At 54.7% G+C, this 57,978-nt stretch overlaps 1 long non-coding RNA gene across 1 annotated transcript; it reads left to right on the top strand.

Moving 5' to 3' along the window:
* Window positions 1-6,008: 6,008 nt before the first annotated feature.
* Window positions 6,009-34,127, top strand: LOC142907157 (uncharacterized). The gene is made up of 3 exons (XR_012930849.1): window positions 6,009-6,207; window positions 27,718-27,830; window positions 34,030-34,127. It is a non-coding gene; the product is annotated as an uncharacterized LOC142907157 (long non-coding RNA).
* The last annotated feature ends 23,851 nt before the right edge of the window (window positions 34,128-57,978 follow it).

The raw sequence follows: 57,978 nt of genomic DNA, 5'->3' as shown, positions 1-57,978 counted from the left end.
CCACCCCCCCTACACTCACCCCACTCCACTCCACCCACTCCACCCACTACACTCCACCCACTACACTCCACCCACTCCACCCACCCACTCCACCCATTTCACCACACTAAACCTCCACTCCACCAACTCCACTCTACCCACGCCACCCACTCCACCCACTCCACCCACTCCACCCACGCCACCCACTCCACCCAATACACTGCACCCACTCCACTCCACCCACTCCACCCACTCCACCCACCCACTCCACCCACTCCACCCACTCCACTCCACCCAGTCCACCCACTAAACTCCACCCACTCCACCCACTACACTCCACCAACTCCACCCACTACACTCCACCCACTCCACCCATTCCACTCACTCCACTCCACCCACTCCACCCACTCCACTCCACCAATTCCACCCACTCCACCAACTCCACTCTACTCCACCCACTACACTCCACCCACTCCACCCACTAAACTCCACCCACTCCACTCCACTCACTCCACCAACTCCACTCCACCACTCCACTCCACTCCACCCACTCCACCCACTAAACTCCACCAACTCCACCCACTACACTCCACCCACTCCACCAACTCCACTCCACCACTCCACTCCACTTCACCCACTCCACCCACTCCACTCTACCCACTCCACCCACTACACTCCACCCACGCCACCCACTAAACTCCACCCACTCCACCAACTCCACTCCACCACTCCACTCCACTCCACTTCACCCACTCCACCCACTCCACTCCACCCACTCCACTCACTCCACCCACTCCACCCACTCCACCCACTACACTCCACCCACTCCACCAACTACACCCACTCCACCCACTACACTCTACCCACTCCACTCCACCCACTACACTCCACCCAGTCCACCCACTACACTCCACCCACTCCACCCACTCCACCCACTACACTCCACCCACGGCACTCCACCCACTCCACCCACTCCACCCACTACACTCCACCCACTCCACCCACTCCACCCACTACACTCCACCCACTCCACCCACTCCACCCACTACACTCTACCCACTCCACTCCACCCACTCCACCCACTCCACTCCACCCACTACACTCCACCCACTCTACCCACTCCACCGACTACACTCCACTCACTCCACCCACTCCACCCACTCTACTCCACTCACTCCACCCACTCCACCCACTCACTTCACCCACTCCACCCACTCCACCCACCCACTCCACCCACTCCACCCACTCCACTCCACCCACTCAACCCACTCCACCCACTACACTCCACCCACTCCACCCACTCCACCCACTACACTCCACCCACTCCACCCACTCCACCCACTACACTCCACCCACTACACTCCACCCACTCCACCCACCCACTCCACCCATTTCACACACTAAACTCCACTCCACCAACTCCACTCTACCCACGCCACCCACTCCACCCACTCCACCCACTCCACCCACGCCACCCACTCCACCCAATACACTGCACCCACTCCACTCCACCCACTCCACCCACTCCACCCACCCACTCCACCCACTCCACCCACTCCACTCCACCCAGTCCACCCACTAAACTCCACCCACTCCACCCACTACACTCCACCAACTCCACCCACTACACTCCACCCACTCCACCCATTCCACTCACTCCACTCCACCCACTCCACCCACTCCACTCCACCAATTCCACCCACTCCACCAACTCCACTCTACTCCACCCACTACACTCCACCCACTCCACCCACTAAACTCCACCCACTCCACTCCACTCACTCCACCAACTCCACTCCACCACTCCACTCCACTCCACCCACTCCACCCACTAAACTCCACCAACTCCACCCACTACACTCCACCCACTCCACCAACTCCACTCCACCACTCCACTCCACTCCACTTCACCCACTCCACCCACTCCACTCCACCCACTCCACCCACTACACTCCACCCACGCCACCCACTAAACTCCACCCACTCCACCAACTCCACTCCACCACTCCACTCCACTCCACTTCACCCACTCCACCCACTCCACTCCACCCACTCCACCCACTCCACCCACTACACTCCACCCACTGCACTCCACCCACTCTACCCACTCCACCCACTACACTCCACCCACTCCACCCACTCCACCCACTACACTCCACCCACTCCACCCACTACACTCTACCCACTCCACTCCACCCACTCCACCCACTCCACTCCACCCACTACACTCCACCCACTCTACCCACTCCACCGACTACACTCCACTCACTCCACCCACTCCACCCACTCTACTCCACTCACTCCACCCACTCCACCCACTCACTTCACCCACTCCACCCACTCCACCCACCCACTCCACCCACTCCACCCACTCCACTCCACCCACTCAACCCACTCCACCCACTACACTCCACCCACTCCACCCACTCCACCCACTACACTCCACCCACTCCACCCACTCCACCCACTACACTCCACCCACTACACTCCACCCACTCCACCCACCCACTCCACCCATTTCACACACTAAACTCCACTCCACCAACTCCACTCTACCCACGCCACCCACTCCACCCACTCCACCCACTCCACTCCACCCACTCCACCCACTCCACCCACCCACTCCACCCACTCCACCCACTCCACTCCACCCAGTCCACCCACTAAACTCCACCCACTCCACCCACCCACTCCACCCACTCCACCCACTCCACTCCACCCACTCAACCCACTCCACCCACTACACTCCACCCACTCCACCCACTCCACCCACTACACTCCACCCACTCCACCCACTCCACCCACTACACTCCACCCACTACACTCCACCCACTCCACCCACCCACTCCACCCATTTCACACACTAAACTCCACTCCACCAACTCCACTCTACCCACGCCACCCACTCCACCCACTCCACCCACTCCACTCCACCCACTCCACCCACTCCACCCACCCACTCCACCCACTCCACCCACTCCACCCACTCCACTCCACCCACTCAACCCACTCCACCCACTACACTCCACCCACTCCACCCACTCCACCCACTACACTCCACCCACTCCACCCACTCCACCCACTACACTCCACCCACTACACTCCACCCACTCCACCCACCCACTCCACCCATTTCACACACTAAACTCCACTCCACCAACTCCACTCTACCCACGCCACCCACTCCACTCACTCCACCCACTCCACTCCACCCACTCCACCCACTCCACCCACCCACTCCACCCACTCCACCCACTCCACTCCACCCAGTCCACCCACTAAACTCCACCCACTCCACCCACCCACTCCACCCACTCCACCCACTCCACTCCACCCACTCAACCCACTCCACCCACTACACTCCACCCACTCCACCCACTCCACCCACTACACTCCACCCACTCCACCCACTCCACCCACTACACTCCACCCACTACACTCCACCCACTCCACCCACCCACTCCACCCATTTCACACACTAAACTCCACTCCACCAACTCCACTCTACCCACGCCACCCACTCCACCCACTCCACCCACTCCACTCCACCCACTCCACCCACTCCCACCCACCCACTCCCACCCACTCCACCCACTCCACTCCACCCAGTCCACCCACTAAACTCCACCCACTCCACCCACTACACTCCACCAACTCCACCCACTACACTCCACCCACTCCACCCATTCCACTCACTCCACTCCACCCACTCCACCCACTCCACTCCACCAATTCCACCCACTCCACCAACTCCACTCTACTCCACCCACTACACTCCACCCACTCCACCCACTAAACTCCACCCACTCCACTCCACTCACTCCACCAACTCCACTCCACCACTCCACTCCACTCCACCCACTCCACCCACTAAACTCCACCAACTCCACCCACTACACCCCACCCACTCCACCAACTCCCACTCCACCACTCCACTCCACTCCACTTCACCCACTCCACCCACTCCACTCCACCCACTCCACCCACTACACTCCACCCACGCCACCCACTAAACTCCACCCACTCCACCAACTCCACTCCACCACTCCACTCCACTCCACTTCACCCACTCCACCCACTCCACTCCACCCACTCCACTCACTCCACCCACTCCACCCACTCCACCCACTACACTCCACCCACTCCACCAACTACACCCACTCCACCCACTACACTCTACCCACTCCACTCCACCCACTACACTCCACCCAGTCCACCCACTACACTCCACCCACTCCACCCACTCCACCCACTACACTCCACCCACTGCACTCCACCCACTCTACCCACTCCACCCACTACACTCCACCCACTCCACCCACTCCACCCACTACACTCCACCCACTCCACCCACTCCACCCACTACACTCTACCCACTCCACTCCACCCACTCCACCCACTCCACTCCACCCACTACACTCCACCCACTCTACCCACTCCACCGACTACACTCCACTCACTCCACCCACTCCACCCACTCTACTCCACTCACTCCACCCACTCCACCCACTCACTTCACCCACTCCACCCACTCCACCCACCCACTCCACCCACTCCACCCACTCCACTCCACCCACTCAACCCACTCCACCCACTACACTCCACCCACTCCACCCACTCCACCCACTACACTCCACCCACTCCACTCCACCCACTCCACCCACTACACTCCACCCACTACACTCCACCCACTCCACCCACCCACTCCACCCATTTCACACACTAAACTCCACTCCACCAACTCCACTCTACCCACGCCACCCACTCCACCCACTCCACCCACTCCACCCACGCCACCCACTCCACCCACTACACTGCACCCACTCCACTCCACCCACTCCACCCACTCCACCCACCCACTCCACCCACTCCACTCCACCCAGTCCACCCACTAAACTCCACCCACTCCACCCACTACACTCCACCAACTCCACCCACTACACTCCACCCACTCCACCCATTCCACTCACTCCACTCCACCCACTCCACCCACTCCACTCCACCAATTCCACCCACTCCACCAACTCCACTCTACTCCACCCACTACACTCCACCCACTCCACCCACTAAACTCCACCCACTCCACTCCACTCACTCCACCAACTCCACTCCACCACTCCACTCCACTCCACCCACTCCACCCACTAAACTCCACCAACTCCATCCACTACACTCCACCCACTCCACCAACTCCACTCCACCACTCCACTCCACTTCACCCACTCCACCCACTCCACTCCACCCACTCCACCCACTACACTCCACCCACGCCACCCACTTATCTCCACCCACTCCACCAACTCCACTCCACCACTCCACTACACTTCACCCACTCCACCCACTCCACTCCACCCACTCCACTCACTCCACCCACTCCACCCACTCCACCCACTACACTCCACCCACTCCACCCACTACACTCCACCCACTCCACCCACTACACTCCACCCACTCCACTCACTCCACCCACTCCACTCACTCCACTCCACCCACTCCACCCACTACACTCCACCCACTCCACTCCACCCACTCCACCCACTCCACTCCACCCACTCCACCACTCCACTCCACCCACTAAATTCCTCTCCACCCACTCCACCCACTCCACTTCACCCACTCCACTCCACCAATTCCACCCACTCCACCAACTCCACTCCACCCACTCCACTCCACCCACTCCACTCCACTCACTCCACCCTTTCCACTCCACCCACTCCACCAACTCCACCCACTCCACTCCACCAATTCCACCTACTCCACCAACTCCACCCACTCCACTTCACCCACTCCACCCACTCCACTCCACCAATTCCACCCACTCCACCAACTCCACTCCACCAATTCCACCCACTCCACCAACTCCACTACACTCCACCCACTACACTTCACCCACTCCACCCACTCCACTTCACCCACTCCACCCACTCCACTCCACCAATTCCACCCACTCCACCGTCTCCACTCCACTCCACCAATTCCACCCACTCCACCAACTCCACTCCACTCCACCCACTCCACTCCACCCACTCCACCCCCCCCCCCCCCGCTCTCTCGACCCTTAGTCCACCTTCCGCCGATGGAGCTTCCTCGCCAAGGCTGTGGTCGTCCTCCTCCTCGCGGCGGGGTTAAGGGTCACATCCCGGGAGTCCACCTCGCCCCCAGAGGTCACCCACGGAGGTCAGGTGGACGTCGCCCACAGCCAGGCAACTCCACCCGAGACGCCCGGCCGTGAGTCCACCCTGTCACTGGGATGTGTCTCTCTGTGTGTGTGTCTGTGTGTGTCTCTGTGTCTCTGTGTGTGTCTGTGTGTCTCTGTGTGTGTCTCTGTGTGTGTGTGTGTCTCTGTGTGTGTGTGTCACTGTGTGTGTGTGTCTGTGTGTCTCTGTGTGTCTCTGTGTGTCTCTGTGTGTCTCTGTGTCTCTGTGTGTCACTGTGTGTCACTGTGTGTGTCTCTGTGTGTGTGTCACTGTGTGTGTGTGTCTGTGTGTCTCTCTGTGTGTGTGTCTCTGTGTGTGTGTCTGTGTGTGTCTGTGTGTCTCTGTGTCTCTGTGTGTCTCTGGGATGTGTCTCTGTGTGTGTGCGTCTCTGTGTCTCTCTCTGTGTGTGTGCGTCTGTGTGTCTCTCTGTGTGTCACTGTGTGTCTGTGTGTGTGTGTGTCTGTGTGTGTCTCTCTGTGTGTGTCTCTGTGTGTCTCTGTGTGTCTGTGTGTGTGTGTCTGTGTGTCTCTGTGTCTCTGTGTGTCTCTGTGTGTGTGTCTGTGTGTCACTGTGTGTGTCTCTGTGTGTGTGTGTGTCACTGTGTGTGTGTGTGTCTATGTGTCTCTGTGTGTCTCTGTGTCTCTGTGTGGCTCTGTGTCTCTGTGTGTCTCTGTGTCTCTGTGTGTCACTGTGTGTGTCTCTGTGTGTGTGTCACTGTGTGTGTGTCTGTGTGTCTCTCTGTGTGTGTGTGTCTCTGTGTGTCACTGTGTGTCTCTGTGTGTGTGTGTGTCTGTGTGTGTGTGGGTGTGTCTCTGTGTGTCTCTGTGTCTCTGTGTGTCTCTGTGTCTCTGTGTGTCTCTGTGTCTCTGTGTGTCTCTGTGTCTCTGTGTGTCACTGGGATGTGTGTCTCTGTGTGTGTGTGTCACTGTGTGTGTCTCTGTGTGTGTGTCTCTCTGTGTGGGGAGCGGTAGTGTAGTGGTTAGCGCTACGCTGCGCTATGAACCTGGCGACGCGGGTTCGTTTCCCGCTCACGGCCGACACCAGTGACGATTATCTGAACCGGTCCTGGGCCTCCCCTAGGTCGACTCAGCCTCAAATGAGTACCTGGTGCGGTGTGTAAACATTGCCACTAGGGAGACAAAGGCGGTCGGGCGTGGTGCTGGCCACCCACCCCCTCGTGTACCGTTCCGGCCTTCATAGGTGCTCGCTAACAGCACTTGCCCCTACAGTCTGTTAAGGCTATATGGGGGATCTTTATCTTTATCTTTATCTTTGTCTTTGTGTCTCTCTGTGTGTGTGTCTCTGTGTGTCTGTGTGTGTGTCTCTGTGTGTGTGTGTGTGTGTCTGTGTGTGTCTGTGTGTGTCTGTGTGTGTGTGTGTCTGTGTGTGTCTGTGTGTGTCTGTGTGTCTCTCTGTGTGTGTGTGTCACTATGTGTCACTATGTGTCACTATGTGTCACTATGTGTCACTGTGTGTCTCTGTGTGTCTCTGTGTGTCTGTGTCTCTGTGTGTGTCACTGTGTGTCTCTGTGTGTCTCTGTGTGTCACTGTGTGTCACTGTGTGTCTGTGTGTGTCACTGTGTGTCTCTCTGTGTGTGTGTGTGTCACTATGTGTCTCTGTGTGTCTCTGTGTGTCTGTGTGTGTGTGTCTCTGTGTGTCACTGTGTGTCACTGTGTGTGTCTGTGTGTGTCTGTGTGTGTCACTGTGTGTCTCTCTGTGTGTGTGTGTGTCACTGTGTGTCTCTGTGTGTCTCTGTGTGTCTCTGTGTGTCTGTGTGTGTGTGTCTCTGTGTGTCACTGTGTGTCTGTGTGTGTCACTATGTGTCACTATGTGTCACTATGTGTCTCTGTGTGTCTGTGTCTCTGTGTGTGTCACTGTGTGTCTCTGTGTGTCACTATGTGTCTCTGTGTGTCTGTGTCTCTGTGTGTGTCACTATGTGTCACTATGTGTCTCTGTGTCTGTGTCTCTGTGTGTGTCACTGTGTGTCTCTGTGTGTCACTGTGTGTCTCTGTGTGTCACTATGTGTCTGTGTGTGTCACTGTGTGTCTCTCTGTGTGTGTGTGTCACTATGTGTCTCTGTGTGTCTCTGTGTGTCTGTGTGTGTGTGTCTCTGTGTGTCACTGTGTGTCTCTGTGTGTGTGTCTGTGTGTGTGTCTCTGTGTGTGTGTGTGTGTCACTGTGTGTGTGTCACTGTGTGTCTGTCTGTGTGTCTCTGTGTGTCTCTGTGTGTCACTGTGTGTCACTGTGTGTCTGTGTGTGTCACTGTGTGTCTGTGTGTGTCTCTGTGTGTGTGTCTGTGTGTGTCTCTGTGTGTGTGTCACTATGTGTCTGTCTGTGTGTCTCTGTGTGTCTCTGTGTGTCTGTGTGTGTCACTGTGTGTCTGTGTGTGTCTGTGTGTGTCTGTGTGTGTCTCTGTGTGTGTGTCTGTGTGTGTCTCTGTGTGTGTGTCACTATGTGTCTGTCTGTGTGTCTCTGTGTGTCTCTGTGTGTCTCTGTGTGTCACTGTGTGTCTGTGTGTGTCTGTGTGTGTCTGTGTGTGTCTCTGTGTGTGTCTCTGTGTGTGTGTCTGTGTGTGTCTCTGTGTGTGTGTCACTATGTGTCTGTCTGTGTGTCTCTGTGTGTCTCTGTGTGTCTCTGTGTGTCACTGTGTGTCCGTGTGTGTCACTGTGTGTCTGTGTGTGTCTGTGTGTGTCACTGTGTGTCTGTGTGTGTCTGTGTGTGTCACTGTGTGTCTGTGTGTGTCTGTGTGTGTGTGTGTGTGTCTCTGTGTGTGTGTCACTATGTGTCTGTCTGTGTGTCTCTGTGTGTCTCTGTGTGTCACTGTGTGTCACTGTGTGTCCGTGTGTGTCACTGTGTGTCTGTGTGTGTCTGTGTGTGTCTCTGTGTGTGTCTCTGTGTGTGTGTCTGTGTGTGTCTCTGTGTGTGTGTCACTATGTGTCTGTCTGTGTGTCTCTGTGTGTCTCTGTGTGTCTCTGTGTGTCACTGTGTGTCACTGTGTGTCCGTGTGTGTCACTGTGTGTCTGTGTGTGTCTGTGTGTGTCACTGTGTGTCTGTGTGTGTCTGTGTGTGTCACTGTGTGTCTGTGTGTGTCTGTGTGTGTCTGTGTGTGTGTGTGTCTCTGTGTGTGTGTCACTATGTGTCTGTCTGTGTGTCTCTGTGTGTCTCTGTGTGTCACTGTGTGTCACTGTGTGTCCGTGTGTCTCACTGTGTGTCTGTGTGTGTCTGTGTGTGTCTGTGTGTGTGTGTGTGTCTGTGTGTGTCTCTGTGTGTGTGTCACTATGTGTCTCTGTGTGTCTGTGTGTGTGTGTCTCTGTGTGTCACTGGGATGTGTCTCTCTCTGTGTGTGTGTGTCTGTGTGTCTCTCTCTGTGTGTCTCTGTGTGTCACTGGGATGTGTCTCTCTCTGTGTGTGTGTGTGTCTGTGTGTCTCTCTCTGTGTGTCTCTGTGTGTCTCTGGGATGTGTCTCTCTCTCTCTGTATCTCTGTGTGTGTGTGTCTCTGTGTGTGTCTCTCTCTGTGTGTGTGTCTCTGTGTGTCTCTGTCTCTCTCTCTGTGTCACTGGGATGTGTCTTTCTCTCTGTGTCTCTCTGTGTGTGTGTCTCTGTTTGTCTCTGGGATGTGTCTGGGATGTGTCTCTCTCTCTCTGTGTACCTGGGATGTCTCTGTGTGTGTCTCTGTGTGTGTGTGTCCCTGGGATGTCTCTGGGATGTGTCTCTCTCTGTGTGTGCGTCTCTCTCTGTGTCTCTCTGTGTGTCTCTGTGTGTCTCTCTCTGTGTGTGTGTCTCTGTGTGTGTCTCTCTCTCTCTGTGTCTCTCTCTCTGTGTGTCTCTGGGATGTGTCTCTGTGTGTGTGTGTGTGTCTCTGGGATGTGTCTCTCTCTCATCAGCGGGTCTGTGTGTCTCTGTGTGTCTCTGTGTGTGTGTCTCTGGGATGTCTCTGGGATGTGTCTCTCTCTGTGTGTGTCTCTCTCTGTGTGTCTCTCTCTGTGTGTCTCTGGGATGTGTCTCTCTCTGTGTGTCTCTCTCTGTGTGTCTCTCTCTGTGTCTCTCTCTGTGTGTCTTTGGGATGTCTCTGGGATGTGTCTCTCTCTGTGTGTCTCTCTCTGTGTGTCTCTGGGATGTGTCTCTCTCTGTGTGTCTCTCTCTGTGTGTCTCTCTCTGTGTCTCTCTGTGTGTCTCTGGGATGTCTCTGGGATGTGTTTCTCTCTGTGTGTCTCTCTCTGTGTCTCTCTCTGTGTCTTTCTCTGTGTGTCTCTCTCTGTGTGTCTCTGGGATGTCTCTCTGTGTGTCTCTCTCTCTGTGTCTCTGGGATGTGTCTATCTGTGTGTGTCTCTGGGATGTGTCTCTCTCTGTGTCTCTCTCTCTGTGTCTCTCTGTGTGTCTCTCTCTGTGTGTCTCTCTCTGTGTGTCTCTGGGATGTGTCTCTCTCTGTGTCTCTCTGTGTGTCTCTTTCTGTGTGTCTCTCTGTGTGTCTCTCTCTGTGTGTCTCTCTCTGTGTCTCTCTGTGTGTCTCTGGGATGTGTCTCTCTCTGCGTGTGTCTCTGTGTGTCTCTGTGTGTGTCTCTCTCTCTGTGTCTCTGAGTGTCTCTCTCTGTGTGTCTCTGGGATGTGTCTCTCTCTCTGTGTGTCTCTCTCTGTGTGTCTCTCTCTGTGTGTCTCTGTGTGACTCTGTGTGTCTCTGGGATGTGTCTCTCTCTGTGTGTCTCTGTGTGTCTCTGTGTGTCACTGGGATGTGTCTCTCTCTGTGTGTCTCTGTGTGTCTCTCTCTGTGTGTCTCTCTCTGTGTGTCTCTGGGATGTGTCTCTGTGTGTCTCTCTCTGTGTCTCTCTCTATCTGTGTCTCTGTGTGTCTCTCTCTCTGTGTGTCTGGGATGTGTCTTTCTCTCTGTATCTCTCTCTGTGTGTCTCTCTCTGTGTCTCTGTGTGTCTCTCTCACTCTGTGTGTCTGGGATGTGTGTCTCTCTCTGTGTCTCTCTCTCTCTCTGTGTCTCTCTCTCTCTCTGTGTCTCTATGTGTCTCTCTCTGTGTGTCTGGGATGTGTCTCTCTCTGTGTGTCTCTGTGTGTCTCTCTCTCTGTGTGTCTCTGGGATGTCTCTGGGATGTGTCACTCTGTGTGTGTGTCTCTCTGTGTCACTGGGATGTGTCTCTCTCTGTGTGTCTCTGTGTATCTCTCTCTGTGTGTCTCTGTGTGTGTCTATCTCTCTCTGTGTGTCTCTGGGATGTTTCTCTGGGATATGTCTCTCTCTCATCAGTGGGTCTGGGTGTCTCTGAGTCTCTGTGTGTCTCTCTCTGTGTGTCTCTCTCTCTGTCTCTCTCTGTGTGTCTCTCTCTGTGTGTCTCTCTCTGTGTGTTTCTGGGATGTGTCTCTCTCTGTGTGTCTCTCTCTGTGTGTCTCTCTCTCTGTGTGTCTCTCTCTGTGTCTCTCTATGTGTGTCTCTGGAATGTGTCTCTCTCTGTGTGTCTCTCTCTGTGTGTCTCTGTGTGTGTCTCTGGGATGTGTCTCTCTCTCTGTGTGTCTCTGGGATGTGTCTCTCTCTCTCTGTGTCTCTCTCTGTATCTCTGGGATGTCTCTGGGATGTGTCTCTCTGTGTGTCTCTCTCTGTGTGTCTCTGTGTGTCTCTGGGATGTGTCTCTCTCTGTGTGTCTCAGGGATGTCTATGTGTGTGTCTCTCTCTGTGTGTCTCTGGGATGTGTCTCTGTGTGTCTCTCTCTGTGTGTCTCTGGGATGTCTCTGGGATGTGTCTCTCTCTCTCTCTGTGTGTCTCTGTGTGTCTCTCTCTAATCAGTGGGTCTGGGTGTCTATCTCTGTGTCTCTGTGTCTCTCTCTTATCAGTGGGTCTGGGTGTCTCTCTCTGAGTCACTGTGTGTCTCTCTCTCTTATCAGTGGGTCTGGGTGTCTATCTCTGAGTCTCTGTGTGTCTCTCTCTTATCAGTGGGTCTGGGTGTCTCTCTCTGAGTCTCTGTGTGTCTCTCTCTCTTATCAGTGTGTCTGGGTGTCTCTCTCTGAGTCTCTGTGTGTCTCTCTCTTATCAGTGTGTCTGGGTGTCTCTCTCTGAGTCTCTGTGTGTCTCTCTCTCTTATCAGTGGGTCTGGGTGTCTCTCTCTGAGTCTCTGTGTGTCTCTCTCATCAGTGTGTCTGGGTGTCTCTCTCTGAGTCTCTGTGTCTCTCTCTCATCAGTGGGTCTGGGTGTCTCTATCTGTGTCTCTGTGTGTCTCTCTCTCATCAGAGGGTCTGGGTGTCTCTCTCTGAGTCTCTGTGTGTCTCTCTCTCTCATCAGTGGTCTGGGTGTCTCTCTCTGAGTCTCTGTGTGTCTCTCTCTTATCAGTGGGTCTGGGTGTCTCTCTCTGAGTCTCTGTGTCTCTCTCTAATCAGTGTGTCTGGGTGTCTCTCTTTGAGTCTCTGTGTCTCTCTCTCTCTGATCAGTGGGTCTGGGTGTCTCTCTCTGTGTCTCTGTGTCTTTCTCTAATCAGTGGGTCTGGGTGTCTCTCTCTGTGTCTCTGTGTCTCTCTCATCAGTGTGTCTGGGTGTCTCTCTCTGTGTCTCTGTGTCTTTCTCTAATCAGTGGGTCTGGGTGTCTCTCTCTGTGTCTCTGTGTGTCTCTCTAATCAGTGTGTCTGGGTGTCTCTCTCTGAGTCTCTGTGTCTCTCTCATCAGTGTGTCTGGGTGTCTCTCTCTGAGTCTCTGTTTGTCTCTCTCTCTCATCAGTGGGTGTGGGTGTCTCTCTGTGTCTCTGTTTGTCTCTCTCTCATCAGTGGGTCTGGGTGTTTCTCTCTGTGTCTCTGTGTGTCTTTCTATTATCAGTGGGTCTGGGTGTCTCTCTCTCTGAGTCTCTGTGTATCTCTCTCTAATCAATGGGTCTGAGTGTCTCTCTCTGAGTCTTTGTGTCTCTCTCTCTTATCAGTGGGTCTGGGTGTCTCTCTCTGAGTCTCTGTGTCTCTCTCTCATCAGTGGGTCTGGGTGTCTCTCTCTGAGTCTCTGTGTCTCTCTCTCTTATCAGTGGGTCTGGGTGTCTCTCTCTGTGTCTCTGTGTGTCTCTCTCTCAGCAGTGGGTCTGGGTGTCTCTCTCTCTGAGTGTCTGTGTGTCTCTCTCTCATCAGTGGGTCTGGGTGTCTCTCTCTGAGTCTCTGTGTGTCTCTCTAATCAGTGGGTCTGGGTGTCTCTCTCTGTGTCTCTGTGTGTCTCTCTCTCAGCAGTGGGTCTGGGTGTCTCTCTCTGAGTGTCTGTGTGTCTCCCTAATCAGTGGGTCTGGGTGTCTCTCTCTGAGTCTCTGTGTCTCTCTCTTTCTTATCAGTCGGTCTGGGTGTCTTTCTCTGAGTCTCTGTGTGTCTCTCTCTAATCAGTGGATCTGGGTGTCTCTCTCTGAGTCTCTGTGTCTCTCTCTCATCAGTGGGTCTGGGTGTCTCTCTCTGTGTCTCTGTGTGTCTCTCTCTCATCAGTGGGTCTGGGTGTCTCTCTCTGAGTCTCTGTGTCTCTCTCATCAGTTTGTCTGGGTGTCTCTCTCTGAGTCTCTGTGTCTCTCTCTTATCAGTGGGTCTGGGTGTCTCTCTCTGAGTCTCTGTGTGTCTCTCATCAGTGTGTCTGGGTGTCTCTCTCTGAGTCTCTGTGTCTCTCTCATCAGTGTGTCTGGGTGTCTCTCTCTGAGTCTCTGTGTCTCTCTCATCAGTGTGTCTGGGTGTCTCTCTCTGAGTCTCTGTGTCTCTCTCTTATCAGTGGGTCTGGGTGTCTCTCTCTGTGTCTCTGTGTCTCCCTCTCTCTCTCATCAGTGGGTCTGGGTGTCTCTCTCTGAGTCTCTGTGTGCCTCTCTGATCAGTGTGTCTGGGTGTCTCTCTCTGAGTCTCTGCGTCTCTCTCTAATCTGTGGGGCTTGTTGTCTCTCTCTGAGTCTCTGTTTGTCTATCTCTCTCTCATCAGTGGGTGTGGGTGTCTCTCTCTGTGTCTCTGTTTGTCTCTCTCTCATCAGTGGGTCTTGGTGTCTCTCTCTGTGTCTCTGTGTGTCTCTCTAATCAGTGGGTCTGGGTGTCTCTCTCTGAGGCTCTGTTTGTCTCTCTCTCATCAGTGTGTCTGGGTGTCTCTCTCTGAGCCTCTGTGTGTCTCTGCCTTTTCAGTGTGTCTGGGTGTCTCTCTCTGAGTCTCTGTGTGTCTCTCTCTCATCAGTGGGTCTGGGTGTCTCTCTCTGAGTCTCTCTGTGTGTCTCTCTCTCATCAGTGGGTCTGGGTGTCTCTCTCTGAGTCTATGTGTCTCTCTATTATCAGTGGGTCTGGGTGTCTCTCTCTGAGTCTCTGTGTGTCTCTCTCTCTAATCAGTGGGTCTGGGTGTCTCTCTCTGAGTCTCTCTGTGTGTCTCTCTTATCAGTGGGTCTGGGTGTCTATCTCTGTGTCTCTGTGTGTCTCTCTCTTCTCAGTGGGTCTGGGTGTCTCTCTCTGAGTCTCTGTCTCTCTCTTATCAGTGGTCAGGGTGTCTCTCTCTGAGTCTCTGTGTGTCTCTCTCTTATCAGTGGGTCTGGGTGTCTCTCTCTGAGTCTCTGTGTCTCTCTCTAATCAGTGGGTCAGGGTGTCTCTCTCTGAGTCTCTGTGTGTCTCTCTCTAATCAGTGGGTCTGGGTGTCTCTCTCTGAGTCTCTGTGTGTCTCTCTCTAATCAGTGGGTCTGGGTGTCTCTCTCTGAGTCTCTGTGTGTCTCTCTCTCATCAGTGGGTCTGGGTGTCTCTCTCTGTGTCTCTGTGGGTGTCTCTCTTATCAGTGGGTCTGGGTGTCTCTCTCTGAGTCTCTGTGTGTCTATCTCTGACCAGTGGGTCTGGGTGTCTCTTTCTGAGTCTATGTGTGTCTCTCTCTCATCAGTGGGTTTGGGTGTCTCTCTCTGAGTCTCTGTGTGTCTCTCTCTCATCAGTGGGTCTGGGTGTCTTTCTCTGAGTCTCTGTGTCTCTCATCAGTGGGTCTGGGTGTCTTTCTGTGTCTCTGTGTCTCTCTCTCTCATCAGTGGGTCTGGGTGACTCTCTCTGAGTCTCTGTGTGTCTCTGTCTTTTCAGTGTGTCTGGGTGTCTCTCTTTGAGTCTCTGTGTGTCTCTCTCTAATCAGTGGGTCTGGGTGTCTCTCTCTGAGTCTCTGTGTGTCTCTCTCTCTCATCAGTGGGTCTGGGTGTCTCTCTCTGAGTCTCTGTGTGTCTCTCTCTCATCAGTGGGTCTGGGTGACTCTCTCTGTGTCTCTGTGTGTCTCTGTCTTTTCAGTGTGTCTGGGTGTCTCTCTCTGAGTCTCTGTGTGTCTCTCTCTCATCAGTGGGTCTGGATGCCTCTCTCTGAGTCTCTGTGTCTCTCTCTCTAATCAGTGGGTCTGGGTGTCTCTCTCTGAGTCTTTGTGTCTCTCTCATCAGTGTGTCTGGGTGTCTCTCTCTGAGTCTCTGTGTGTCTCTCTCTCATCAGTGGGTCTGGGTGTCTCTCTCTGAGTCTCTGTGTGTCTCTCTCTAATCAGTGGATCTGGGTGTCTCTCTCTGAGTCTCTGTCTCTCTCTCTTATCAGTGGGTCTGCGTGTCTCTCTCTGAGTCTCTGTGTGTCTCTCTCTCATCAGTGGGTCTGGGTGTCTCTCTCTGTGTCTCTGTGTGTCTCTCTCTGACCAGTCGGTCTTGGTGTCTCTCTCTGAGTCTCTGTGTGTCTCTCTCTCATCAGTGGGTTTGGGTGTCTCTCTCTGAGTCTCTGTGTGTGTCTCTCTCATGAGTGGGTCTGGGTGTCTCTCTCTGAGTCTCTGTGTCTCTCTGTCTCTCATCATTGGGTCTGGGTGTCTCTCTCTGAGCCTCTGTGTGTTTCTGTCTTTTCAGTGTGTCTGGGTGTCTCTCTCTGAGTCTCTGTGTGTCTCTTTCTCTTATCAGTGAGTCTGGGTGTCTCTCTCTGAGTCTCTGTGTGTCTCTCTAATCAGTGGGTCTGGGTGTCTCTCTCTGAGTCTCTGTGTGTCTCTCTAATCAGTGGGTCTGGGTGTCTCTCTCTGAGTCTCTGTGTGTCTCTCTCTAATCAGTGGGTCTGAGTGTCTCTCTCTGAGTCTCTGTGTCTCTCTCTCTTTTCAGTGTGTCTGGGTGTCTCTCTCTGATTCTCTGTGTGTCTCTCTCTGATCAGTGGGTCTGGGTGTCTCTCTCTGTGTCTCTGTGTGTCTCTCTCTAATCAGTGGGTCTGGGTGTCTCTCTCTGAGTCTCTGTGTGTCTCTCTCTAATCAGTGGGTCTGGGTGTCTCTCCCTGAGTCTCTGTGTCTCTCTCTCTTATCAGTGGGTCTGGGTGTCTCTCTCTGAGTCTCTGTGTCTCTCTCTCTTATCAGTGGGTCTGGGTGTCTCTCTCTGAGTCTCTGTGTGTCTCTCTCTCTTATCAGTGGGTCTGGGTGTCTCTCTCTGAGTCTCTGTGTCTCTCTAATCAGTGTGTCTGGGTGTCTCTCTCTGAGTCTCTGTGTGTGTCTCTCTCTAATCAGTGAGTCTGGGTGTCTCTCTCTGTGTCTCTGTGTGTCTCTCTCTCTCATCAGTGGGTCTGGGTGTCTCTCTCTGAGTCTCTGTGTGTCTCTCTCTAATCAGTGGGTCTGGGTGTCTCTCTCTGAGTCTCTGTGTGTCTCTCTCTCTCATCAGTGGGTCTGGGTGTCTCTCTCTGAGTCTCTGTGTGTCTCTTTCTTATCAGTGGGTCTGGGTGTTTCTCTCTGAGTCTCTGTGTGTCTCTCTATCTTATCAGTGGGTCTTGGTGTCTCTCTCTGAGTCTCTGTGTGTCTCTCTCTCATCAGTGTGTCTGGGTGTCTCTCTCTGAGTCTCTGTGTCTCTCTCTTATCAGTGGGTCTGGGTGTCTCTCTCCGTGTCTCTGTGTCTCTCTCATCAGTGTGTCTGGGTGTCTCTCTCTGAGCCGCTGTGTGTCTCTGTCTTTTCAGTGTGTCAGGGTGTCTCTCTCTGAGTCTCTGTGTCTCTCTCTAATCAGTGGGTCTGGGTGTCTCTCTCTGAGTCTCTGTGTGTCTCTCTAATCAGTGGGTCTGGGTGTCTCTCTCTGAGTCTCTGTGTGTTTCTCTCTATTCAGAGGGTCTGGGTGTCTCTCTCTGAGTCTCTGTGTCTCTCTCTTTCTTATCAGTGGGTCTGGGTGTCTCTCTCTGAGTCTCTGTGTGTCTCTCTCTCATCAGTGGGTCTGGGTGTCTCTCTCTGAGTCTCTGTTTGTCTTTCTCTCTTATCAGTGGGTCTGGGTGTCTCTCTCTGTGTCTCTGTGTCTCTCTCTAATCAGTGGATCTGGGTGTCTCTCTCTGAGTCTCTGTGTCTCTCTAATCAGTGGGTCTGGGTGTCTCTCTCTGAGTCTCTGTGTGTGTCTCTCTCTTATCAGTGGTCTGGGTGTCTCTCTCTGTGTCTCTCTGTGTCTCTCTCTAATCAGTGGGTCTGGGTGTCTCTCTCTGAGTCTCTGTGTCTCTCTCTAATCAGTGGGTCTGGGTGTCTCTCTCTGAGTATCTGTGTCTCTCTCATCAGTGTGTCTGGGTGTCTCTCTCTGAGCCGCTGTGTGTCTCTGTATTTTCAGTGTGTCTGGGTGTCTCTCTCTGAGTCTCTCTGTCTCTCTCTTATCAGTGGGTCTGGTGTCTCTCTCTGAGTCTCTGTGTGTTTCTCTCTCTTATCAGTGGGTCTGGGTGTCTCTCTCTGAGTCTCTGTGTGTGTCTCTCTCTTATCAGTGGTCTGGGTGTCTCTCTCTGAGTCTCTGTGTGTCTCTCTCTCATCAGTGGGTCTTGGTGTCTCTCTCTGAGTCTCTGTGTCTCTCTCTCATCAGTGGGTCAGGGTGTCTCTCTCTGAGTCTCTGTGTGTCTCTCTGTCATCAGTGGGTCTGGGTGTCTCTCTCTGAGTCACTCTGTGTGTCTCTCTCTCTAATCAGTGGGTCTGGGTGTCTCTCTCTGAGTCTCCGTGTGTGTCTCTCTCATCAGTGGGTCTGGGTGTCTCTGTCTGAGTCTTTGTGTGTCTCTCTCTCTCATCAGTGGGTTTGGGTGTCTCTCTCTGAGTCTCTGTGTGTCTCTCTCTCATCAGTGGGTTTGGGTGTCTCTCTCTGAGTCTCTGTGTCTCTCTCATATCAGTGCGTCTGGGTGTCTCTCTCTGAGTCTCTGTTTGTCTCTCTCTCTCTCATCAGTGGGTCTGGGTGTCTCTCTCTGAGTCTCTGTTTGTCTCTCTCTCTCTCATCAGTGGGTCTGGGTGTCTCTCTCTGAGTCTCTGTGTGTCTCTCTCTTCTCAGTGGGTCTGGGTGTCTCTCTCTGAGTCTCTGTCTCTCTCTTATCAGTGGTCAGGGTGTCTCTCTCTGAGTCTCTGTGTGTCTCTCTCTCATCAGTGGGTCTGGGTGTCTCTCTCTGAGTCTCTGTCTCTCTCTCTCTTATCAGTGGGTCTCGGTGTCTCTCTCTGAGTCTCTGTGTGTCTCCTTCTTATCAGTGGGTCTCGGTGTCTCTCTCTGAGTCTCTGTGTGTCTCTCTAATCAGTGGGTCTGGGTGTCTCTCTCTGAGTCTCTGTGTGTCTCTCTCTCATGAGTGCGTCTGGGTGTCTCTCTCTGAGTCTCTGTGTGTCTCTCTCATCAGTGGGTCTGGGTGTCTCTCTCTGTGTCTCTGTGTGTCTCTGTCTTTTCAGTGTGTCTGGGTGTCTTTCTCTGAGTCTCTGTGTCTCTCTCTAATCAGTGTGTCTGGGTGTCTCTCTCTGAGTCTCTGTGTGTCTCTCTCTCATCAGTGGGTCTGGCTTTCTCTCTCTGTGTCTCTGTGTGTCTCTCTAATCAGTGAGTCTGGGTGTCTCTCTCTGATTCTCTGTGTGTCTCTCTGATCAGTGGGTCTGGGTGTCTCTCTCTGAGTCTCCGTGTCTCTCTCTCATCAGTGGGTCTGGGTGTCTCTCGCTGAGTCTCTGTGTGTCTCTCTCTCATCAGTGTGTCTGGGTGTCTCTGTCTGAGTCTTTGTGTGTCTCTCTAATCAGTGGGTCTGGGTGTCTCTCTCTGAGTCTCTGTGTCTCTCTCTAATCAGTGGGTCTGAGTGTCTCTCTCTGTGTCTCTGTTTGTCTCTCTCTTATCAGTGGGTCTGGGTGTCTCTCTCTGAGTCTCTGTGTGTCTCTCTCTAATCAGTGGGTCTGGGTGTCTCTGTCTGTGTCTCTGTTTGTCTCTCTCTTATCAGTGGGTCTGGGTGTCTCTCTCTGAGTCTCTGTGTGTCTCTCTCTCATCAGTGGGTCTGGGTGTCTCTCTCTGAGTCTCTCTGTGTGTCTCTCTCTCATCAGTGGGTCTGGGTGTCTCTCTCTGAGTCTCTGTGTGTCTCTCTCTCTCATCAGTGGGTCTGGGTGTCTCTGTCTGAGTCTTTGTGTCTCTCTCTTTCTTATCAGTGGGTCTGGGTGTCTCTCTCTGAGTCTCTGTGTGTCTCTCTTCTCAGTGGGTCTGGATGTCTATCTCTGAGTCTCTGTGTGTCTCTCTCTCTTATCAGTGGGTCTGGGTGTCTCTCTCTGTGTCTCTGTGTCTCTCTCTCTCATCAGTGGGTCTGGGTGTCTCTCTCTGAGTCTCTGTGTCTCTCTCTCATCAGTGGGTCTGGGTGTCTCTCTCTGAGTCTCTGTGTCTCTCTCTAATCAGTGGGTCTTGGTGTCTGTCTCTGAGTCTCTGTGTCTCTCTCTTATCAGTGGGTCGCGGTGTCTCTCTCTGAGTCTCTGTGTCTCTCTCTGATCAGTGGGTCTGGGTGTCTCTCTCTGAGTCTCTGTGTGTCTCTCTCTCATCAGTGTGTCTGGGTGTCTCTCTCTGAGTCTCTGTGTGTCTCTCTAATCAGTGTGTCTGGGTGTCTCTCTCTGAGTCTCCGTGTGTGTCTCTCTCATCAGTGGGTCTGGGTGTCTCTGTCTGAGTCTTTGTGTGTCTCTCTCTCTCATCAGTGGGTCTGGGTGTCTCTCTCTGAGTCTCTGTGTGTCTCTCTCTCATCAGTGGGTTTGGGTGTCTCTCTCTGAGTCTCTGTGTCTCTCTCATATCAGTGCGTCTGGGTGTCTCTCTCTGAGTCTCTGTTTGTCTCTCTCTCTCTCATCAGTGGGTCTGGGTGTCTCTCTCTGAGTCTCTGTTTGTCTCTCTCTCTCTCATCAGTGGGTCTGGGTGTCTCTCTCTGAGTCTCTGTGTGTCTCTCTCTTCTCAGTGGGTCTGGGTGTCTCTCTCTGAGTCTCTGTCTCTCTCTTATCAGTGGTCAGGGTGTCTCTCTCTGAGTCTCTGTGTGTCTCTCTCTCATCAGTGGGTCTGGGTGTCTCTCTCTGAGTCTCTGTCTCTCTCTCTCTTATCAGTGGGTCTCGGTGTCTCTCTCTGAGTCTCTGTGTGTCTCCTTCTTATCAGTGGGTCTCGGTGTCTCTCTCTGAGTCTCTGTGTGTCTCTCTCATCAGTGGGTCTGGGTGTCTCTCTCTGTGTCTCTGTGTGTCTCTGTCTTTTCAGTGTGTCTGGGTGTCTTTCTCTGAGTCTCTGTGTCTCTCTCTAATCAGTGTGTCTGGGTGTCTCTCTCTGAGTCTCTGTGTGTCTCTCTCTCATCAGTGGGTCTGGCTTTCTCTCTCTGTGTCTCTGTGTGTCTCTCTAATCAGTGAGTCTGGGTGTCTCTCTCTGATTCTCTGTGTGTCTCTCTGATCAGTGGGTCTGGGTGTCTCTCTCTGAGTCTCTGTGTGTCTCTCTCTCATCAGTGGGTCTGGGTGTCTCTCGCTGAGTCTCTGTGTGTCTCTCTCTCATCAGTGTGTCTGGGTGTCTCTGTCTGAGTCTTTGTGTGTCTCTCTAATCAGTGGGTCTGGGTGTCTCTCTCTGAGTCTCTGTGTCTCTCTCTAATCAGTGGGTCTGAGTGTCTCTCTCTGTGTCTCTGTTTGTCTCTCTCTTATCAGTGGGTCTGGGTGTCTCTCTCTGAGTCTCTGTGTGTCTCTCTCTAATCAGTGGGTCTGGGTGTCTCTCTCTGTGTCTCTGTTTGTCTCTCTCTTATCAGTGGGTCTGGGTGTCTCTCTCTGAGTCTCTGTGTGTCTCTCTCTTATCAGTGGGTCTGGGTGTCTCTCTCTGAGTCTCTCTGTGTGTCTCTCTCTCATCAGTGGGTCTGGGTGTCTCTCTCTGAGTCTCTGTGTGTCTCTCTCTCTCATCAGTGGGTCTGGGTGTCTCTGTCTGAGTCTTTGTGTCTCTCTCTTTCTTATCAGTGGGTCTGGGTGTCTCTCTCTGAGTCTCTGTGTGTCTCTCTTCTCAGTGGGTCTGGATGTCTATCTCTGAGTCTCTGTGTGTCTCTCTCTCTTATCAGTGGGTCTGGGTGTCTCTCTCTGTGTCTCTGTGTCTCTCTCTCTCATCAGTGGGTCTGGGTGTCTCTCTCTGTGTCTCTGTGTGTCTCTCTCTCATCAGTGGGTCTGGGTGTCTCTCTCTGAGTCTCTGTGTGTCTCTCTCTCATCAGTGGGTCTGGGTGTCTCTCTCTGAGTCTCTGTGTCTCTCTCTAATCAGTGGGTCTTGGTGTCTGTCTCTGAGTCTCTGTGTCTCTCTCTTATCAGTGGGTCTCGGTGTCTCTCTCTGAGTCTCTGTGTCTCTCTCTGATCAGTGGGTCTGGGTGTCTCTCTCTGAGTCTCTGTGTGTCTCTCTCTAATCACTGGGTCTGGGTGTCTCTCTCTGAGTCTCTGTTTGTCTCTCTCTGATCACTGGGTCTGGGTGTCTCTCTCTGTGTCTCTGTGTGTCTCTTTCTAATCAGTGGGTCTTGGTGTCTCTCTCTGAGTCTCTATGTCTCTCTCTGATCACTGGGTCTGGGTGTCTCTCTCTGTATCTCTGTTTGTCTCTCTCTTATCAGTGGGTCTGAGTGTCTCTCTCTGTGTCTCTGTTTGTCTCTCTAATCAGTGGGTCTGGGTGTCTCTCTCTGTGTATCTGTGTCTCTCTCTCTCATCAGTGGGTCTGGATGTCTCTCTCTGTGTCTCTGTGTCTCTCTCTCATCAGTGGGTCTGGGTGTCTCTCTCTGAGTCTCTGTGTGTCTCACTCTTATCAGTGGGTCTGGGTGTCTCTCTCTGAGTCTCTGTGTCTTTTTCTAATCAGTGAGTCTTGGTGTCTCTCTCTCTGTGTCTCTGTGTGTCTCTCTCTTATCAGCGGGTCTGGGTGTATCTCTCTGTCTCTGTGTGTCTCTCTATCTTATCAGCGGGTCTTGTTGTCTCTCTCTGAGCCTCTGTGTGTCTCTCTAATCAGTGGGTCTGGGTGTCTCTCTCTGAGTCTCTGTTTGTCTCTCTTATCAGTGGGTCTGGGTGTCTCTGTCTGAGTCTCTGTGTGTCTCACTCTTATCAGTGGGTCTGGGTGTCTCTCTCTGAGTCACTGTGTGTCTCTCTCTAATCAGTGGGTTTGGGTGTCTCTCTCTGAGTCTCTGTGTGTCTCTCTCTAATCAGTGGGTCTGGGTGTCTCTCTCTCTGAGTCTCTGTGTGTCTCTCTCTCTTATCAGTGGGTTTGGGTGTCTCTCTCTGAGTCTCTGTGTGTCTCTCTCTTATCAGAGTGTCTGGGTGTCTCTCTCTGAGTCTCTGTGTCTCTCTCTAATCAGTGGGTCTGGGTGTCTCTCTCTGAGTCTCTGTGTCTCTCTCTCTTATCAGTGGGTCTTGGTGTCTGTCTCTGAGTCTCTGTGTGTCTCACTCTTATCAGTGGGTCTGGGTGTCTCTCTCTGAGTCTCTGTGTGTCTCTCTCTGACCAGTGGGTCTTGGTGTCTCTATCTGAGTCTCTGTGTGTCTCTCTCTCATCAGTGAGTCTTGGTGTCTCTCTCTGTGTCTCTGTGTGTCTCTCTCTCTTATCAGTGGGTCTGGGTGTCTCTCTCTGAGTCTCTGTGTGTCTCTCTCTCATCAATGGGTCTGGGTGTCTCTCTCTGAGTCTCTGTGTGTCTCTCTCTAATCAGTGGGTCTGGGTGTCTCTCTCTGAGTCTCTGTGTCTCTCTCTCTCTCATCACTGGGTCTGGGTGTCTCTCTCTGAGTCTCTGTGTCTCTCTCTCTCTCATCAGTGGGTCTGGGTGTCTCTCTCTGAGTCTCTGTGTGTCTCTCTCTCATCAGTGGGTCTGGGTGTCTACCTCTGTGTCTCTGTGTGTCTCTCATATCAGTGCGTCTGGGTGTCTCTCTTTGAGTCTATCTGTGTCTCTCTCTCTCATCAGTGTGTCTGGGTGTCTCTCTCTGAGTCTCTGTGTCTCTCTCTTTCTTATCAGTGGGTCTGGGTGTCTCTCTCTGAGTCTCTGTGTGTCTCTCTCTTATCAGAGGGTCTGGGTGTCTCTCTCTGAGTCTATGTGAGTCTCTCTCTCTTATCAGTGGGTCTGGGTGTCTCTCTCTGAGTCTCTGTGTCTCTCTCTTTCTTATCAGTGGGTCTGGGTGTCTCTCTCTGAGTCTCTGTGTGTCTCTCTCTTATCAGAGGGTCTGGGTGTCTCTCTCTGAGTCTCTGTGTGTCTCTCTCTCTAATCAGTGGGTCTGGGTGTCTCTCTCTGAGTCTCTGTGTGTCTCACTCTTATCAGTGGGTCTGGGTGTCTCTCTCTGAGTCTCTGTGTGTCTCTCTCTCATGAGTGGGTCTGGGTGTCTCTCTCTGAGTCTCTGTTTGTCTCTCTCTCATCAGTGTGTCTGGGTGTCTCTCTCTGAGTCTCTGTGTGTGTCTCTCTCTTATCAGTGGGTCTGGGTGTCTCTCTCTGTGTCTCTGTGTCTCTCTCTCATCAGTGGGTCTGGGTGTCTCTCTCTGAGTCTCTGTGTCTCTCTCTCATCAGTGGGTCTGGGTGTCTCTCTCTGAGTCTCTGTGTCTCTCTCTCATCAGTGGGTCTGGGTGTCTCTCTCTGAGTCTCTGTGTCTCTCTCTCATCAGTGGGTCTGGGTGTCTCTCTTTGAGTCTCTGTGTGTCTCTCTCTCATCAGTGGGTCTGGGTGTCTCTCTCTGAGTCTCTGTGTCTCTCTCTCTCTGATCAGTGGGTCTGGGTGTCTCTCTCTGAGTCTCTGTGTGTCTCTCTCTCATCAGTGGGTCTGGGTGTCTCTCTCTGTTTCTCTGTGTGTCTCTCTCTCATCATTGGGTCTGGGTGTCTCTCTCTGAGTCTCTGTGTGTCTCTCTCTAATCAGTGGGTCTGGGTGTCTCTCTCTGAGTCTCTGTGTGTCTCTCTCTCTAATCAGTGGGTCTGGGTGTCTCTCTCTGAGTCTCTGTCTCTCTCTTATCAGTGGGTCTGGTGTCTCTCTCTGAGTCTCTGTGTCTCTCTCTGATCAGTGGGTCTTGGTGTCTCTCTCTGTGTCTCTGTGTCTCTCTAATCAGTGGGTCTTGGTGTCTCTCTCTGAGCCTCTGTGTGTTTCTGTCTTTTCAGTGTGTCTGGGTGTCTCTCTCTGAGTCTCTGTGTGTCTCTCTCTCTAATCAGTGGGTCTGGGTGTCTATCTCTGTGTCTCTGTGTGTCTCTCTCTAATCAGTGGGTCTTGGTGTCTCTCTCTGAGTCTCTGTGTCTCTCTCTTATAAGTGGGTCTTGGTGTCTCTCTCTGTGTCTCTGTGTCTCTCTAATCAGTGGGTCTGGGTGTCTCTCTCTGTGTCTCTGTGTGTCTCTTTCTTATCAGTGGGTCTGGGTGTCTCTCTCTGAGTCTCTGTGTCTCTCTCTTATCAGTGGGTCTGGGTGTCTCTCTCTGTGTCTCTGTGTGTCGCTCTCTCATCAGTGGGTGTGGGTGTCTCTCTCTGAGTCTCTGTGTCTCTCTCTAATCAGTGGGTCTGGTTGTCTCTCTCTGTGTCTCTGTGTGTCTCTCTCTCTAATCAGTGGGTCTGGGTGTCTCTCTCTGAGTCTCTGTGTCTCTCTATGATCAGTGGGTCTGGGTGTCTCTCTCTGAGTCTCTGTGTGTCTCTCTCTCTTATCGGTGGGTCTGGGTGTCTCTCTCTGAGTCTCTGTTTGTCTCTCTCTAATCAGTGGGTCTGGGTGTCTCTCTCTGTGTCTCTGTGTGTCTCTCTCTTATCAGTGGGTCTGGGTGTCTCTCTCTGAGTCTCTGTTTGTCTCTCTCTAATCAGTGGGTCTGGGTGTCTCTCTCTGAGTCTCTGTTTGTCTCTTTCTCATCAGTGGGTATGGGTGTCTCTCTCTGTGTCTCTGTGTGTCTCTCTCTCATCAGTAGGTCTGGGTGTCTCTCTCTGAGCCTCTGTGTGTCTCTGTCTTTTCAGTGTGTCTGGGTGTCTCTCTTTGAGTCTCTGTGTCTCTCTCTCATCAGTGGGTCTGGGTGTCTTTCTCTGAGTCTCTGTGTGTCTCACTCTGATCAGTGGGTCTGGGTGTCTCTCTCTGAGTCTCTGTGTGTCTCACTCTCATCAGTGGGTCTGGGTGTCTCTCTCTGAGTCTCTGTGTCTCTCTAATCAGTCGGTCTGGGTGTCTCTCTCTGAGTCTCTGTGTGTCTCTCTCTCATCAGTGGGTCTGGGTGTCTCTCTCTGAGTCTCTGTGGCTCTCTCTAATCAGTGGGTCTGGGTGTCTCTCTCTGAGTCTCTGTGTGTCTATCTCTGACCAGTGGGTCTGGGTGTCTCTTTCTGAGTCTATGTGTGTCTCTCTCTCATCAGTGGGTCTGGGTGTCTTTCTCTGAGTCTCTGTGTGTCTCACTCTGATCAGTGGGTCTGGGTGTCTTTCTCTGAGTCTCTGTGTGTCTCACTCTCATCAGTGGGTCTGGGTGTCTCTCTCTGAGTCTCTGTGTCTCTCTCTCTCTTTTCAGTGGGTCTGGGTGTCTCTCTCTGTGTCTCTGTTTGTCTCTCTGATCAGTGTGTCTGGGTGTCTTTCTCTGAGTCTCTGTGTGTCTCTCTCTCATCAGTGGGTCTGGGTGTCTCTCTCTGAGTCTCTGTGTGTCTCTCTAATCAGTGGGTCTGGGTGTCTCTCTGTGTGTCTCTGTGTGTCTCACTCTTATCAGTGGGTCTGGGTGTCTCTCTCTGAGTCTCTGTGTGTCTCTCTGTCATCAGTGGGTCTGGGTGTCTCTCTCTGAGTCTCTGTGTGTCTCTCTCTCATGAGTGCGTCTGGGTGTCTCTCCCTGAGTCTCTGTGTGTCTCTCTCTTATCAGTGAGTCTGGGTGTCTCTCTCTGTGTCTCTGTGTCTCTCTCATCAGTGTGTCTGGGTGTCTCTCTCTGAGCCTCTGTGTGTCTCTGTCTTTTCAGTGTGTCTGGGTGTCTCTCTCTGAGTCTCTGTGTGTCTCTCTCTCTAATCAGTGGGTCTGGGTGTCTCTGTCTGAGTCTCTGTGTCTCTCTCTTATCAGTGGGTCTGGGTGTCTCTCTCTGAGTCTCTGTGTGTCTCTCTCTAATCAGTGGGTCTGGGTGTCTCTCTCTGAGTCTCTGTGTCTCTCATCAGTGGGTCTGGGTGTCTCTCTCTGAGTCTCTGTGTGTCTCTGTCTTTTCAGTGTGTCTGGGTGTCTCTCTCTGAGTCTCTGTGTGTCTCTCTCTCATCAGTGGGTCTGGGTGTCTCTCTCTGAGTCTCTGTGTGTCTCACTCTTATCAGTGGGTCTGGGTGTCTCTCTCTGTGTCTCTGTGTCTCTCTCTAATCAGTGGGTCTGGGTGTCTTTCTCTGAGTCTCTGTGTGTCTATCTCTGACCAGTGGGTCTGGGTGTCTCTTTCTGAGTCTATGTGTGTCTCTCTCTCATCAGTGGGTTTGGGTGTCTCTCTCTGAGTCTCTGTGTGTCTCTCTCTCATCAGTGGGTCTGGGTGTCTTTCTCTGAGTCTCTGTGTCTCTCATCAGTGGGTCTGGGTGTCTTTTTGTGTCTCTGTGTCTCTCTCTCTCATCAGTGGGTCTGGGTGTCTCTCTCTGAGTCTCTGTGTGTCTCTCTCTAATCAGTGGGTCTGGGTGTCTCTCTCTCTGAGTCTCTGTGTGTCTCTCTCTCATCACTGGGTCTGGGTGTCTCTCTCTGTGTCTATGTGTCTCTCTCTCTCATCAGTGGGTCTGGGTGTCTCTCTCTGAGTCTCTGTGTCTCTCTCTCTCTGATCAGTGGGTCTGGGTGTCTCTCTCTGAGTCTCTGTGTGTCTCTCTCTAATCAGTGGGTCTGGGTGTCTCTCTCTGTGTCTCTGTGTCTCTCTCATATCAGTGCGTCTGGGTGTCTCTCTTTGAGTCTATCTGTGTCTCTCTCTCTTATCAGTGTGTCTGGGTGTCTCTCTCTGAGTCTCTGTGTGTCTCTCTCTTATCAGTGGGTCTGGGTGTCTCTCTCTGAGTCTCTGTGTGTCTCTCTCTAATCAGTGGGGCTGGGTGTCTCTCTCTGAGTCTCTGTGTGTCTCTCTCATGAGTGGGTCTGGGTGTCTCTCTCTGAGCCTCTGTGTGTCTCTGTCTTTTCAGTGTGTCTGGGTGTCTCTCTCTGAGTCTCTGTGTGTCTCTCTCTCATCAGTGGGTCTGGGTGTCTCTCTCTGTGTCTCTGTGTGTCTCTCTCTTATCAGTGGGTCTGCGTGTCTCTCTCTGTGTCTCTGTGTGTCTCTCTCTTATCAGTGGGTCTTGGTGTCTCTCTCTGAGTCTCAGGGCAATCACGATGGACGTGTCGGAGACACTGGGATAGTCTGAGACACACAGACACACACAGACACACACACAGACACACACAGACACACACACACAGACACACACACAGACACACACACACAGACACACACACACAGACACAGACAGACGCTCTGTCTGTCTCCCTCTACACAGGTGGGGAGTGTCCCAGCCAGCGTGAGGGTTCACTTCTCTCTGCGCTCAGCCGATGCGACAATCTCCTTCATCTGCATCACCCCAGGGACCTCTTGGACGCCACTCAGCTAGAGGTGAGTGGTGGTGCAGTGGTTAGCGCACTGTGTGAATGTGGGGAGTGGTGGTGCAGTGGTTAGCGCACTGTGTGAGTGTGTGAGTGGGGAGTGGTGGTGCAGTGGTTAGCGCACTGTGTGTGTGTGTGGGGAGTGGTGGTTCAGTGGTTAGCGCACTGTGTGTGTGTGTGGGGAGTGGTGGTGCAGTGGTTAGCGCACTGTGTGTGTGAGTGTGGGGAGTGGTGGTGCAGTGGTTAGCGCACTGTGTGTGTGTGTGTGGAGTGGTGGTGCAGTGGTTAGCGCACTGTGGGTGTGTGTGGGGAGTGGTGGTGCAGTGGTTAGCGCACTGTGTGTCTGTGGGGAGTGGTGGTGCAGTGGTTAGCGCACTGTGTGTGAGTGGGGAGTGGTGGTGCAGTGGTTAGCGCACTGTGTGTGAGTGGGGAGTGGTGGTGCAGTGGTTAGCGCACTGTGTGTGTGTGTGGGGGGAGTGGTGGTGCAGTGGTTAGCGCACTGTGTGTGTGTGGAGTGGTGGTGCAGTGGTTAGCGCACTGTGTGTGTGTGTGTGGGGGGAGTGGTGGTGCAGTGGTTAGCGCACTGTGTGTCTGTGGGGAGTGGTGGTGCAGTGGTTAGCGCACTGTGTGAGTGTGTGTGGGGAGTGGTGGTGCAGTGGTTAGCGCGCTGTGTGTGTGTGTGGGGAGTGGTGGTGCAGTGGTTAGCGCACTGTGTGAGTGTGAGTGGGGAGTGGTGGTGCAGTGGTTAGCGCACTGTGTGTGTGTGTGTGTGGGGAGTGGTGGTGCAGTGGTTAGCGCACTGTGTGTCTGTGGGGAGTGGTGGTGCAGTGGTTAGCGCACTGTGTGAGTGTGTGTGGGGAGTGGTGGTGCAGTGGTTAGCGCGCTGTGTGTGTGTGTGGGGAGTGGTGGTTCAGTGGTTAGCGCACTGTGTGTGTGTGTGGGGAGTGGTGGTGCAGTGGTTAGCGCACTGTGTGTGTGAGTGTGGGGAGTGGTGGTGCAGTGGTTAGCGCACTGTGTGTGTGTGTGTGGAGTGGTGGTGCAGTGGTTAGCGCACTGTGGGTGTGTGTGGGGAGTGGTGGTGCAGTGGTTAGCGCACTGTGTGTCTGTGGGGAGTGGTGGTGCAGTGGTTAGCGCACTGTGTGTGAGTGGGGAGTGGTGGTGCAGTGGTTAGCGCACTGTGTGTGAGTGGGGAGTGGTGGTGCAGTGGTTAGCGCACTGTGTGTGTGTGTGGGGGGAGTGGTGGTGCAGTGGTTAGCGCACTGTGTGTGTGTGGAGTGGTGGTGCAGTGGTTAGCGCACTGTGTGTGTGTGTGTGTGGGGAGTGGTGGTGCAGTGGTTAGCGCACTGTGTGTCTGTGGGGAGTGGTGGTGCAGTGGTTAGCGCACTGTGTGAGTGTGTGTGGGGAGTGGTGGTGCAGTGGTTAGCGCGCTGTGTGTGTGTGTGGGGAGTGGTGGTGCAGTGGTTAGCGCACTGTGTGAGTGTGAGTGGGGAGTGGTGGTGCAGTGGTTAGCGCACTGTGTGTGTGTGTGTGTGGGGAGTGGTGGTGCAGTGGTTAGCGCACTGTGTGTCTGTGGGGAGTGGTGGTGCAGTGGTTAGCGCACTGTGTGAGTGTGTGTGGGGAGTGGTGGTGCAGTGGTTAGCGCGCTGTGTGTGTGTGTGGGGAGTGGTGGTGCAGTGGTTAGCGCACTGTGTGAGTGTGAGTGGGGAGTGGTGGTGCAGTGGTTAGCGCACTGTGTGAGTGTGGGGAGTGGTGGTGCAGTGGTTAGCACACTGTGTGAGTGTGGGGAGTGGTGGTGCAGTGGTTAGCGCACTGTGTGAGTGTGTGTGGGGAGTGGTGGTGCAGTGGTTAGCGCACTGTGTGTGTGTGTGGGGAGTGGTGGTGCAGTGGTTAGCGCACTCTGTGTGTGTGTGTGTGTGGGGAGTGGTGGTGCAGTGGTTAGCGCACTGTGTGTGGGGGGAGTGGTGGTGCAGTGGTTAGCGCACTGTGTGAGTGTGGGGAGTGGTGGTGCAGTGGTTAGCGCACTGTGTGTGTGTGTGGGGAGTGGTGGTGCAGTGGTTAGCGCACTGTGTGAGTGTGGGGAGTGGTGGTGCAGTGGTTAGCGCACTGTGTGTTAGTGGGGAGTGGTGGTGCAGTCGTTAGCGCACTGTGTGTGTGTGGGGAGTGGTGGTGCAGTGGTTAGCGCACTGTGTGAGTGTGAGTGGGGAGTGGTGGTGCAGTGGTTAGCGCACTGTGTGAGTGTGGGGTGTGGTGGTGCAGTGGTTAGCGCACTGTGTGAGTGTGGGGAGTGGTGGTGCAGTGGTTAGCACACTGTGTGTGTGAGTGTGGGGAGTGGTGGTGCAGTGGTTAGCGCACTGTGTGAGAGTGAGTGGGGAGTGGTGGTGCAGTGGTTAGCGCACTGTGTATGGGGAGTGGTGGTGCAGTGGTTAGCGCACTGTGTGAGTGTGGGGAGTGGTGGTGCAGTGGTTAGCGCACTTTGTGAGTGTGGGGAGTGGTGGTGCAGTGGTTAGCGCACTGTGTGTGTGTGTGGAGTGGTGGTGCAGTGGTTAGCGCACTGTGTGTGTGTGTGTGGGGAGTGGTGGTGCAGTGGTTAGCGCACTGTGTGTGTGGGGAGTGGTGGTGCAGTGGTTAGCGCACTGTGTGAATGTGGGGAGTGGTGGTGCAGTGGTTAGCGCACTGTGTGTGAGTGGGGAGTGGTGGTGCAGTGGTTAGCGCACTGTGTGTATGGGGAGTGGTGGTGCAGTGGTTAGCGCACTGTGTGAGTGTGGGGAGTGGTGGTGCAGTGGTTAGCGCACTGTGTGTGAGTGGGGAGTGGTGGTGCAGTGGTTAGCGCACTGTGTGTGAGTGGGGAGTGGTGGTGCAGTGGTTAGCGCACTGTGTGAGTGTGGGGAGTGGTGGTGCAGTGGTTAGCGCACTGTGTGTGTGAGTGGGGAGTGGTGGTGCAGTGGTTAGCGCACTGTGTGTGTGTGGGGAGTGGTGGTGCAGTGGTTAGCACACTGTGTGTGTGTGTGTGGGGAGTGGTGGTGCAGTGGTTAGCGCACTGTGTGTGTGTGTGGGGAGTGGTGGTGCAGTGGTTAGCGCACTGTGTGTGTGTGTGGGGAGTGGTGGTGCAGTGGTTAGCGCACTGTGTGAGTGGGGGGAGTGGTGGTGCAGTGGTTAGCGCACTGTGTGTGTGTGTGTGGGGAGTGGTGGTGCAGTGGTTATCGCACTGTGTGTGTGTGTGAGGAGTGGTGGTGCAGTGGTTAGCGCCCTGTGTGAGTGTGAGTGGGGAGTGGTGGTGCAGTGGTTAGCGTACTGTGTGTGTGTGAGTGGGGAGTGGTGGTGCAGTGGTTAGCGCACTGTGTGAGTGTGGAGAGTGGTGGTGCAGTGGTGAGCGCACTGTGTGTGTATCGGGAGTGGTGGTGCAGTGGTTAGCGCACTGTGTGTGTGTGTGGGGAGTGGTGGTGCAGTGGTTAGCGCACTGTGTGTGTGTTAGTAGGGAGTGGTGGTGCAGTGGTTAGCGCACTGTGTGTGTGTGAGAGTGTGGGGAGTGGTGGTGCAGTGGTTAGCGCACTGTGTGTGTGTGTAGGGAGTGGTGGTGCAGTGGTTAGCGCACTGTGTGTGTGTGTGGGGAGTGGTGGTGCAGTGGTTAGCACACTGTGTGTGTGTGTGGGGAGTGGTGGTGCAGTGGTTAGCGCACTGTGTGTGTGTGAGTGGGGAGTGGTGGTGCAGTGGTTAGCGCACTGTGTGTGTGTGTGTGGGGAGTGGTGGTGCAGTGGTTAGCGCACTGTGTGCGTGTGTGTGGGGAGTGGTGGTGCAGTGGTTAGCGCACTGTGTGTGTGTGTGGGGAGTGGTGGTGCAGTGGTTAGCGCACTGTGTGTGTGTGTGTGGGGAGTGGTGGTGCAGTGGTTAGCGCACTGTGTGTGTGTGTGGAGTGGTGGTGCAGTGGTTAGCGCACTGTGTGTGTGTTAGTAGGGAGTGGTGGTGCAGTGGTTAGCGCACTGTGTGTGTGTGTGTGGGGAATGGTGGTGCAGTGGTTAGCGCACTGTGTGTGTGTGGGGAGTGGTGGTGCAGTGGTTAGCGCACTGTGTGTGTGTGAGGAGTGGTGGTGCAGTGGTTAGCGCACTGTGTGTGTGTGTGGTGGTGCAGTGGTTAGCGCACTGTGTGTGTGTGTGGGGAGTGGTGGTGCAGTGGTTAGCGCACTGTGTGTGTGTGAGTGGGGAGTGGTGGTGCAGTGGTTAGCGCACTGTGTGTGTGTGTGTGTAGGGAGTGGTGGTGCAGTGGTTAGCGCACTGTGTGTGTGTGTAGGGAGTGGTGGTGCAGTGGTTAGCGCACTGTGTGTGTGTGTGTGTGGGGAGTGGTGGTGCAGTGGTTAGCGCACTGTGTGTGTGTGTAGGGAGTGGTGGTGCAGTGGTTAGCGCACTGTGTGTGTGTGTAGGGAGTGGTGGTGCAGTGGTTAGCGCACTGTGTGTGTGTGTGTGGGGAGTGGTGGTGCAGTGGTTAGCGCACTGTGTGCGTGTGTGTGGGGAGTGGTGGTGCAGTGGTTAGCGCACTGTGTGTGTGTGTGGGGAGTGGTGGTGCAGTGGTTAGCGCACTGTGTGTGTGTGTGTGGGGAGTGGTGGTGCAGTGGTTAGCGCACTGTGTGTGTGTGTGGAGTGGTGGTGCAGTGGTTAGCGCACTGTGTGTGTGTTAGTAGGGAGTGGTGGTGCAGTGGTTAGCGCACTGTGTGTGTGTGTGTGGGGAATGGTGGTGCAGTGGTTAGCGCACTGTGTGTGTGTGCGTGGGGAGTGGTGGTGCAGTGGTTAGCGCACTGTGTGTGTGTGAGGAGTGGTGGTGCAGTGGTTAGCGCACTGTGTGTGTGTGTGGTGGTGCAGTGGTTAGCGCACTGTGTGTGTGTGTGGGGAGTGGTGGTGCAGTGGTTAGCGCACTGTGTGTGTGTGTGTGAGGAGTGGTGGTGCAGTGGTTAGCGCACTGTGTGTGTGTGTGGAGTGGTGGTGCAGTGGTTAGCGCACTGTGTGTGTGTTAGTAGGGAGTGGTGGTGCAGTGGTTAGCGCACTGTGTGTGTGTGTGTGGGGAATGGTGGTGCAGTGGTTAGCGCACTGTGTGTGTGTGTGTGGGGGGAGTGGTGGTGCAGTGGTTAGCGCACTGTGTGTGTGTGTAGGGAGTAGTGGTGCAGTGGTTAGCGCACTGTGTGTGTGTGTGGGGAGTGGTGGTTAGCGCACTGTGTGTGTGAGTGTGGGGAGTGGTGGTGCAGTGGTTAGCGCACTGTGTGTGTGAGTGGGGAGTGGTGGTGCAGTGGTTAGCGCACTGTGTGTGTGAGAGTGTGGGGAGTGGTGGTGCAGTGGTTAGCGCACTGTGTGTGTGTGTGTGAGGAGTGGTGGTGCAGTGGTTAGCGCACTGTGTGTGTGTGTGGGGAGTGGTGGTGCAGTGGTTAGCGCACTGTGTGTGTGAGTGGGGAGTGGTGGTGCAGTGGTTAGCGCACTGTGTGTGTGAGAGTGTGGGGAGTGGTGGTGCAGTGGTTAGCGCACTGTGTGTGTGTGTGTGAGGAGTGGTGGTGCAGTGGTTAGCGCACTGTGTGTGTGTGTGGGGAGTGGTGGTGCAGTGGTTAGCGCACTGTGTGTGTGTGTGGGGAGTGGTGGTGCAGTGGTTAGCGCAATGTGTGAGTGTGTGTGGAGTGGTGGTGCAGTGGTTATCGCACTGTGTGTGTGTGTGTGTAGGGAGTGGTGGTGCAGTGGTTAGCGCACTGTGTGTGTGTGGGGAGTGGTGGTGCAGTGGTTAGCGCACTGTGTGTGTGTGTGTGGGGAGTGGTGGTGCAGTGGTTAGCGCACTGTGTGTGGGTGTGTGTGGGGAGTGGTGGTGCAGTGGTTAGCGCACTGTGTGTGTGTGTGTAGGGAGTGGTGGTGCAGTGGTTAGCGCACTGTGTGTGTGTGTGTGTAGGGAGTGGTGGTGCAGTGGTTAGCGCACTGTGTGTGTGTGTGTGAGTGGGGAGTGGTGGTGCAGTGGTTAGCGCACTGTGTGTGTGTGGGGAGTGGTGGTGCAGTGGTTAGCGCACTGTGTGTGTGTGTGTGGGGAGTGGTGGTGCAGTGGTTAGCGCACTGTGTGAGAGTGAGTGGGGAGTGGTGGTGCAGTGGTTAGCGCACTGTGTGTGTGTGAGTGTGGGGAGTGGTGGTGCAATGATTAGCGCACTGTGTGTGTGTGTTGTGGGGCTCTCACCCTCCACCCCCTCCCCCCAGGCTGCGGGTGAGGCTGTGGAGCTGTGTGTGGGACAGCTGCTGGAGGCGATGGTGGAGACATCGGCCTGGACAGTCGCTCGACTCTGGCAGCGCTTCGCCCGCGTGGGGCTACCCCGGGGGGCCAGCCGCAGGGCCAGCCCCGGGGTAGCCCCAGGGGCGAGCCCCAAGGCCAGCCCCGGGGTAGCCCCAGGGGCGAGCCCCAAGGCCAGCCCCGGGGCGAGCCCCAGGGCCAGCCCCAGGGTCAGCCCCGGGGTAGCCCCAGGGGCGAGCCCCAAGGCCAGCCCCGGGGTAGCCCCAGGGGCGAGCCCCAAGGCCAGCCCCGGGGCGAGCCCCAGGGCCAGCCCCAGGGTCAGCCCCGGGGTAGCCCCTGGGGCGTCTCTCGCTGCCCCAGGGGCGTCTCTCGCTGCCCCAGGGGCGTCTCTCGCTGCCCCTGTCTTTCAAGATGCCCCAGGGGCGTCTCTCGATGCCCCAGGGGCATCTCTCGCTGCCCCTGTCTCTCAAGATGCCTGAATCACTGAACACTGAACCCCTAACACTGAACTCGTGTCACTGAACACTGAACACGTGTCACTTAACCCGTGTCACTTAACACTGAACACGTGTCACTGAACACTGAACACGTGTCACTTAACCCGTGTCACCTAACACTGAACCACTAACACTGAACCCGTGCCACTTAACCCGTGTCACTTAACCCGTGTCACTTAACACTGAACTCGTGTCACTTAACACTGAACCCGTGCCACCTAACGCGTGTCACTTAACACTGAACCCCTAACACTGAACACGTGTCACTTAACCCATAACACTGAACACGTGTCACTTAACACTGAACACGTGTCACTTAACACTGAACACGTGTCACTGAACCCGTGTCACTTAACACTGAACCCCGAATAAATGTCGACATCACCCCCTGAGTTTTTTTGAATATTTTTTTGTCTCTGTGTAGTTGTGGCTAATGGCCACGAGAGGGCGATAACCATCCAAAGATCCCCCAGGTAGCCTCTAGCAGGCTGCAGGGGGAAGTGCTGTCAGTAGTAGCAGCACCTACACACAGACAAAGATCCCCCGTGTAGCCTCTAGCAGGCTGTAGGGGCAAGTGCTGTGAGTAGTATCAGCACCTACACACAGACAAAGATCCCCCGTGTAGCCTCTAGCAGGCTGTAGGGGCAAGTGCTGTCAGTAGCAGCAGCACCTACACACAGACAAAGATCCCCCGTGTAGCCTCTAGCAGGCTGTACGGGCAAGTGCTGTGAGTAGTATCAGCACCTACACACAGACAAAGATCCCCCAGGTAGCCTCTAGCAGGCTGTAGGGGCAAGTGCTGTGAGTAGTATCAGCACCTACACACAGACAAAGATCCCCCAGGTAGCCTCTAGCAGGCTGTAGGGGCAAGTGCTGTCAGTAGTAGCAGCACCTACACACAGACAAAGATCCCCCGTGTAACCTCTAGCAGGCTGTAGGGGCAAGTGCTGTTAGTAGTAGCGAGTAGCAGCACCTACACACAGACAAAGATCCCCCGTGTAGCCTCTAGCAGGCTGTAGGGGCAAGTGCTGTCAGTTGTAGCGAGTAGCAGCACCTACACACGGACAAAGATCCCCCGTGTAGCCTCTAGCAGGCTGTAGGGGCAAGTGCTGTTCGCGAGTAGCAGCACCTACACACAGACAAAGATCCCCCAGGTAGCCTCTAGCAGGCTGTAGGGGCAAGTGCTGTTAGTCATTTCACCTATTCACAGACCGCAGAATCGGTTCAGATAATCGCCACTGATGTTGGTCGTGAGCGGGAATCGAACTCGGGCCTCTAGGATGTCGAGCGGTGCGCTAACCGCTGCACCACCGCTCCCCACAGAGACAAAGACAAAGGCGGCCCGTATAGCCTTGACGGAAGTTTGGGGCATGTACACTCAGAGACACTGACACACTCACTCAGACACTCACTCACTCAGACACTCACTCACTCATTTACTCACTCACTCAACAACTCACTCACTCAGTCACTCACTCATTTACTCACTCACTCAGTCACTCACCCACTCACTCACTCACTCACCCACTCACTCACTCATTCACCCACTCACTCAGTCACCCAATCACTCACTCACCCACTCACTCACTCATTTACTAACTTACTCACTCACCCAGTCAGTCTCTCATTCACTCACTCACTCACCCGCTCACTCACCCACTCACTCACCCACTCACTCACTCACCCACTCACTCACTCACCCGCTCACTCACCCACTCACTCACCCACTCACTCGCTCACCCGCTCACTCACCCACTCACCCACTCACTCACTCACCCACTCAATCACTCACCCACTCACTCACTCACCTACTCACTCACTCACTCAGACACTCACCCTCTCACTCACTCATTTACTCACTCACTCACTCACCAACTCACTCATTCACTCACTCAATCACTCACCCACTCACTCAGTCACCCACTCACTCACTCACTCACCCACTCACTCACTCACTCACCCACTCACTCACCCACTCACTCACTCACTCACCCACTCACTCACTCACTCACTCACCCACTCACTCACTCAACAACTCATTTACTCACTCACTCACCCACTCAGTCACTCACCCACTCACTCGCCCACTCACTCAACCACTCACTCACCCACTCACTCACCCACTCACTCACTCAGTCACTCACTCAGTCACTCACTCACTCACTCATTTACTAACTTACTCACTCACCCAGTCAGTCTCTCATTCACTCACTCACTCACCCACTCACTCACCCACTCACTCAGACACTCACTCACTCAACAACTCACTCATTTACTCACTCACTCAGTCACTCACCCACTCACTCACTCATTTACTAACTTACTCACTCACCCAGTCAGTCTCTCATTCACTCACTCACTCACCCACTCACTCACTCACTCACCCACTCACTCACTCACTCCCTCATTCACTCACTCACTCAGCCAATCACTCACTCAACCACTAATTCACCCACTCAGTCGCTCATTCACCCACTCACTCACTAACTCACCCACTCACTCACTCACCCACTCACTCATTCACTCACTCACTCACTAACTCACCCACTCACTCACTCACCCACTCACTCACTCACTCACCCACTCACCCACTCACTCACCCACTCACTCACTCACTCACCCACTCACTCACTCACTCGCTCACTCACCCGCTCACTCACCCACTCACTCACCCACTCACTCACCCACTCACTCACTCACTCACCCACTCACTCACCCACTCACCCACTCACTCACCCACTCACTCACTCACCCACCCACTCACCCACCCACTCACTCACCCACTCACCCACCCACTCACTCACCCACTCACCCACCCACTCACTCACTCATCCACCCACTCACTCGCTCACTCACTCACTCATCCACCCACTAACTCGCTCACTCACTCACTCACCCACCCACTCACCCACCCACTCACTCACCCACTCACCCACCCACTCACTCACTCACCCACCCACTCACTCGCTCACTCACCCACCCACTCGCTCACTCACTCACCCACCCACTCACCCACTCACTCACCCACTCACTCACTCACCCACCCACTCACCCACCCACTCACTCACCCACTCACCCACTCACTCACCCACTCACTCACTCACTCACCCACTCACTCACCCACTCACTCACCCACTCACTCAACCACTCACCCCACTCCCCCCCCACGTGACACGATGCCCTTATCTGACGTGACACGATGCCCTTATCTGATCGCTGTCAGAAGTTGCCACGTGACGCTGACGTTTGAAGGTGTGGGGAGTGGTGGTGCAGTGGTTAGCGCACTGTGTGTGTGGGGAGCGGTGGTGCAGTGGTTAGCGCACTGTGTGTGTGGGGAGCGGTGGTGCAGTGGTTAGCGCACTGTGTGTGTGTGTGTGGGGAGCGGTGGTGCAGTGGTTAGCGCACTCTGTGTGTGTGTGGGGAGTGGTGGTGCAGTGGTTAGCGCACTGTGTGTGTGTGAATGGGGAGTGGTGGTGCAGTGGTTAGCGCACTGTGTGTGTCTGGTCTACCTGGAGGAGCTTTGTGTCTGAGTGGATGAGTGAGTGGGTGATGGAGTGAGTGAGTGGGTGAGTGAGTAAAAGTGTGTAGGAGTGAGTGGGTGAGTGAATCAGTGGGTGGGTGAGTGAGTGGGTGAATGAGTGACTGGGTGAGTGAGTGAGTGGGTCAGTGAATGAGTAGGTGAACGAGTGAGTGGGTGGGTGAGTGAGTGGCTGGTTGAGTGGGTGAGTGGGTGAGTGAGTAAGTGGGTGGGTGAGTGTGTGAGTGTGTGTGTGAATGGCTGAGTGAATTAGTGGGTGAATGGCTGAGTGAGTGGGTGGATGGCTGAGTGAGTGAGTGGGTGAATGGCTGAGTGAGTGGGTGGGTGAATGGCTGAGTGATTGGGTGAATGGCTGAGTGAGTGAGTGGGTGAATGGCTGAGTGAGTGGGTGGGTGACTGGCTGAGTGAGTGGGTGAATGGCTGACTGAGTGAGTGGGTGAATAGCTGAGTGAGTGAGTGGGTGAATGGCTGAGTGAGTGAGTGGGTGAATGGCTGAGTGAATGAGTGAGTGGGTGGATGGCTGAGTGAGTGGGTGGGTGACTGGATGAGTGAGTGGGTGAATGGCTGAGTGAGTGAGTGAATGGCTGACTGAGTGAGTGGGTGAATGGCTGAGTGAGTGAGTGGGTGAATGGCTGAGTGAGTGAGTGGGTGAATGGCTGAGTGAGTGAGTGGGTGAATGGCTGAGTGAGTGGGTGGGTGAATGGCTGAGTGAGTGAGTGGGTGAATGGCTGAGTGAGTTAGTGGGTGAATGGCTGAGTGAGTGGGTGGGTGAATGGCTGAGTGAGTGAGTGGGTGAATGGCTGAGTGAGTGGGTGGGTGAATGGCTGAGTGAGTGGGTGAATGGCTGAGTGAGTGGGTGAATGGCTGAGTGAGTGAGTGGGTGAATGGCTGAGTGAGTGGGTGAATAGCTGAGTGATTTAGTGGGTGAATGGCTGAGTGAGTGAGTGGGTGAATGGCTGACTGAGTGAGTGGGTGAATGGCTGAGTGAATGAGTGGGTGAATGGCTGAGTGAGTGGGTGGGTGAATGGCTGAGTGAGTGAGTGGAGGAATGGCTGAGTGGGTGGGTGAATGGCTGAGTGAGTGGGTGAATGGCTGAGTGAGTGAGTGGGTGAATGGCTGAGTGAGTGAGTGGATGAATGGCTGAGTGGGTGAGTGGGTGAATGGCTGAGTGAGTGAGTGGATGTATGGCTGAGTGAGTGGATGAATGGCTGAGTGGGTGGGTGAATGGCTGAGTGAGTGGGTGAATGGCTGAGTGAGTTAGTGGGTGAATGGCTGAGTGAGTGAGTGGGTGAATGGCTGAGTGGGTGAGTGGGTGAATGCCTGAGTGAGTGATTGGGTGAATGGCTGAGTGAGTGAGTGAATAGCTGAGTGAGTGATTGCGTGAATAGCTGAGTGAGTGATTGGGTGAATGGCTGAGTGAATGAGTGGGTGAATGGCTGAGTGAGTGGGTGAATGGCTGAGTGAGTGGGTGAATGGCTGAGTGAGTGGGTGAATGGCTGAGTGATTGGGTGAATGGCTGAGTGAGTGATTGGGTGAATAGCTCAGTGAGTGAGTGGGTGAATGGCTGAGTGAAGGAGTGGGTGAATAGCTGAGTGAGTGATTGGGTGAATCACTGAGTGAGTGAGTGGGTGAATGGCTGAGTGAGTGATTGGGTGAATGGCTGAGTGAGTGGGTGTGTAAAATGCTCACAGCACTTGCCCCCACAGCCCTGTGTGTTTGCGTGTGGCCTACCTGGGGGACCTTTGTTAGGGGGGGCCGGGGTGATAAGGCAGCCCTTTCCCTCCCCCCCATCCCTTCCGAGATGACTAATTAATTAATAAATTAGCTAATTAATTATTTAACTCGTCACCACCACCAGTGACGAGTTATCCGAACCGCTCCATTCACCTTCCCTAGGTGGTCAACTCCTAACAGCACTTGCCCCTACAGCCTGCTAGAGGCTACACGGGGGATCTTTGTCTGTGTGTAGGTGCTGCTACTACTGACAGCACTTGCCCCTACAGCCTGCTAGAGGCTACACGGGGGATCTTTGTCTGTGTGTAGGTGCTGATACTCGCTACTACTGACAGCACTTGCCCCTACAGCCTGCTAGAGGCTACACGGGGGATCTTTGTCTGTGTGTAGATGCTGCTACTACTAACAGCACTTGCCCCTACAGCCTGCAAGAGGCTACACGGGGGATCTTTGTCTGTGTGTAGGTGCTGCTACTCGCTACTACTGACAGCACTTGCCCCTACAGCCTGCTAGAGGCTACACGGGGGATCTTTGTCTGTGTGTAGGTGCTGCTACCACTGACAGCACTTGCCCCTACAGCCTGCTAGAGGCTACACGGGGGATCTTTGTCTGTGTGTAGGTGCTGCTACTCGCTACTATTAACAGCACTTGCCCCTACAGCCTGCTGGAGGCTACACGGGGGATCTTTGTCTGTGTGTAGGTGCTGCTACTCCTAACAGCACTTGCCCCTACAGCCTGCCAGAGGCTACACGGGAGATCTTTGTCTGTGTGTAGGTGCTGCTACTCGCTACTACTGACAGCACTTGCCCCTACAGCCTGCTAGAGGCTACACGGGGGATCTTTGTCTGTGTGTAGGTGCTGCTACTACTGACAGCACTTGCCCCTACAGCCTGCTAGAGGCTACACGGGGGATCTTTGTCTGTGTGTAGGTGCTGCTACTACTGACAGCACTTGCCCCTACAGCCTGTTACAGGCTACACGGGGGATCTTTGTCTGTGTGTAGGTGCTGCTACTCGCTACCACTGACAGCACTTGCCCCTACAGCCTGCTAGAGGCTACACGGGGGACCTTTGTGTTTGTTTGGTGGTGTTGGTGGTGGTTGTGGTGGTGATTGTGGTGGTAGTGATAGTGGTGAAAGTGTAGTTGTCGAAGTTGTGGTAGTTGTGGTAGTTGTTGTGGTGGTGTTGTGGTGGTAGTGGTGGTGGTGGTAGTGGTTGTGGTGGTGGTTGTGGTTGTTGTTGTGGTGGTGGTAGTTGTGGTGTTGTGGTGCTGGTAGTAGTTGTGGTAGTTGTGGTGGTTGTGGTGATAGTTGTGGTAGCTGTGGTGGTGGTGTTTCCGTAGTAGTTGTGGCGGTAATTTTGTGGTGTTGTGGTGGTGGTGGTAGTAGTTGTGGTGGTGGTGTCGTGGTGGTTGTGGTAGTGTTGTGGCGGTAGTGTTGGTGTGGTGGTGGTGGTAGTAGTTGTGGTGGTGGTGTTGTGGTGGTTGTGGTGGTGTTGTGGTGGTGGTAATGGTGGTGTGGTGGTGGTAGTAGTAGTTGTGGTAGTAGTTGTGGTGTTGTGGTGGTTGTGGTGGTGTTGTGGTGGTGGTAGTGGTGGTGTGGTGGTGGTAGTAGTGGTTGTGGTAGTAGTTGTGGTGGTGGTGTTGTGGTGGTTGTCGTAGTAATTGTGGTGGTAGTTTTGGTAATTGTGGTGGTGTTGTTGTGGTGGTGGCGGTAGTAGTTGTGGTCGTGGTGGTGGTCGTGGTGGTGGTAGTTGCTGTGGTTGTAGTGTAGTCGTGGTAGTGTTGTGGTGGTGTTGTGGTGGTGTTGTGATGGTAATGGTAGTAGTTGTGGTGGTAGTTGTGGTAATTGTGGTGGTGGTGTTGTGATGGTTGTGGTGGTAGTTGTGGTGGTAGTTGTGGTAATTGTGGTGGTGGTGGTTGTGATGGTGGTGGTAGTAGTTGTGGTGGTAGTTGTGGTAATTGTGGTGGTGGTGTTGTGATGGTGGTGGTAGTAGTTGTGGTGGTAGTTGTGGTAATTGTTGTGGTGGTGGTTGTGATGGTGGTGGTAGTAGTTGTGGTGGTAGTTGTGGTAATTGTGGTGGTGGTGGTTGTGATGGTGGTGGTAGTAGTTGTGGTGGTAGTTGTAGTAATTGTGGTGGTGGTGGTTGTGATGGTGGTGGTAGTAGTTGTGGTGGTAGTTGTGGTAATTTTGGTGGTGGTGGTTGTGATGGTGGTGGTAGTAGTTGTGGTGTGGTTGTGGTAATTGTGGGAATTGTGGTGGATGGTGAAGGTGGTGGTAGTAGTAGTGGTGGTGTAGTGTGGTAGTTGTGTGGTATTTTGTGGTGGTGTGTGGTAGTAGTGGTGGTGGTAGTTGTGGTGGTGGTGGTGGTGTGGTGGTGTTTGTGATTGTGGTGTGATTGTGTGTGTAGTTGTGGTGGTAGTTGTGGTAAATTGTGTGGATGGTGGTTGGTGATGGTGTGTTGTGGTGTAGTTGTGGTGGGTGGGTGTGGTGGTGGTGTGTGGTGGTGGTGTGTGGTGGTGTGGTGGGGGGTGGTGGTGTGGTGGTGGTTTGTGGTGGTGGTGGTGATGGTGGTGATGGGTGGTGGGGTGGTTTGATGGTGTGGTGGGTGGGTGGTGGTGGGTGTGGTGGTAGTGTGGTGTGTGTGGTGGTGGTGGTGGTGGTGGTGGGGTGGTGGTGATGTGGTGGGTGGTGGTGGGTGGTGGTGGTGGTGGTAGGTGTGGTGTTATTTTTGGTGGTGGTGGTGGTGGTGGGTGGGGGGTTGGTTGGTGTCGAATTCGGGGAATCCGTGGCAGTTGAAGTGGAGTAGCGATAAAGCCTCTACACGTAGCTACATGGAGAACACGTGGTGGTGGTGGTGGTGATGTGGTGTGGTGGTGATGTGGTGTGGTGGTGGTGTAGTGATGTGGTAGTGGTGGTGGTGTAGTTGTGTGGTGGTGATGTGGTGTGGTGGTGGTGTAGTGGTGGTGGTGTAGTGGTGGTGGTGGTGTAGTTGTGTGGTGGTGGTGGTGGTAGTGATTCGTGCGGTGATGGTAATGGTGGTTGAGGAAGAGGAGAATTTGGTGACTATGTTGTTACGTCATCGCCTCCACCACCTCCACCACCTCCACCACCACCTCCACCTCCACCACCACCTCCTCCACCACCACCACTACACCACCACCACCACCCAACCACCACACCACCACCACACCACCACTACACCACCACCACCCCACCACCACACAACTACACCACCACCACTACACCACCACTACCACACAACTACACCACCACCACTACACCACCACTACCACACAACTACACCACCACCACCACACCACCACATCACCACCACCACCACCACGTGTTCTCCATGTAGCTACGTGTAGAGGCTTTATCGCTACTCCACTTCAACTGCCACGGATTCCCCGAATTCCGAACGGGACACGCGCGGTCTGAAACCACCACAACTACCACCACAACTACCACCACAACTACCACCACAACCACCACCACCATCACAACCACCACCACCACAACTACCACCACAACTACTACCACCACCATCACAACACCACCACCACAATTACCACAACTACTACCACAACTACGACCACCACCACCATCACAACACCACCACCACAATTACCACAACTACCACCACAACTACCACCACCACCATCACAACACCACCACCACCACAATTACCACAACTACCACCACAACTACTACCACCACCATCACAACCACCACCACCACAATTACCACAACTACTACCACAACTACTACCACCACCACCATCACAACACCACCACCACAATTACCACAACTACTACCACAACTACGACCACCACCACCACCATCACAACACCACCACCACAATTACCACAACTACCACCACAACTACGACCACCACCACCATCACAACACCACCACCACAATTACCACAACTACCACCACAACTACCACCACCACCAATCACAACACCACCACCACCACAATTACCACAACTACCACCACAACTACTACCACCACCATCACAACCACCACCACCACAATTACCACAACTACTACCACAACTACGACCACCACCACCACCATCACAACACCACCACCATAATTACCACAACTACCACCACAACTACTACCACCACCACCATCACAACACCACCACCACCACAATTACCACCACTACCACCACAACTACCACGACTACTCAACAACCACAGCCATTGCCACCACCACAACTACCACCACAACTACTACCACCACCATCACAACCACCACCACCACCATCACAACACCACCACCACAATTACCACAACTACCACCACAACTACTACCACCACCATCACAACACCACCACCACAATTACCACAACTACCACCACAACTACCACGACTACTCAACAACCACAGCTATTACCACCACCACAACTACTTCCACAACTACTACCACAACTACACCACTACACTACCTCGTCTAACACAACTAACCACCACCAGAGATGCTGGGTTCGAGCCCTGGTTGTGGGTGTCTCTCTCTGTGTCTCTCTGACTCAGGATGTCCTCAATGGCCGTGCCAGAGACATTGAGACGCTGGGTTCGAGCCCTGGGTCTGGGTGTCTCTCTCTCTCTCTCAGGGTGTGCTCAATGGCTGTGTTAGAGACATTGAGATTCTGGGTTAGAGCCCTGAGTCTGGGTGTCTCTCTCTCTCAGGGTGTCCTCAATGGCCATGTCAGAGACATTGAGATTCTGGGTTCAAGCCCTGGGTCTGGGTGTCTCTCTCTCCCTCTCTCAGGGTGTCCTCAATGGCCGTGTCAGAGACATTTAGAGGCTGGGTTCAATCCCTGGGTCTGGGTGTCTCTCTCTCTCTCAGGGTGTTCTCAATGGCCCCGTCAAAGACATTGAGACGCTGGGTTCAATCCCTGGGTCTGGGTGTCTCTCTCTCTCTCTGGGTGTCCTCAATGGCCGTGTCAGAGACATTGAGATGCTGGGTTCGAGCCCTGGGTCTGGGTGTCTCTCTCTCTCTCTCTCAGCGTGTCCTCAATGTCCGTGTCAGAGACATTGAGAATCTGAGTTCGAGCCCTGGGTCTGGGTGTCTCTCAATCTCTCAAGGTGTGCTCAATGGCCTTGTCAGAGACATTGAGATGCTGGGTTCGAGCCCTGGGTCTGGGTGTGTCTCTCTCTCTCTCAGGGCGTCCTCAATGGCCATGTCAGAGACATTGAGACTCTGGGTTCGAGCCCTGGGTCTGGGTGTCTCTCTCTCTCAGGGTGTCCTCAATGGCCGTGTCAGAGACATTTAGATGCTGGGTTCAATCCCTGGGTCTGGGTGTCTCTCCCTCTCTCAGGGTGTCCTTAATGGCCATGTCAGAAACGTTGAGACGCTGGGTTCAATCCCTGGGTCTGGGTGTCTCTCTCTCTCTCAGGGTGTCCTCAATGGCCGTGTCAGAGACATTCAGATGCTGGGTTCGAGCCCTGGGTCTGGGTGTCTCTCTCTCTCTCAGGGTGTCTTCAATGGCCATGTCAGAGACATTGAGAAGCTGGGTTCGAGCCCTGGGTCTGGGTGTGTCTCTCTCTCTCAGGGTGTCCTCAATGGCCATATCAGAGACATTGAGATGCTGGGTTCGAGCCCTGGGTCTGGGTGTCTCTCTCTCTCAGGGTGTCCTCAATGGCCGTGTCAGAGACATTTAGAGGCTGGGTTCGAGCCCTGGGTCTGGGTGTCTCTCTCTCTCTCTCTCAGGGTGTCCTCAATGGCCGTGTCAGAGACATTGAGATGCTGGGTTCGAGCCCTGGGTCTAGGTGTCTCTCTCTCTCTCAGGGTGTCCTCAATGGCCGTGTCAGAGACATTGAGAATCTGGGTTCGAGCCCTGGGTCTGGGTGTCTCTCTCTCTCAGGGTGTCCTCAATGGCCTTGTCAAAGACATTGAGACGCTGGGTTCGAGCCCTGGGTCTGGGTGTCTCTCTCTCTCTCTTTCTCAGGGTGTCCTCAATAGCCCTGTCAGAGACATTTAGAGGCTGGGTTCAATCCCTGGGTCTGGGTGTCTCTCAATCTCTCAAGGTGTGCTCAATGGCCATGTCAAAGACATTGAGATTCTGGGTTCGAGCCCTGGGTCTGGGTGAGTCTCTCTCTCTCAGGGTGTCCTCAATGGCCATGTCAGAGACATTGAGATGCTGGGTTTGAGCCCTGGGTCTGGGTGTCTCTCTCTCTTTCTCAGGGTGTCCTCAATGGCCGTGTCAGAGACATTGAGACTCTGGGTTCGAGCCCTGGGTCTAGGTGTCTCTCTCTCTCTCAGGGTGTCCTCAATGGCCGTGTCAGAGACATTGAGAATCTGGGTTTGAGCCCTGGGTCTGGGTGTCTCTCTCTCTTTCTCAGGGTGTCCTCAATGGCCGTGTCAGAGACATTGAGAATCTGGGTTCGAGCCCTGTGTCTGGGTGTCTCTCTCTCTTTCTCAGGGTATCCTCAATGGCCGTGTCAGAGACATTCAGATGCTGGGTTCAATCCCTGGGTCTGGGTGTCTCTCTCTCTTTCTCAGGGTGTCCTCAATAGCCCTGTCAGAGACATTTAGAGGCTGGGTTCAATCCCTGGGTCTGGGTGTCTCTCTCTCTCTCAAGGTGTGCTCAATGGCCTTGTCAGAGACATTGAGATGCTGGGTTCGAGCCCTGGGTCTGGGTGTGTCTCTCTCTCTCAGGGTGTGCTCAATGGCCATGTCAAAGACATTGAGATGCTGGGTTCGAGCCCTGGGTCTGGGTGTCTCTCTCTCTCAGGGTGTCCTCAATGGCCGTGTCAGAGACATTGAGACTCTGGGTTCGAGCCCTGGGTCTGGGTGTGTCTCTCTCTCTCTCAGGGCGTCCTCAATGGCCGTGTCAGAGACATTGAGAATCTGGGTTCGAGCCCTGGGTCTGGGTGTGTCTCTCTCTCAGGGCGTCCTCAATGGCCATGTCAGAGACATTGAGATGCTGGGTTCGAGCCCTGGGTCTGGGTGTCTCTCTCTCTCAGGGTGTCCTCAATGGCCTTGTCAGAGACATTGAGATGCTGGGTTCGAGCCCTGGATCTGGGTGTCTCTCTCTCTCAGGGTGTCCTCAATGTCCGTGTTAGAGACATTGAGATTCTGGGTTCAAGCCCTGGGTCTGGGTGTCTCTCTCTCCCTCTCTCAGGGTGTCCTCAATGGCCGTGTCAGAGACATTTAGAGGCTGGGTTCAATCCCTGGGTCTGGGTGTCTCTCTCTCTCTCAGGGTGTCCTCAATGGCCCCGTCAAAGACATTGAGACGCTGGGTTCAATCCCTGGGTCTGGGTGTCTCTCTCTCTCTCAAGGTGTGCTCAATGGCCGTGTCAGAGACATTGAGATGCTGGGTTCGAGCCCTGGGTCTGGGTGTCTCTCTCTCTCTCTCTCAGGGTGTCCTCAATGGCCGTGTCAGAGACATTGAGAATCTGGGTTCGAGCCCTGGGTCTGGGTGTCTCTCTCTCTCTGGGTGTGCTCAATGACCGTGTCAGAGACATTGAGATGCTGGGTTCGAGCCCTGGGTCTGGGTGTCTCTCTCTCTTTCTCAGGGTGTCCTCAATAGCCCTGTCAGAGACATTTAGATGCTGGGTTCAATCCCTGGGTCTGGGTGTCTCTCAATCTCTCAAGGTGTGCTCAATGGCCTTGTCAGAGACATTGAGATGCTGGGTTCGAGCCCTGGGTCTGGGTGTGTCTCTCTCTCTCAGGGTGTCCTCAATGGCCATGTCAGAGACATTGAGATGCTGGGTTCGAGCCCTGTCTGGGTGTCTCTCTCTCTCTCTATCAGGGTGTCCTCAATGGCCTTGTCAAAGGCATTGAGATGCTGGGTTCAATCCCTGGGTCTGGGTGTCTCTCTCTCTCAGGGTGTCCTCAATGGCCTTGTCAGAGACATTGAGACGCTGGGTTCAATCCCTGGGTCTGGGTGTCTCTCTCTCTCTCTCAGGGTGTCCTCAATGGACGTGTCAAAGACATTGAGAATCTGGGTTCGAGCCCTTGGGTCTGGACATCTCTCAGCGGTGGAGGAGGTGCGATTGGAGTTGTAGCCGGGGCGGTATGGGTTTGGTGGTTGAATTGTGCGTGGGGTTGCCCGTGGCAACACCCGTCACAACAACCTTCATCCGTTACACAACGGGGCTGATTTTAAAACAACGCAAGGTTAGTCAATTATTCAAAAATGCCACGGTGAACGTCTCCCGGGGCCTAGCGGTAGGCAGTGCATGGGGGGGTTTAAGGTTTAATCCTCCAGGCCCCAGGTCTGTCTTTGTCTCTGTACCAACGCTAGACGTTGCCATCGCTGGCCAAGCCATCGGCGATGCCACTCGCTCCCACAGGGGCTCAGTGTTGATCGCTGCGGGTATACGGAGTCAGACTAAGGCTCACTCCCGTAGGGTTCAGTGTCGATCACTGGGGGGCTCACAGAGCCAGACTAAAGCTCACTCCCATAGTGTTCAGTGTCGATCGCTGTGACTCACAGAGCCAGACTAAGGCTCACTCACACAGGGTTCAGTGTTGATCACTGGGGGGCTCACAGAGCCAGACTAAGGCTCACTCCCGTAGGGTTCAGTGTTGATCACTGGGGGTTTACAGAGCCAGACTAAGGCTCACTCCCATAGGGTTCAGTGTTGATCACTGGGGTGCTCACAGAGCCAGACTAAGGCTCACTCCCAGAGGGTTCAGTGGTAATCACTGGGGGTTTACAGAGCCAGACTAAGGCTCACTCCCATAGGGTTCAGTGTTGATCACGGGGGGCTCACAGAGCCAGACTAAGGCTCACTCACACAGGGTTCAGTGTTAATCGCTGTGACTCACAGAGCCAGACTAAGGCTCACTCCCACAGGGTTCTGTGTTGATCACTGTAACTCACAGAGCCAGACTAAGGCTCACTCCCACAGGGTTCAGTGTTGATCGCTGTGACTCACAGAGCCAGACTAAGGCTCAATCCCACAGGGTTCAGTGTTGATCACTGGGGGCTCACAGAGCCAGACTAAGGCTCACTCCCACAGGGTTCAGTGTTGATCACTGGGGGCTCAAAGAGCCACACTAAGGCTCACTCCCACAGGGTTCAGTCTTGATCACTGGGGACTCACAGAGCCAGACTAAGGCTCACTCCCACAGGGTTCAGTGTGATCACTTGGACTCACAGAGCCAGACTAAGGCTCACTCCCATAGGGTTCAGTCTTGATCACTGGGGACTCACAGAGCCAGACTAAGGCTCACTCACACATGGTTCAGTGTTAATCACTGGGGGCTCACAGAGCCAGACTAAGGCTCACTCCCATAGGGTTCAGTCTTGATCACTGGGGTGCTCACAGAGCCAGACTAAGGCTCACTCCCCCCAGGGTTCAGTGTTGATCACTGGGGGCTCACAGAGCCAGACTAAGGCTCACTCACACAGGGTTCAGTGTTAATCACTGGGGGCTCACAGAGCCAGACTACGGCTCACTCCCATAGGGTTCAGTGTTAATCGCTGTGACTCACAGAGCCAGACTAAGGCTCACTCACACATGGTTAGTGTTGATCACTGGGGGCTCACAGAGCCAGACTATGGCTCACTCCCTCAGGGTTCAATGTTGACCACTGGGGGCTCACAGAGCCAAACTAAGGCTCACTCCCACAGGGTTCAGTGTTAATCGCTGTGACTCACAGAGCCAGACTAAGGCTCACTCCCACAGGGTTCAGTGTTGATCACTGGGGGGCTCACAGAGCCAGACTAAGGCTCACTCCCGTAGGGTTCAGTGTTGATCACGGGGGGGCTTACAGAGCCAGACTAAGGCTCACTCCCATAGAGTTCAGTGTTAATCGCTGTGACTCACAGAGCCAGAGTAAGGCTCACTCCCATAGGGTTCAGTGTTAATCGCTGTGACTCACAGAGCCAGACTAAGGCTCACTCCCACAGTGTTCAGTGTTAATCGCTGTGACTCACAGAGCCAGACTAAGGCTCACTCCCATCGGGTTCAGTGTTGATCACTGGGGGCTCACAGAGCCAGACTAAGGCTCACTCCCATAGTGTTCATTGTTAATCGCTGTGACTCACAGAGCCAGACTAAGGCTCACTCCCGTAGGGTTCAGTCTTGATCACTGGGGGCTCACAGAGCCAAACTAAGGCTCACTCCCACAGGGTTCAGTGTTAATCGCTGTGACTCACAGAGCCAGACTAAGGCTCACTCCCATAGGGTTCAGTGTTGACCACCGGGGGCTCACCCAGCCAAACTAAGGCTCACTCCCATAGGGTTCAATGTTGACCACCTGGGGCTCACAGAACCAGACGAAGGCTCACTCCCACAGGGTTCAGTGTTAATCACTGGGGGCTCACAGAGCCAGACTAAGGCTCACTCCCATAGGGTTCAGTGTTAATCACTGGAGGCTCACAGAGCCAGACTAAGGCTCACTCCCACAGGGTTCAGTGTTGATCACTGGGGGCTCTATGTGTCTCCAAGGGTCTGGGTGCCTATGGGTCTCTGTGGATCTCTGTGGTTCTGGGTGTCTATGGGTCTCTGTGGGGCTCTATGAGTCACTATGGGTCTGGGTGGCTCTAATCTATGGGTCTCTATGGGTCTGGGTGTCTGTGAGTCTCTATGGGTATTGGTGTCTATGTGTCTCCTTGTTGTGGGTCTCTGTGAGTCTCTATGCATCTCTGTGGGTATCTGTGGGTCTCTGTGGGTCTCTAGGGGTCTTGGTGTCTGTGGGTTTCTGTGGGGCTCTTTGAGTCTCTATGGGTCTGGGTGTCTATGGGTCTCTGCGAGTCTCTATGGGTCTGGGTGTCTCTAAACTATGGGTCTATATGGGTCTGGGTGTCTGTGCGTCTCTGTGGGGCTCTGTGAGTCTCTATGTGTCTGGGTATCTGTGGGACTCTGTGAGGCTCTATGGGTCTCGGTGTCTGTGAGTCTCTGTGAGGTTCTGTGAGTCTCTATGGGTATCGGTGTCTATGGGTCTCTGTGGGGCTCTGAGGGTCTGGGTCTCTGCGAACCTCTGTGGGACTGTGTAGGTCTGGGTGTCTTTAATCTATGGGTGTCTGTGGGTCTCTGTGTGTCTGGGTGTCTGTGGGTCTCTGTGGGGTTCTGTGAGTCTCTATGGGTCTGAGTGTCTCTGTGGGTCTCTGTGGGTCTCTATGGGTCTGGGTGTCTATGGGTCTCTGTGTGTCTCTATGGGTCTGGGTGTCTGTGGGTCTCTGTGTGTCTCTATGGGTCTGGGTGTCTATGGGTCTCTGTGAGTCTCTATGGGTCTGGGTGTCTATGGGTCTCTGTGGGGCTCTGAGGGTCTGGGTCTCTGCGAACCTCTGTGGGACTGTGTAGGTCTGGATGTCTTTAATCTATGGGTGTCTGTGGGTCTCTGTGTGTCTCTATGGGTCTGGGTGTCTGTGGGTCTCTGTGTGTCTCTATGGGTCTGGGTGTCTATGGGTCTCTATGAGTCTCTATGAATCTGGGTGTCTGTGGGTCTCTGTGGGTCTCTATGGGTCTGGGTGTCTATGGGTCTATGAGTCTCTATGGGTCTGGGTGTCTATGGGTCTCTGTGCGTCTCTATGAGTCTGGGTGTCTATGGGTCTCTATGGGTCTGGGTGTCTATGGGTCTCTATGGGTCTAGGTGTCTGTGTGTCTCTGTGGGTCTCTATTGGTCTGGGTGTCTATGGGTCTCTGTGCGTCTCTATGGGTCTGGGTGTCTGTGGGTCTCTATGGGTCTCGGTGTCTATGGGTCTCTGTGCGTCTCTGTGGGTCTCTATGGGTCTGGGTGTTTGTGGGTCTCTGTGGGTCTCTATGGGTCTGGGTGTCTATGGGTCTATGAGTCTCTATGGGTCTGGGTGTCTATGGGTCTATGAGTCTCTATGGGTCTGGGTGTCTATGGGTCTCTGTGGGTCTCTATGGGTCTGGGTGTCTGTGGGTCTCTATGGGTCTGGGTGTCTGTGTGTCTCTGTGGGTCTCTATGGGTCTGGGTGTCTATGGGTCTCTGTGGATCTCTATGGGTCTGGGTGTCTGTGGGTCTCTATGGGTCTGGGTGTCTGTGTGTCTCTGTGGGTCTCTATGGGTCTGTGTGTCTATGGGTCTCTGTGGGTCTCTATGGGTCTGGGTGTCTATGGGTCTCTGTGGATCTCTATGGGTCTGGGTGTCTGTGGGTCTCTATGGGTCTCTATGGGTCTGGGTCTCTGTGGGTCTCTATGGGTCTGGGTGTCTATGGGTCTCTGTGAGTCTCTATGGGTCTGGGTGTCTATGGGTCTCTGTGAGTCTCTATGGGTCTGGGTGTCTATGGGTCTCTCTGAGTCTCTATGGGTCTGGGTGTCTGTGGGTCTCTATGGGTCTGGGTGTCTATGGGTCTCTATGATTCTCTATGGGTCTGGGTGTCTGTGGGTCTCTATGGGTCTGGGTGTCTATGGGTCTCTGTGAGTCTCTATGGGTCTGGGTGTCTATGGGTCTCTGTGAGTCTCTATGGGTCTGGGTGTCTATGGGTCTCTATGATTCTCTATGGGTCTGGGTCTCTGTGGGTCTCTATGGGTCTGGGTGTCTATGGGTCTCTGTGAGTCTCTATGGGTCTGGGTGTCTATGGGTCTCTGTGAGTCTCTATGGGTCTGGGTGTCTATGGGTCTCTGAGTCTCTATAGGTCTGGGTGTCTATGGGTCTCTATGATTCTCTATGGGTCTGGGTCTCTGTGAGTCTCTATGGGTCTGGGTGTCTATGGGTCTCTCTGAGTCTCTATGGGTCTGGGTGTCTGTGGGTCTCTATGGGTCTGGGTGTCTATGGGTCTCTATGATTCTCTATGGGTCTGGGTGTCTATGGGTCTCTATGATTCTCTATGGGTCTGGGTGTCTGTGGGTCTCTGGGGGTCTCTATGGGTCTGGGTGTCTATGGGTCTCTGTGTGTCTCTATGGGTCTGGGTGTCTATGGGTCTCTGTGTGTCTCTATGGGTCTGGGTGTCTGTGGGTCTCTGTGGATCTCTATGAGTCTGGGTGTCTGTGGGTCTCTGTGGGTCTGGGTGTCTATGGGTCTTTGTGGGTCTCTATGAGTCTGGTTGTCTATGGGTCTCTATGGGTCTCTATGGGTCTGGGTGTCTATGGGTCTCTGGGGGTCTCTATGGGTCTGGGTGTCTGTGGGTCTCTATGGGTCTCTATGGGTCTGGGTGTCTGTGAGTCTCTATGGGTCTCTATGGGTCTGGGTCTCTGTGGGTCTCTATGGGTCTGGGTGTCTATGGGTCTCTGTGGGGCTCTATGAGTCACTATGGGTCTGGGTGTCTCTAATCTATGGGTCTCTATGGGTCTGCGTGTCTGTGGGTCTCTATGGGTATTGGTGTCTATGTGTCTCTGTGGGTCTCTGTGAGTCTCTATGCATCTCTGTGGGTATCTGTGGGTCTCTGTGGGTCTCTATGGGTCTTGGTGTTTGTGGGTTTCTGTGGGGCTCTTTGAGTCTCTATGGGTGTGGGTGTCTATGGGTCTCTGTGAGTCTCTATGGGTCTGGGTGTCTCTAAACTATGGGTCTATATGGGTCTGGGTGTCTGTGGGTCTCTGTGGGGCTCTGCGAGTCTTTATGGGTCTTGGTCTCTGTGGGGCTCTATGAGTCTCTATTGGTCTGGGTGTTTCTAATATATTGGTCTCGATGGGTCTGGGTGTCTATGGGTCTCTGTAGTTCTCGATGGATATGGGTGTCTATGAGTGTCTATGGGTCTCTGTGGGTCTCTGTGAGTCTCTATGCGTCTCTGTGGGTATCTGTGGGGCTCTGTGTGTCTCTATGGGTCTGGGTGTCTGTGAGTTTCTATGGGGTTCTGTGAGTCTGGGTATCTGTGAGTCTCTGTGAGTCTGGGTGTCTATGGGTTTCTGTGAGTCTCTATGGGTCTGGGTGTCTGTAGGTCTCTGTGGGTTTCTGTGAGGTTCTGTGAGTCTGGGTCTCTGTGAGCCTCTATGCTTCTGGGTGCCTATGGGTCTCTGTGAGTCTCTATGAGTCTCTATGAGTCTGCGTGTTTGTGTGTCTATGGGTCTCTATGGGTCTGGGTGTCTATGGGTCTCTGTGGGTCTCTATGAGTCTGGGTGTCTGTGGGTCTCTGTGGGTCTCTATGGGTCTGGGTGTCTGTGGGTCTCTATGGGTCTGGGTGTCTATGGGTCTCTATGAGTCTCTATGGGTCTGGTTCTCTGTGGGTCTGTGGGTCTCTATGGGTCTGGGTGTCTATGGGTCTCTATGAGTCTCTATGGGTCTGGTTCTCTGTGGGTCTGTGGGTCTCTATGGGTCTGGGTGTCTATGGGTCTCTGTGAGTCTCTATGGGTCTGGTTCTCTGTGGGTCTGTGGGTCTCTATGGGTCTGGGTGTCTATGGGTCTATGAGTCTCTATGGGTCTGGGTGTCTATGGGTCTATGAGTCTCTATGGGTCTGGGTGTCTGTGGGTCTCTGTGTGTCTCTATGGCTCTGGGTGTCTATGGGTCTCTGTGGATCTCTATGGGTCTGGGTGTCTATGAGTCTCTGTGGATCTCTATGGGTCTGGGTGTCTGTGGGTCTCTGTGAGTCTCTATGGGTCTGGGTGTCTATGGGTCTCTGTGTGTCTCTATGGGTCTGGGTGTCTGTGGGTCTCTGAGTCTCTATAGGTCTGGGTGTCTATGGTTCTCTGTGGGTCTCTGTGGGGCTCTATGGGTCTGGGTGTCTATGGGTCTCTATGGGTCTGGGTGTCTGTGGGTCTCTATGGGTCTCTATGGGTCTGGGTGTCTGTGGGTCTCTGTGCGTCTCTATGGGTCTGGGTGTCTGTGGGTCTCTATGGGTCTGGGTGTCTATGGGTCTCTATGAGTCTCTATGGGTCTGGGTGTCTGTGGGTCTCTATGGGTCTGGGTGTCTGTGGGTCTCTATGGGTCTCTATGGGTCTGGGTGTCTATGGGTCTCTATGATTCTGTCTACGTGGAGGCTATTACCTGTGCCTCTGATAATAAAAATAATTTCATATTATTTATTAAAGCTTATTTATTATTTTTATATTTCCTCCTATCTGCATGGTTACAGCTGCCTTGTTACTAAGCCACTTTCCCCCCACCCTCCCCCCACCCTCCCCCCACCCTCCCCCCACCCTCTCCCCCCACCCTCCCCCACTCCCTCCACTCTCCCCCCACTCTCCCCCCACTCCCCTACTCTCCCCCCACTCTCCCTCCACTCTCCCCCCACTCTCCGTCCACTCTCCCCCCACTCCCCCCACTCTCCCCCCACTCCCTCCACTCTCCCCCCACTCTCCCCCCACTCTCCACCCACTCTCCCCCCACTCTCCCCACTCCCCCCCACTCCCCCCAACCCTCCCCCAACTCTCCCCCCACTCTCCCCCCACTTTCCTCCCAACTCCCCCCACTTTCCCCCCACTCTCCCCCCCATTCTCCTTAAACTCTCCCCCCACTCTCCCCCCACTCTCCCCCCCCACTCCCCCCACTCTCCTCACTCCCCCCACTCTCCCCCCCCACTAACCCCCACTCTCCCCCCACTCCCCCACTCTCCCCCCACTCGCCCCCCACTCTCCCCCCACTCTCCCCCCACTCTCCCCACTCTCTCCCCACTCCCCCCACTCCCCCCACTCTCCCCCCCCACTCCCCCCCACTCTCCCCCCACTCTCCCCCCACTCCCCCCAACTCCCCCCACTCCCCCCACTCTCCCCCCACTTTCCCCCCACTCCTCCCAACTCCCCCCACTTTCCCCCACTCTCCCCCCACTCTCCCCCCACTCCCCCCAACTCCCCCCACTCTCCCCACTCCCCCCACTCTCCCCCCCACTCCCCCCCACTCTCCCCTCACTCTCCCCCCACTCCCCCCAACTCCCCCCACTCCCCCCACTCTCCCCCCACTTTCCCCCACTCCTCCCAACTCCCCCCACTTTCCCCCCACTCTCCCCCCACTCTCCGTCCACTCTCCCCCCACTCCCCCCACTCTCCCCCCACTCCCTCCACTCTCCCCCCACTCTCCCCCCACTATCCCAACTCTCCCCCCACTCTCCCCCCACCCCCAACCCTCCCCCCACTCTCCCACCACTCTCCCCACTCCCCCCACTCTCCCCCACTCCCCCCACTCCCTCCACTATCCCCCCACTCTCCCCCCACTCTCCGCCCACTCTCCGCCTACTCTCCACCCACTCTCCCCCCACTCTCCCCACTCCCCCCACTCCCCCCAACTCTCCCCCACTCTCCCCCCACTCTCCCCCCACTTTCCTCCCACTCCCCCCACTCTCCCCCCCACTCTCCTTAAACTCTCCCCCCACTCTCCCCCCACTCTCCGCCCACTCTCCCCCCCCACTCCCCCACTCTCCCCACTCCCCCCACTCTCCCCCCCCCACTAACCCCCACTCTCCCCCCACTCTCCGCCTACTCTCCACCCACTCTCCCCCCACTCTCCCCACTCCCCCCACTCCCCCCAACTCTCCCCCACTCTCCCCCCACTCTCCCCCCACTTTCCTCCCACTCCCCCCACTCTCCCCCCCACTCTCCTTAAACTCTCCCCCCACTCTCCCCCCACTCTCCGCCCACTCTCCCCCCCCACTCCCCCCACTCTCCCCACTCCCCCCACTCTCCCCCCCCACTAACCCCCACTCTCCCCCCACTCCCCCCACTCTCCCCCCACTCGCCCCCCACTCTCCCCCACTCTCCCCCCACTCTCCCCACTCTCTCCCCACTCCCCCCACTCCCCCCACTCTCCCCCCCCACTCCCCCCACTCTCCCCCCATGGTGGTGGTGGTGATGATGGTGGTGGTGGTGATGGTGATGGTGGTGGTGATGGTGGTGGTGGTGGTGGTGATGATGGTGGTGGTGGTGGTGTGGTGGTGGTGTGCTGATGGTGGTGGTGGTGATGGTGGTGATGGTGGTGATGGTGGTGGTGATGGTGGTGATGGTGGTGGTGGTGATGGTGGTGGTGGTGGTGATGGTGGTGGTGGTGGTGATGGTGGTGGTGGTGGTGATGGTGGTGATGGTGGTGATGGTGGTGGTGGTGGTGATGGTGGTGATGGTGGTGGTGGTGATGGTGGTGGTGATGGTGATGGTGGTGATGGTGGTGGTGATGGTGGTGGTGGTGGTGGTGATGGTGGTGATGGTGGTGATGGTGGTGGTGGTGGTGATGGTGGTGGTGGTGGTGATGGTGGTGGTGGTGGTGGTGATGGTGGTGGTGATGGTGGTGGTGGTGATGGTGGTGATGGTGGTGGTGGTGATGGTGGTGGTGGTGATGGTGGTGGTGGTGATGGTGGTGGTGGTGGTGATGGTGGATGGTGGTGATGGTGGTGGTGGTGGTGGTGGTGGTGGTGGTGGTGATGGTGGTGGTGGTGGTGGTGGTGGTGGTGGTGGTGGTGGTGATGATGGTGGTGGTGATGGTGGTGGTGATGGTGGTGATGGTGGTGGTGGTGGTGATGGTGGTGATGGTGGTGGTGATGGTGGTGGTGATGGTGGTGATGGTGGTGGTGGTGATGGTGGTGGTGGTGGTGGTGGTGGTGGTGGGTGGTGGTGATGGTGGTGGTGGTGGGGTGGTGGTGATGGTGGTGGTGGTGTGGTGGTGGTGGTGTTGGTGATGGTGGTGGTGATGGTGGTGGTGGTGGTGGTGGTGGTGGTGATGGTGGTGGGGTGGTGGTGGTGGTGGTGATGGTGGTGGTGATGGTGGTGGTGATGGTGGTGATGGTGGTGGTGGTGGGTGGTGGTGGTGATGGTGGTGGTGGTGGTGGTGGTGATGGTGGTGGTGGTGATGGTGGTGGTGGTGGTGTTGGTGGATGGTGGTGATGGTGATGGTGGTGGTGGTGATGGTGGATGGTGGTGATGGTGGTGGTGGTGATGGTGGTGGTGGTGGTGGTGATGGTGGTGGTGATGGTGTGATGGTGGGGTGGTGATGGTGGTGGTGGTGGTTGGTGATGGTGGTGATGGTGGTGGTGATGGTGGATGGTGGTGATGGTGATGGTGGTGATGGTGGTGGTGGTGATGGTGGTGGTGGTGATGGTGGTGGTGGTGGTGATGGTGATGGTGTGTGGTGATGGTGGTGGTGGTGGTGATGGTGGTGGTGGTGATTGGTGGTGGTGGTGATGGTGGTGGTGGGATGGTGGTGGTGGTGATGGTGGTGATGGTGGTGGTGGTGATGGTGGTGGTGGTGTGATGGGTGGTGGTGGTGATGGTGGTGGTGGTGGTGGATGATGGTGGTGGTGATGATGGTGGTGGTGGTGATGGGTGGTGATGGTGGTGATGGTGGTGGTGGTGGTGATGGTGAT

This window comes from Petromyzon marinus, chromosome 75, assembly GCF_048934315.1.
Source record: "Petromyzon marinus isolate PM22_M1 ecotype Great Lakes invasive population chromosome 75, UKy_Petmar_22M1.pri1.0, whole genome shotgun sequence".
In the NCBI taxonomy this organism is placed as follows: Eukaryota; Metazoa; Chordata; class Hyperoartia; order Petromyzontiformes; family Petromyzontidae; genus Petromyzon; species Petromyzon marinus.
The sequence above is the reverse complement of the archived record's forward strand: the minus strand, read 5'-3'. Positions and strand labels throughout refer to the sequence as shown.